The 72,089-nt window shown below is 35.9% G+C and overlaps 3 protein-coding genes and 1 long non-coding RNA gene across 6 annotated transcripts; all 4 read left to right on the top strand.

Annotated features, from left to right (window-relative positions):
* The first annotated feature begins 30,590 nt into the window (after positions 1 to 30,590).
* On the top strand, positions 30,591 to 37,147 carry LOC131602330 (protein TPX2-like). The gene is made up of 19 exons (XM_058874414.1): positions 30,591 to 30,937; positions 31,306 to 31,388; positions 31,472 to 31,591; positions 31,685 to 31,744; positions 31,819 to 32,115; positions 32,193 to 32,285; positions 32,369 to 32,485; positions 32,583 to 32,735; positions 32,825 to 32,887; positions 32,969 to 33,049; positions 33,132 to 33,287; positions 33,376 to 33,507; positions 33,676 to 33,756; positions 33,835 to 33,954; positions 34,037 to 34,203; positions 34,348 to 34,456; positions 36,471 to 36,530; positions 36,615 to 36,709; positions 36,797 to 37,147. The coding sequence occupies exons 1-19, from the start codon at positions 30,766 to 30,768 to the stop codon at positions 36,900 to 36,902; spliced, it is 2,265 nt and encodes a 754-aa protein (XP_058730397.1). The 5' UTR covers positions 30,591 to 30,765; the 3' UTR covers positions 36,903 to 37,147.
* Positions 37,148 to 47,270: 10,123 nt separating this feature from the next.
* LOC131607213 (mitotic checkpoint serine/threonine-protein kinase BUB1-like) lies at positions 47,271 to 52,388 on the top strand. Its single transcript, XM_058879234.1, has 14 exons — positions 47,271 to 47,391; positions 47,478 to 47,616; positions 47,834 to 47,991; positions 48,651 to 48,741; positions 48,906 to 49,016; positions 49,111 to 49,198; positions 50,065 to 50,168; positions 50,243 to 50,314; positions 50,400 to 50,489; positions 50,570 to 50,727; positions 51,401 to 51,455; positions 51,537 to 51,671; positions 51,755 to 51,876; positions 51,971 to 52,388. The coding sequence occupies exons 1-14, from the start codon at positions 47,324 to 47,326 to the stop codon at positions 52,158 to 52,160; spliced, it is 1,581 nt and encodes a 526-aa protein (XP_058735217.1). The 5' UTR covers positions 47,271 to 47,323; the 3' UTR covers positions 52,161 to 52,388.
* Positions 52,389 to 52,885: 497 nt separating this feature from the next.
* LOC131602328 (ADP,ATP carrier protein 1, mitochondrial-like) lies at positions 52,886 to 55,767 on the top strand. The gene is made up of 4 exons (XM_058874413.1): positions 52,886 to 53,038; positions 53,457 to 53,924; positions 54,615 to 54,986; positions 55,228 to 55,767. The coding sequence occupies exons 2-4, from the start codon at positions 53,478 to 53,480 to the stop codon at positions 55,522 to 55,524; spliced, it is 1,116 nt and encodes a 371-aa protein (XP_058730396.1). The 5' UTR covers positions 52,886 to 53,038; positions 53,457 to 53,477; the 3' UTR covers positions 55,525 to 55,767.
* A 12,303-nt stretch (positions 55,768 to 68,070) lies between these two features.
* LOC131602327 (uncharacterized) lies at positions 68,071 to 69,893 on the top strand. Of its 3 annotated transcripts, XR_009284034.1 has the most exons (4): positions 68,071 to 68,232; positions 68,782 to 68,937; positions 69,240 to 69,538; positions 69,737 to 69,893. It is a non-coding gene; the product is annotated as an uncharacterized LOC131602327 (long non-coding RNA). The 3 variants fall into 3 exon arrangements; XR_009284033.1 differs by lacking the exons at positions 68,071 to 68,232; positions 68,782 to 68,937 and adding an exon at positions 69,108 to 69,194; XR_009284035.1 differs by lacking the exons at positions 68,071 to 68,232; positions 68,782 to 68,937 and adding an exon at positions 69,139 to 69,176.
* Positions 69,894 to 72,089: the final 2,196 nt, after the last annotated feature.

The raw sequence follows: 72,089 nt of genomic DNA, 5'->3' as shown, positions 1-72,089 counted from the left end.
TCTGCTAATGTTAGATCGTTCTGGAACCGTCTGAGGTTTCGCCTTAGATCTGTAATGCTAGATCGTTCTGGAACCGTCTGAGGTTTCGCCTTAGACTAGCAATGTTAGATGATAAATGAGTTGAGAATGAGAGTTCTTCAGAGTGAATCTTTGGTTTGATTGTATCTGAAAGGACTGCTTGTCTGAATAAGATTCAGGATGAACACTGCATGTGAGTGAGAACATCTTTGCTGAAGACATCTGTCTACCTGAAAAATCAAGTTAATAATATGCGATGTCTATGATGCATGTATGATATGAGATCCTCGAGCTAGAGGAGAAATATGCAAGTTATGTTGTGTATGAATATGCGTATGATGCATGATTGTGAATGTGAATATGAGTGTGAATGTGATGCATGGTTTATGCAGCTTAGAGCGTGTCAAGCTCCTGATTGGGAAAATAAATCCCAGCTTAGTCGTCAAGAAATGAAGGCATTGTGATTGGGAAAATAAATCCCTGCTAGCCATTTGGAAGTGAAGGCATCGTGGGTTGTTGATGATCTTCTGTCTCGCTTGAGTACCCTGGGTTGGGGAAATTCTTTGAGAACCAGGATGTTCTATTGAAGGATCTTTGATTACTGCTCGGGGATGAACAGTAGTTTTGAGAGTTCGGACTGTGACGCCCTTTGGAGTGGGAATGAGGAAGATGCATAATCCTCCGATGCACTATCTGACCAAGTTTGGGTGCGGAGATCACACCTTCTGAAGACAGTAATCTGGAACAACCCTGCTGGGGAATAAGACTTCTTTCGAAAGAAAAATCTTTTTGAGGGATTTGTTGAGGAATGTGTCTCCATTGGGGAAACTTCCTTCTGATGCTGGTTTAGGATAATGTCCAAATAATTGGGACATGTCCGGAATGCTATTCCTGTTTTTCCTGGTAAACATCAATCATATTCAAATGCATATGTTCATTCAAAATATCATTGGGATGCTCGCGTATTCAAAACAGAAAAAATGAAAATGTTAGTTATAAGCTGCATTGATTTTTGAAAAGGTGCCGTGATAGGCGGATTAGTATAGGGAGACAACAATCCTAGAAGTAGGAAATTGTCAGAAAGTTTTGAAAAGTATTTATGAAAAGAAATAGCTATGTGAGAACGATCCAGTCAAGTTTCAATTCTGCTATTGCCAATCTGTCTTCGAGCATCTCATCCCTCACTTGTTGGAAGAAAGTGATTGGACTGATCGGTGTCTTTGAGGTGTTGAACCTTGTCGGTGAGTAGGCAGCTGAGCGGGACATAGTTGTATGCTTTATTCCCTAATTTTTGCCTAGGCTGCCCTTTCAGGTTTTCAGCCTACCGGGATTGTATTTGTTTTGTCTCTAATTTTTGCCTGGATCGCCCTTTCGGGTTTTCAATCCACCGAGACGCTCATTTTTGCCTAAGTTGCCCTTTCAGGTTTTCAACTTAGCGAGCTGTATTTTTTTTTTTTTAAGCAAAGTACTTTTTGACTATGTCCGCATTCACAGGGTGTGGGAAATCCTCGCCATCCATGGTGGTAAGCAACATGGCACCGCCGGAGAATATTTTCTTGATTATGAATGGTCCCTCGTAGGTGGGGGTCCATTTGCCTCTGGGATCACCTTGTGGTAAGATGATGCGTTTGATAACCAAGCCACCAGTTTGGTATGCTTGACTTTTGACTTTCTTGTTGAATGCTTTGATCATGCGCTTTTGGTATAGCTGGCCATGACAGATAGCTGCAAGTCTTTTCTCATCGATCAAGTGTATTTGGTCGAATCGAGTTTGAATCCAATCGTCTTCGTCTAGATCGGCTTCTTTCATGATCCTTAAGGAAGGAATCTGGATTTCGATTGGGAGAACTGCTTCCATACCGTAGACTAACAAGAATGGAGTTGCCCCTGTTGAAGTACGCGCAGATGTGCGATAACCATGAAGAGCAAAAGGTAACATCTCATGCCAGTCTTTGTAGGTTACTGTCATCTTTTGTATGATTTTCTTGATGTTTTTGTTGGCGGCTTCGACAGCGCCGTTCATCTTTGGTCGATATGGAGAAGAATTATGATGTTTGATCTGGAACTGCGTGCAGAGTTCAGTAATCATTTTGTTGTTTAGATTCGTGCCATTGTCAGTGATGATCCTTTCGGGGATGCCGTACCGACAAATGAGATTGTGCTTGATAAACCTGGCTACCACATTCTTGGTGACAGAAGGATATGAAGCTGCCTCTACCCACTTTGTGAAGTAGTCAATAGCGACCAGGATAAAGCGATGTCCGTTGGAAGCAGTAGGTTTGATTTCTCCAATCATATCAATACCCCACATTGCGAAAGGCCAAGGAGCCGTCAGAACGTTTAATGGAACTGGAGGTACATGCACTTTGTCGGCATATATCTGGCATTTGTCATTCCATCTTTCCACTTGATCTTTCTTCAGTAATTTGAAGATTGGCACACAAGTAGGAGTCATATGGGCAATGAATCTGGCTATGTAGTTTAGACGTCCCAAGAATCCTCTGACTTGTTTCTCGGTACGGGGTATAGGCATTTCTTGAATGGCTTTGACCTTGGCAGGATCAACCTCAATACCTTTACTGCTGACGATGAAACCTAAGAGTTTACCGGATCTTACTCCAAAGGTACACTTGTTCGGGTTCAGTCGCAATCTGTATTTCTTGAGTCTGTCAAACAGCTTGTGTAAATGACTCAAATGTTCTTCTTCGGTGTTGGATTTTGCGATCATGTCATCGACATACACCTCTATTTCCTGATGAATCATATCATGAAATAGTGTTACCATTGCTCGTTGGTAGGTAGCTCCAGCATTTTTTAGACCAAAGGGCATTACTTTGTAACAAAAGGTTCCCCAGGGAGTTGTGAAGGTTGTTTTTTCCATGTCTTCGGGTGCCATCTTGATTTGATTGTACCCTGAGAATCCGTCCATAAAGGAGAATACCTTGCATTGTGCGGTATTGTCAACTAGTACATCGATGTGCGGTAAAGGGAAATCATCTTTAGGGCTTGCCCGGTTCAGATCTCTGTAGTCTACACACATTCTGACTTTCCCGTCTTTTTTGGGTACAGGCACGATGTTAGCTATCCAAGGAGGATAACTTACAACTTTTAGGAATCCGGCATTGAATTGTTTTTCAACCTCGTCTTTGATCTTTTTTGACATATCAGGCTTACTCCTTCGCAGTCTCTGTTTGACCGGAGTGCTTCCTTCTTTGATTGGCAGGCGATGAACTACAATGTCCGTGTCAAGGCCAGGCATATCTTGATAAGACCAGGCGAATATCTCGGCGTAGTCTTGCAACAATTGAATCAGTCTTTGCTTGACACTGTTTTCTAAGTCAGCCCCAATTCTGACCTCTTTCTTTTCTTCGTCACTGCCCAAGTTGATGACCTCAATCGGCTCCTCATGAGGCTGTATGGCTTTTTCTTCTTGTTCTAGAAGTCTTGCAATTTCTCTTGGCACTTCACAATCTTCCTCACTTTCGTCCTCAGTTTGGTAGATCGGATTTTCAAAGTCATGACGGGCAATAGCAGAGTCGTTATTGACTGGATCCAGCGTGTATGTGAATCTGCATGGTAGATATGTGAGTGTGTATGAAGAGAAAAACATAGCTATTTGAAAGCGAATAAAGAAAGAAAAAGGATCACAAAATTTTGAACATGCAAGCATCCCATGATTTTATTGAATGCACATAATCATGATATGACAAACCCTTTTTATAGAAGGACCGTTGTGCTAAGGCACACGGCTTTCAAGCTCATGGTTCGATTGTTCAGGAACCACTTTTATCTTTGCACAATATACACAAAGAAAACAGGAAATGGCATTTACTCCTGATCAAAGGAGATCACATCCTCTGCTTTCCAGTTGTTCAATCCACCGTTGTTAGCAGGGAGCACCCAGCTGTTCCAGTTGCAGTTGTTCTTTTCGTCTTCCGTAGCATTGATTCCGCTAGTGGGAAAATGCGTAGGTAATTCCTCAGGATAAGTTGGATGATTTGTTGGATATGAGAATCCAGGTGGAGGTCCCTCTATTGGCTGAGCGAGATGCTCGATAAGGCCGTCCCATGCAGTAGGAATGATGTTTTGAATAGAGACTTGTGCATCCTGATAAGGAGTGTACTGTGACAGAAAATAACCTTCGTTGTTTGGCATCTTCCTGGCTTCTTCAAGAGCGAAGTTGTCGTCGTACTGTTCGTCCCATCCAGTCGGGACAATGTCTTTGATGGGAGTTGAAAAGCTCGGAGGAGCGGAATATTTCACCATATAGTCGTATTTGCCGCTGGGTTCTCCTAGCGTGTCCCATACTTCTTTGGGTGGATTTTGATATTGCTGAGTGACGGGACTTGTGATACTTCCGTCATTTTGATTACCCTCTTCTGTTGGAGTAAGATCTTCCAGAGCAATGTAAGAATTCTGAGGTGTGATATACTGGTAGTTGTAACCGTCATTTGGTCCTCCCACAGCATCCCACATTCCCATGGTAATGGGTGGAATTTCGTCTGGATATGGCTGAATGATGTGGTTCAAGTATGTCCCTTCATCATCAATGGCGTTTACTTCTTGGCTGGCGAAGTGTGATATTAACCCTTCAGAGCGAGGATTTTGATCATTCTTTTGATTTTCACCATTATAGCCCAGACCTAGCTTGTCGGACTTGTAGGGTATATCAGGGAGTTGTCCCCATACTGTGCGATCACCCTGTTCAATCATGGCTTTGGCATCTTTGAGAGAAGCCATAGTTGTAGCTGGAGTAGCAGGAATATGCTTGGTGGTAGAGATATCTGGAGATACAACCTCAAAAGCTTGATACGGAGTTTCGATGGATTCGCCCTCCATCTCAACATACTTGTCGTTGCTCAAGTGACTGACCATATATTCTTCTTCGCCATAGACTGTGACAACCTTTCCTTTTACTGGGTATTTTAACTTCTGATGCAGGGTAGAAGTTACAGCGTTTGCCCCATGTATCCAAGGGCGTCCTAGTAAACAGGAGTATGTTGGAAGAACGTCTATTACGGAAAAGATAACATCGAAAGTTTGAGAGCCCACTCTGATTGGGAGCTTAACTTCTCCGTACACCGTTCTTGTTGACCCATCGAAGGCTCTTACAACCACATCACTTGGTTGTAGCACAACTCCTTTGAAGTCAAGTTTTTCCAGTATTACCTTTGGTAACACGTTTAGAGAGGAACCATTGTCTATTAGCACATGAGACAGAGTGGTGCCGTTGCATTCGATAGAGATGTGCAGGGCCTTGTTGTGATTTCTTCCAGCAGGAGTTAGATCCACATCAGAGAAACCAAGACCATTGGGCACTGTAAGACTGGCGACACAATTCTCAAATTGGTCGATTGGGATTTCTTGAGGCACATGCGCAGCTTGAAGGAACTTCATTAGAGCTTTAGCATGAGCTTCTGAATATTTTAGCAGAGATAACATTGAGATTTTTGAAGCAGTATGCCCCAGTTGCTCGACAATATTGTAATCACTTTTGCAGATGATTTTCAATATTTCGTCCATCTCTTGCTTTGATGGATCCTCAGCAGTGATCTCTACCGGATTTTGAACTGGTTCGATCAGTGGCTCTTTGCCTCGAGTGTTGATATCTGGAATAGGAATTGGAACCTGGATTGGACTAGCAGCAATATTTGGAGAAATTTCTGGTGAAAAGATTCTTCCACTTCTCGTGATCTTGCTAGTGCCTGCAATGTTACTTACAGCTGAAGTAGTTAGTGTTGCGTCCTCTTTAGTCGAGGAATCCTGCTTAACTCCATGAATGTAAACATTAGTGTCATATCCCCATGGGACAGCTTTGTCTGAGGAGTATGGAAATGGAGTTGGTCTAGCAATGACTACTGATGCCACTTTGAGTGTAGCAGAAAGTTTGAATGGAGCCTTGGTAGAGATTTTGAATGGTAAGCTGGAGATCACTGAGACGTCTTCCATTCTTATCCCGTTGGCAAAGACTTTGCCCAACATGTCCATAGAAGGGAGCCTCTCAAACATAATGATACGGCGATCCATGTGTTTTTGAATTCCCATCTTTAGATTTTCACAACCATTGGGTTGGCGTGAGCAATAAAAGCAGTCGGGATCACAACCTGGAAAGTAACCAGCTTGGATGAACTTTCTTTTGACTTCGAGGAGTGGAATTGATACTTCGTTCACATCATAAATGTCAACTGTGTCTATGATAGCATTAACAGTTTTGTCATGCTTTGGCATAGGTGCTGTGATGACATTTGGAGTTTCTGGAGGATCGAACTCAATTTCTCCAGCATCTATCATGTCTTGGATTTTATTTTTCAGGGCCCAGCAGTGATCTGCGTCATGTCCTGGACAGTTTGAATGATAGGCACATGTTGCATCAGGGCGATAATTCAGAGAAGAAGTATTGACATTCTTCGGAGGACCCCTTAATGTGATCAGATCCGCTTTAAGCAAGTGCTGCAATGCCTGAGAGATTGGCATGTTGATTTTGGTGAAAGTTCTTCTTGGTGCATCTGGTCGATGCGTATATTTTGGCTGTTGATCTTTTTGAGGTGCAGATGCGGAGATCATAACTGCCCCTACAGATTGATGCTGATCACTTTTGTGACTTGTCTGAATTTGCGCTGTATTGACCTCATTTCTGATGGGCCTTTTTGTAGTACCAGAGGAGGATCCTACTTGAATTTTTCCATTTCGAATGCCACTTTCGACACGTTCTCCGGTCAGTATTAGGTCAGTGAAACCTGATGATGAACTTCCCAGCAAATGGCTATAGAATGGGCCAGTTAAAGTGCCCATGAACATGTCGACTAGTTCGCGATCAGATAAGGGTGGTTGAACCCTTCCAGCCATATCTCTCCACTTTTGTGCATACTCTTTGAAACTTTCTTTTGGTCCCATAGACATGCCTCGCAATTGAGTACGAGTGGGTGTAAGATCAGCATTGTATTGGTACTGTTTGTAAAAAGCAGCAGCTAATTCTTCCCAAGTATGAACCTTGGTATTTTCTAGCTGGTAGTACCATTCGAGTTGTGTACCTGACAGACTTTCTTGGAAAAAGTGAATCCACAATTTGTTATCTGTTGTATGAGGTTGTATCTTCCTCACATAAGATCTCAAATGTAGTTTTGGACAAGAAACTCCATCATACTTTGCAAAGGTTGGAACTTTGAATTTTGGAGGGATGACAACATCCGACACGAGTCCCAGATCATTGAAATCTAAGCCAGGTATTTTTTGTATTTCCATAGCTTTCATACGATCCTCCAACTGTTGGTATTTGTCATCATCCTGTTCGTCTCCAGAATGATCTTCTTCTTCATTTGAAGAGAGAGAGGGTTTAGCAGAACCCTGGTTGCTTTGATTATCTCCTTGTTCACCATCACCGACTATTTCAGGGATTGGTGGCTTTTTGATCTTTTTGACAGGGATCTTGATCTTCCTTCTCAGGTAACTCAAGCCTGCAGATTCTTTGGGCTTCTTCTTCTTCTTGAGTATCAGGGCTTTCAACTCTTGTTGTCCCTTTGCCAGTTCCAGAATTGCCACTTGAACTTGGGCATTCTGTACTTCAAGATTCTTGATGCTTGCCTCAGATTCCATCTCTTCTGACTGAAATAAACAGCGAAGAGATGAGAAACCCGTCATGAGAACCTGTTATGAAATGTGTATGACTGGATGCCATGTATGCAATGTGTATGCAATGTATATGAATGCAATGTATGAAATGCAATGTATGAAATGCAATGTGTATGCAATGCATGTGAATGCATGTGTGCAATGTTTTCAAGGATCATAGAGTCTAGATTTGTTAAAGAAGCAACAAACGTTAGTTAATCAATTTATTCTTTTTTCTTTGCCTCATTTGGGCTTACAAGACAGAAAATAAAATAAATGATCTTTCAGGTCTCCCGTGGGCGCTTTTTCTTTGTCCCCAGGAATGCGTTGATTCTTTGTTCTTCTTGAAGCTGTCTGGTGAGCTCGAATAGCCTTCTCTCATAGTCCTGACAGTGTTCTTTGAAGGTGTCTCTTTCCTCTTTGAGTTGAACCCAGGATTTTTGCAACTCTTCCAAGTCAGTTGGCATATCCGGGTGTAGAATAACTTGAGGTTCGTAACCTTCGACTTCTGATTCGATAGTCACAGGTAGAACAGCGGGATAGGGCATCATGAGTTTTTGAGCATGAGTACGCACCCATCTGAGGTAAAGTTCCATAGGAATAGAATTCCATTGCCCCAGAGTTTTGCTTTCTATTCTATAGACACTGTCCCAAGCCTGTATGAATCTTCGTCGGTGTCTGTGAGAATCATTCTCGTAATCAAACACAATGCCACGGATAATCATGTCATGAGGACCGTTGCTTCTTGCATATCCGAATTGGCGTAGAGCTAGAGAGGGATTGTAAGTGATACCTCCTTTAATGCCAAGGAGTGGCACATTAGGGTATTCTCCACAATGATCAATGATAGTAATGTCTCTTTGAAAGAAGTTGTTCCATCGGATATCTGAATGAGATAAAGACATGATTCTGTAAGACCATTGTGCTCTTTGTTCATTTCTCAGTACTGATCGGGGAAGATGACATGTAAACCACCTAGCCAGCAGTGGTATACAGCACATGAGAGTTCCTCGCTTCTTCGTGGTACGAGTGTGTAGAGAGTGTAGGATGTCTCCCAGCAATGTTGGTACCGGGTTGCGAATTAGGAAAAGGTTGATGATGTGTACACTTATGAACTGGTCGGAATTAGGGAACAAAACCAACCCATAGATCAAAAGAGCCATAACTTCTTCAAAAGCTGGATAACTTTTGTTTTCTAGCAGTAGTCGAGCCTTTTCCAGTAAGAATTTGGCAAGCAAACCCTCAACTCCACTCTTTGTTTCCCAATTGGATTTGATTTCTGACTTTTGCAGATGTAAAGCAGCAGCAATGACTTCAGGTTTTGGTTTTCTTTCTAAACCAGTGAAAGGTAATTGATCTCGGATTGGTAATCCAATTAATTCAGAGAATTCTTCCAAAGTGGGTACCAACTGGTAATCAGGAAATGTGAAGCAATGATGTTCAGGGTCGAAGAACTGGAACAGGACCCGTATCATGTCTTCTTCAAACTTTGAGGTAACCAAATGGAGTAGGTGACCATGCTTTTCAGTGAATTGAGCATTCCTGGGGAATTCTGCTACCAAGACTTTGAGTTCAGATGGCACCGTTGAGATATTGATTCGAATGTAATCTCTGGTGGCGGGAGCCATTACCTGCAAAAACAAAAGTAAACTCTTTGATCCTTGAAATGTGTAGTGAAAAATGATGTGTTTATGATGCAAACATGTGGCACACAAAAACAAATCAAACAATAGCCTTAGGTTTAAAGGCTTGCATGAGGTTGATAGGTGATACCCTCCCCTCTGAAGTTGAGTTGGTTGAAAACCTGTCCTAGAATAGTATTCGGGTTCTATGATCCTTGGAGACAACATCTCAATACGGCGCTCGGACGGCCGATCAAGAATATTCCTCGAGGATAACTAGCTTCGATCAATTTCAAAGCTAGCCACTTAATAGGCCACAAGTCAAGTTCAACTAAAAGGTTCTAAGACAAATTAGTGTTAATGACACTTCGGAAGCCTAATATACTCCTTGATCGCTTTCAAGGGACATCAGTATAAACCAAAGTATCACACTAACGATGACTACCAGATCAACCGTATCGGTACATGCCGTACAGTTTCCTTGGTCTATTGTCATATACTTAAGGTATCTCGAGATTCGGGTTAGAATCTTTCACACAAGCAAAGTACCCAAGCAAACCTGTGAAAAGTAAAGCAATCAGATCAAACAATTGAAAACATCGAAATGATCTATACTCTAAAGGTAACCCCTTTTGAAAACATTTTGAATTTGTATTCCCCAGCAGAGTCGCCAGTTCTGTGGACCGTCCTTTCGGGCCATACCCCTCCGTGGGTGGGATACGTGAACTGACTCTTTTTTGTCGATCGGACGCTTTCGCGTCACTTTTGAAAAAGTTTACAGAGTCGCCACCGACCTTTTATTTTATCCAATGAAGGAAAGGTTTATAAAAGAAACAGAAAAAAGACCTTTGAGAGATTCTGGGTAAGGGGGTAGGTTATACAAAGGGAAGGTGTTAGCACCCTTTGTATCCATGGTTATCCATGGGCTCTTTAGTTTGCTTAGCTCATTTGCTTTACTTTTCAATTGATTCGGAATGCTTTACCTGTGTTTTTGAAATACCTTTGCAAATAGAATTTGTAATGATCCTTGTGCGGATATATACAAATGCTTGTTTATCTTTCGAAAGATGTTTTGAAAAGATCGTTAATTTTGTAATGATCCGTGTTTGGATGTATACAAAATATTGTCTTTTGGAAAATTCGTTTTTAAAAAAAACAACAGTGTATGAGAATTTTGTTTGTTTTGATTTTGAGCGAGCAAACTAGGAGGTCTACCCTGAGTTAGGAGGTCTTTATCCTTGTTCCCTTTAAAAATCTATCCATTCGTCGGATATAAACAAAAGGTTCGATTTTGTACTCGAAACAGTAGAAATGTAACTTTGATTTTGAAAAGAGTGAAAAGGGGTTACCCTAGGAGGTGCAAATGTGATTGTGATTGAATTCAGATATTTATCTTTGAAGTTAGTGATCTGACGGTTCAGTTTTATCTTTGACATACACGCAGTTTATATGGGTGCTGGAAATTAAAATGCGGAAATGTAAAGTGCAGAAAGTAAATCTACGCTATTACATCGATTGTGCGGGAAATGTAAACTAGCCTATTTACATGAATTTGACATCCTATACATTTATCTAGGAATTTTAAATTGCAAGAAATAAAAGGCATATTTTTGTATTTTTGTGATTTATTTTAAACATAATTAATGCATTATTAATTAATTTAAAATAAAGAAAAGATGGAAATATGATTAAACCTAGCAAATAAGTTTAAAAATACGTACAAAATGTTTGTCAATTAATTTTAGAACAAAACTAATTTTTTTGGAATTTTTGAAATTGTTTTTGGATTTTTTTAAGTTAATTAAAACATAATTATGCAAATAATTACACAAATAATTAAAACTTGATGATAAAATTATCCTAAATATGTACAAAATTAGTTTATGATATATAAACAATATTTAACACAAAGAACAATTTTTTTTATGATTTTTTGATTGGTTAGAATAATTAAAAAGTAAATATATAAACATATACTAATTAATTATGTAAAATATTGAAATTATGAAGAAAAATAAAATATTTTTATTTCAGAAAATAATATATATTTTTAGAAGTCTAAAATATTTTTTTGTGGAATTTTTGGAATTTTTTAAGTATTTTTAATTATTTTTGCAATAAAAATAAAATAAAAATAGAAAATATAAAAAGGATATGATCTGGTGTGGCATGATTGAAAGTCCATGGTGTGGATTGCTGGATCAGGCGCGTTGGATGAAGAACTGATGGAGATCAAAGGCCCAGATGCGTGGATACATGATGCACATGGTTTGAGGTTCAACATGTGATCATGCTGAAGTCAAGGGTTCAACGTGGGGTCCACGTTTTTTGACCAGCGAATGGGATGATTAGAAATTGCCACGCAAGCGGTCAAAATTTCAGCGCCACTATTCATCATCTTCTTCCTTGGTACCTGCGAAATTAGCTGCGGATTTACTTATGGAATTTCCTGCGGATTTTCCTTCAGATTTCCATGCTTTTTGAAAACCTACAAAAACAGCCATGAACGAAAAAGAAAAGGACCCAGACTGACTTAAAATTGTCTTCTGAACACGATGGTGGTGTTAGTTTTTCAATTCAAGCCTTGTAACTATGGATTCGAAAGGATTCAAGTATGAACACTCATGTTCAATGGTTAATGGTATAGGCTAATTTTCACGTGGGAGTTGGCATGTTAAGACCCAGATCATCTACATGGGACCTTATGAGCATGATAGAATGGTTAGTTTACATTGATATTAATTGTATATATGAAAACGAAAATTAAAGGCATATGTACATGAAGAACTTTGAATGTCTTATACGACTCTCATGTGCTTGTATTAAGAGTTTAATCTTACTCTATGATGTTGGAGAAGATGATTAAAAAGCTTGATTTGTATTAATATTGATTGGAGAATGAAATTTGAATTTTACAAAGTTATGGAATTTTGAGAGAATTTTGATGAGTTTCTTGACTATGCCTTGATATATTTCGTGTGTCTCTTTGTTGTGGAGGTATGCTGCTCCTTTTATAGCCCATAGGCTGCTTGGAAGTGAAGCAAGAAACTTGGTTGCCTTTGTTGAAAGTTTTGGTTCTTTAATAATAAAAAACTTTGAATTGTTGACCAAGCTTGACTCCATTCAATGCTCTTGTCTTGGGCATCAATTTTCTGCAGAAAAATGAAGACTTTGGAGGTGTGTCATACTTGGAGATCAAGCCATCAATTATCCATGCAATTTCCTTTAATTTTAATCTTAAAATAAGATAAAATTATGTCAAAAATGGATAATATAGATGTGGGCTTTGTCTTGGTCGTGGGAGGCCCATAGTAACATGGCAAAGATGTTTGGACCACAAAAACTTGGCATCTTTTGGAAAAAAAACATTTTTGAGCAATGTTGATTTCATGCATTTTCCCAAAATTTAGCCAACTTCAACAAGGTGTAAATCCTTCAATTTTTGTCATATGAAGGAGATCTTGCACTTTTTGGAAACCTCAAAGAGTCCTCTAACCAATGTCTTTGGTCTCATGTCAAAATGATTTTTGGTTCTCCTTGTGTGTCCTTTTGAAAAAAGTGTCTTTTTGTTGACTTTGAAAATGACCTGTAATGTCTTTGGCCATATTTTTCAAATGGTGAATGCTATGACCATGGGATCAATTGCATTTGAAAGATAATTGAATTTCCTTCAAAATGAGCTTTGGTTGACATTTTTTGGATGAAGGATGAGAGAGTTATGATCAGTCAAAGTTGAGTTGACTTTTCAGGCAAAAACCCTAATTTTGAATCTTAGGGTTTTGTTGATTTTTGATCTTTCCTTGATGAATTGTGATCATCCAATGATCAAATGTTGAATCCTTTGACAAAATATGGACTTTGACAAAAAATTTCATTTTTGACTGTCAGTTGACTTTTTTGGTCAAACGGGTCGTCTGTTGACTGTTTGAGCTGCTGACGGTGCGTCTGAGTGAATTGAAGTTTGAAAATTTGTATGATGGTACTTTGAGATGTATGGATGTATATGAAATCCATTTGAGCTCTCAAAACTTGTTGCTCCTGTTAAAACAAGAAAAACCCTGATTAGGGACTGTCTGTATAGGAGGCAGTTAAGCGTACCTGATTTTTGTGCAGTGTTGAGTTTCTGCTAATCATGTGATATTCAGAAGACTTCTAACACAAAAATCTTGGAAATTTGAATTGTGAATGATTGATTTGATTGATTGTACAAATCACTGTGAATTGTACTGTCTGCAGTTTGTCTGTCAACCGACTGTTCGTGTACTGAAGCAGCAGTTAAAGTGAAAAATCAACCGTCAAAGTTAATTTTCTTTTTTTTTTTTTTGTTGTTATTTTTGTTTTTGTTTGGTGTGAAGCATGAAAATTTATTTACATGACTTGTTAGAAAACAGAAACATAATAAATAACTGATATTTACGGTATGCGGGCAAAATTACCGATAATAACCTGAAAATTGTTTAATGCACAGAAATAGAAATATTTGACTGGCAGAAAATACACAAAATATTATCTTAGTAATTAAGCAATATTATGACAACTAGTACAACATTTAATACTGACAGTATAAATATTACATACTATTGAACAGTACGACGAATAGACGGTACGTTTAAGAAAATAAGAAACACGGCAAACTTTAAAAATGACGGTTGATGAACCATGCTATGATCAATAACATGTAGAGGATTGGGAATGCAACCATTGCAGGTCCACACTTCTCAGGACTGTGTAGGCAGAAGAAAGTCATGATCACCGTAGCAATGGTGATGACTGTAAGAAACAGTGTTTCTATCCATTTTGCCATTTTTGCTAGGGAAGAAGAAATGATGGATTATGAGGTAGGAATTTGAAAGATGATTTAGAATTTGATGTGAGATTTGTGAAAAGAAGGAGAGGTATTTATAGAATGGAAAGATGATAGAGACGTTGGGGAATGATGTGATTCCGTACAAAAGGAAATTTGAGTGGAAGTGAGATTTGAAAGAAAGTGTAAGGTATTGTTGGGAAAAGAGAGATGGATAGAAGAAAGTTGAGATTTGAATTTGAAAGGATAGATTTGAAAAGATTTTGAAAATAATGGAATATAGCACAAAAGTTAGTGGGAAAACAAAAACAATTGTTACCAGTACAGTGTGAGTTTCCTGCTTTTGCGCCTGCAAAAAGATTTAACCCTGCATGAACTGTGTTAGTACTATTTATCTGTAAAATAAATAAATAGTATTTGTGAAGTAAGGAACAGTATTTGGCGTTTGCGTAAGAATAAATTCCACTGTAAGCCAAGTTACTGTGTAAGAAAAATTCTGAAAACCAAGTTCTTCATATGTCAGGATATTTTGAAAAAATCCATGTTTATATGAGACTCTTAATTTTCATATTGAAACTTTCCTGAAAAAAGAAGTGGGCAAATTTTGGGGTATAACACCGCTGCTGGAGGAACTTCAGAGATCTGGATTTTCTGGAGTTTCATCCTGAGGTCTTCAGTGGCCTCGCTGTTTTCTTCCTTCGAGGCTTCAGTTATTTCTGCCTTGGAAGATTCTTCAACATCAGTATTGAAGATTATGTCACTATTTAGGCTTTCAGTAGCCTGCTTTCCATTGAACATTGCTTTAGTCTCCACAACCTCGATTTCAGAAACCTCCACCATGTTGATATCTTCTACCTCGCAGAGGCTGGCGTCAGCAATGTTTAGAGGATTGGTATCGACCCTCATATGACTCTTGGTCTTGTCAGCAAACTTCAACCTTCCATCATTGAGAGCATTTTGAATTAGATCCCTGAAAAGAAAACATTGAGAAGTTTTATGGCCTAAAAACCCATGATATTTACAAAAACCTCTTTTCTTCCGCTGTTCCAACGGAGGAATTTTTGAATTTGGAGGTAGTATCATTTGGCCATCTTTTACCAATAAATCAAATATTTCATCACACTTGGTAATGTCGAATGTATACGTTTTCTTAGGGAACCTATCATTCTTATCGTTTTCTACTGGATTTTTTCCATTGGCAGGATTTAGCAGTTTGCAAGCATAAGGTGGCGCTTCTTTCAATTCAGCCAAGTCTATTTCGACTTCTTCAGGGCTATATGAGTCATCGAAAGACTCATTCTCAGCATCCTTGGCTTCGACGTATGCCACTCTTTCTTTCTTATAACTTTTATTTGCCCTAGCTTTTTCTGCCTTCAGGCGTTCGACTTGTCGAACCCTATCTGCTAATTGGGCCATGTCCCTAAGGTATTGGGTATCTAGTTTCTTTCTTATTGAATAATCTAGACCAACTGCAGCCATTTCAACAAGTTCATGCTCTGGGACTGTTGTAAAACACCTTGATTTCAACAGACGGAACCTATTTAAATAATCATCAATTGTTTCTGTGAATTTTCATTTAACACTGGCCAATTCTTTCAAACTTATCTTAGTTTGGCCCATGTAGAATTGCTCATGGAAAAGTCTTTCCAAGTATGCCCATGCATCTATCGAATTTGGTGGCAAAGTAGTAAACCAAATGAAGGCATTTTTTGTCAGTGAACTAGGGAAATATTTGATCCTTAAATCTTCGTTTCCCGCTAAGTCTCCCGCTTCCGTCAAATATCTAGCAATATGTTCCACCGTTGACTCGTTCGTTTCGCCTGAAAATTTTGTAAATTTGGGTACCTTAGTGCCCCTAGGCAATTCTGTTTGCATGATACAATCTGATATAGGGGATGTATAGTTTGGACGTCTAAGTCCAGTACTAAGGCCATTGTTGGCCATAACCCTTTCTATCATGGCAGTTAAGTTATTTTCTGTAGCCAGATTTTCTCTTCTGACTCTTTGAACAATCTCATCTGGGTGTTCGTTCCTACCCACAATCCTTAATCTGGGTTGCTCCTCCTCCGTTTCTTGTCGGACGGGGACAGTTCTTTGATTTGAAGCTTCTAAGTTAATTATTGGAGTTCCTTCGAACACCTCTGTTCTTCGTGAGGGGCCTACATCCCTAGTAGCCGTCCTAGATGGTGGAACTATGTCTTGTACACGTTCTAAAATGGGTCTCTCTTCTTGACTCGAAGGTTGTTTGTCTTTCCTTTTAGGTGGCGTTACTCCCATGAATTCTGCCATTCGATTCATCTGAGATGATATCTTTTGGAAAGTCTCCATGTTTTCTCTATTCGTAGTAGTAACATTTGCCATTAGTGGGCTTAAAACTGAAGTCAATTCTCTGGCCAAAACCCCTACCATATCATGGTTGCTTGCATCCATTTCTTGTCGAAATGCTGCTTGGTTATTTGTGGTAAAGTGAGGCATCTGGGGAGAGAAACCAGTGTTATGTGCACTTCGACCCACTGAACTAACATTTGGTGAAAATGTCGCATTGTTAGTTGGGGCATATATATGTCCTGCCCCTCGTACGCCTGTTCCATATGGGTATGGCATTCCGTATGGATTATTTGGTCTCCATTCGAAAGCGGAGTTCGTGCCTTGACCAAATAAATTGTTTGCAGCATTTGTCGAGGCAAACAATACGTCCTCTGCGCTTGTGGATGAGGGTGCGGTTGTCGACACTGAAACTGGAACAGTCCCTGAGGGTGCTGTATTATTTTCAGGCATAGTCTGGGAATTATCTGCAGGTCTCGATCCATTTGGACCCGTTGCATCTCGTGTTTCTTGAGTAGAAGTCGAATTTGTCGCTCCTGATCCTGAACCTTGTGGGGGATCTTGATTACCCCCTGCACTGGCCGTAACGACCATTTTCCTGTTGTACCTTCGTTTGGGAATCGGTTGTGCACTGTTCTTTAATTTACCGTTCCTAAGGTTCATACAAGATCTTGATATTGTCTAGACAAAAATAAAGCAATTGATTAAAACAATCCGCTTGACACTGTCCCACTGGGCGTGCCAATTTGTTTACGGTGATTTCCGGTAAACAACCGCTAGTCTTCCAAACTATAATAAATATGATTTGGTTACTTGCAGGATCGACTAGATTGATCCTAGGACACATAGTCAAGAAGATTGTTATCAATGTTTGTTCGAACCGTATTCATTATTTGTCTTCTTCAATAAGCGTTGTTCGATTAATAGGACAAATAGTCTTGACAATTACTTTGTTACATATAAATGTGACTTCATCGAAGTGACATGACATAAAAAATTAAAAGGACAATTGAAACGTAAAGAATCTTAAACTGCAGAAACATAAAAGACTTTGAAAGTAAATAGCATGAAAGTAATTCGAAAGTAAATGACGTTAAAGTAAAGATGCAGAAATGTAAATGGCAAGAAGTAAACGAAATGCAGTAATTCTGAAAGATAAAAACAAAAAGATAATACACATGTATTAAAATGGTGGTGTCATACGTACATTTTCTCAGCGAACTCTTTCTCTTAACGCTTGATACTTGAGTAAATATGTGAGTGATTTGTACAAAATGAACACACAGAATCCTAACACTAAGACTCCTATTTATACTAGTTTCGACCTTAACGGTCCTATACTAATCTGCTGCCACGTTTCTCATCAGAAACTCCAGCGAAGCCATCTGTTGTTGAACGGTTACGAAACCGTCTTCGAATTTCAAATCTTCCCGCCTGAGTCCATCTTCGACGCGTGGCAGTGTATTAAACAAACACTACTAAAAAACACGCTAAGTAGTAATACTTGAATACATATTCTATGAATTTTGTCTAAGTCCCGAAGACATATGCTTTCATTAATCTTTCAGCGTTCACTTATCTTCATCGAACTTAGAAGTCTTTATTTTTCGAAGCATGACCATCAGTAGCCATTCTTTTACTTTTTAAGGGATGACCATCAGTAACCATCTTTCCTTCGATTCTCAACTCCTTCGAAGGATAAACAACATAAAACGAAATCTTCAGCTAACAGGTCGTCGACTCAAACACAAGAGGAACCAAATAGAGGGGGCATCGCAGGAATAGGGGAGCACTACCAACTCGTGACCCTTCTACACGACTTATTAGACAACCTGATTGTGGATCGTACCATGGTCCACGTGGCGCTCAATAGGAATTTTATTATTATCGTTAATGTATTTTGTGTTGTTTTTAATTTTAATGTACTTTTTTAATTATGATTAATGGCTAATGTATTTGGTAATTTTTAATTTATTGATATTATTTTTCCAAACTAAAAAAATTAAATAAAAAAAAACAGCTAAAAAAATAATAGAAAAAAGTAGAAAAAAAATAACGGGGGGTGTTGTCGCCAGGGGGTGGCGACAACACCTGTTTTTTGAACGCATGCGTCAGGCCCATTGGCGACAACTGTATGGGCTTAGTGTTGTCGCCACCCCCCAGGCGACAACGTGTTATTTTTTTTTTTAAAAAAAGACATTTTGGTAATTTTTTTAAAAAACTTGTTATTTTTGATTTTTTTTTTAAAAATCTGGATATTCAAAAAAAAATTCCGGAAACTGTTCTTTAGCTTGACCAAAACTTAAAATTGTATTCCTTCATTTGATTTCTGCATCTTCCTTTTGACTCTTGAGATGTGTTTTTGAGAAAAATTGCAAAGGCATGGTTAAATTTTTTGACTAAGTTTTCTTAATTCTGAATTAAAATCTTTGATGGAAAAAATTACCTTTTACTTTTTATAATTATTAATATTCTGAATTAAAATCTTTGATGGAAAAAATTACCTTTTACTTTTTATAATTATTAATGATTAATAATATTATTATTCTATAAAGGTATGTAGTTATGAGTCTAAATAAAGTGAATACACATTTCAATCAACTAAAATTTGTAACTTTAATTTATTGTATTAATTGTTTAGAGTCTAATCTTATTAGTTAAATTTTATCTATAGTTGTAATTTCTGTAATGAAAAATATAACTAAAAGTTGGTCAAAAATAATATATTGATTTAAAAATTAAAACCTCTAACATGTTATTTTAGAAATAAAATATAGTAAGTCGATTGATTTAAAAATAAAATATAACTAAGTCATTTTAGAAAAAAAATTGTATTTAAATATAGTAAGTCGCTTTATAATTTCAATAAATAATTAATGTTATTTGTCTTATTACATCCTTAAATATTTATTATTTTCTCTCCTTCCAATTATGTAAATTTATCTTTTACATGTCATTAATTAATGATAATTTTATAAAAACCTTCGTAATTTCTCATTTTCATGTATTATTATTTTTTTTAATCTATGTGAAAAGTTAAAATGATTTATAATAAAAAACGGAGGGAGTATTTTTTATAAATTTTTATTTTTATTCAAGATTTGAAATAATATATTTTTGGCTGCAATAAATTTAGGTTTTTTCTTTACCCACCTCCCTATGGGGGTCACCCCAGCGAAAACCCCACTTACCTCGCTTCGGAAATGCATTTCCGAAATATTTTTTTTCTAAATTTTTCCAGACTTCGGAAGTGCATTTCCGAAAAAATCCCAAAAATTGAGATTTTGATTAATTCGGAGATACATCTCCGAAAAAACAAAAAAAAAATTAAAAATCCCAAAAATTAATTTTAGGATATTAATTAATTCACATATCATAAATTTGATATAATTTATGAGTAATGAATAATAATAATTATATATTTTGATATAATTTATGAGTTATGAATAATAATTATTATATATTTATATTCTGATTCATATTTTAAAATTTAAAATAATTTTAATTAAAAAAATTAAAATAATTTCACTTACAAAATGAGTTATAATTTTTTATTTATATATTTATAATAATTATTATATATTTACAAAAAAAATTAAAAAAATGAGTGTTTTAATTTATATATTTATATATTTATAAAAATTATTTTATATTTATATATTTATATATTTATATAATAATTATTATATATTAATTATAAATATATTTATATATTTATATAATAATTATAAAAATTAAAAAAATGAGTGTTTTAATTTATAATAATTATTATATATTTATATATTTCACTTACAAAATTAATAATTATTATTATATATTTATATATTTCTATTCTGATTCATAATTAAAAATGAGTTTTAATTTTTTATTTAGTTTAAAAAAATTAAAAAAAGATTTTGTCTTAATTTTATTTAATGAATAAATTTTATATATAACTCTATATAATTCAAAATGTACTTATGAAATTAAAATGTTTTTGATTTATATAAGTTAGTAAAATAATTTTTAACTTTAAAATTGTTTAGAAAATTTTGATTCACCTTGATTTTATTGATTCACCTTCATTTTATTGATTCACCTTGATTTTATACCTATTAATTGTATTGATTCACCTTGATTTTAATTTTTTAATAATTATTGAATTCTTTCGGAAGTGTATTTCCGAAACATTCCAAGACCAATTTGGTCTTTGAATACTTCGGATATGCATCTCCGAAGACACCCCTCTTCCAAAAAGGGGTGTTTTCGACCATGCATCTCCGAAAATTCAAAAAAGGGGTGTTTTCGGAAATGCATCTCCGAAAACACATTTTTTTTCGTGTTTTCCGAAATGCATTTTCGAAAACAACTTTTTTTTTTAATAAAAATATGTTTTCAGAAATGTATTTCCGAAACAAGGGGTATTTTGATAAATTCGTCAGAGGTAACTAAGAAGATTAGAAGGTGGATTAAGAAATTTCCTTAGTGGTTGGACACCAATAGATGTGATGTTATACAGACATACCCAAGCATTAGTCGATTAATTAAGCTCCTATGTAACGTAATTGCGGTAATAAATTGAAAATTAGGTCGAATTGCATTATTTTACCAAACTATAAGACAAATATTATTATCCTATGCATTCCAATTTGCAAGTAAGTCAAGAAAAGTCCCATCAACTTAATTGCATTATTTTCTTAATTTACGGCCAAAACTGACCAAGAACATTGAGTCTCGCACCCTTATCTCTAACTACTTTTTTTAATGGTAGAATAACAAAGTAAAATGTTTTAAAATAATTTTTTTAACATAGTATAAAAAGAATGAAGAACAAAATAACAAATTCAAATCACAGAAAAAAGACAAAAGTAAAATAAATAAATAAATAAATAAATAAAACAAACTCAAACAATTAAAGCTCCAACTCACCAAAGAACAATCTATATCTCACATCATTAAAATTATAAAATAAAAGACTTCAAGAAAATGACATATTCACTAACCAATTTTAAAACTAAGTCATAAACTCTCGATTCACTATTGATTAAGATACATGATAGTTGATTAGAGAAAGTACATGAATTCACCACAAATCTACAAAGAAATTATTTCAAAGTCAGAAAAATATGTTAGCCTCCACTTCTCTCAAATTTGATAAAAAAAAATAGTATCATTTCAAACAATTTGATTATACCAGACAACTACATGTTAAATCATAGCAAAATCACACCGGACAACAAACACCATCAATGTCAACAATCGTTCTCAACTTAAACAATTTTTCTCTTTAAGGGAACATATCTTACAAAATATTCCAAGAAAATACTACCACCTTAGAGGGGGTCCAACTAATCAAGATAAGAGATAAGGTCAAGATCGCAATTGGAAGAATTGGAGCAGAAAAAATCCTAAGGCTTACTTGAGCTTGATAAGCATATGATATAGAGAATATACCATCTCTAGCATAATTCCAATCCCATTTATCTCTCTCATGATTTAAAGTTACACCATGTAGAACAAAAAATAAACTCTAAATTCCAGGTTGCTCATGCTCAAAGAAAGCTCTCCTACACTTGAAATTCCAAATAATAAGCCCACCAACCTATTGACCAACTCCCCCCCCCCAGAAGATTAGAGATGGTAAAAAGCCTAGGGAACCAAACCTTAAGGGGGTATTTATACACCAAAGGCCCGTTCAAAAATAAGTATGAATACCAGACCACACTATCTTAAAAATACCATCCACAAACCATCCAGATGGATCAACCTCTAGACCCAAGGAGAGACACTCTTTTCCATCAAGAGGATAATGACCATAAACCTGAGTCTCTACATCCTCTTAAAGAATAAATAACTATAAATCCATATTTCGTTGTCAGGATATCAACTCAAAGACCACAAGAACCTATGATAAGCCTCCACCTCCATTAGGTTAATAGGGCTAGATTAACCAAACAAAGATCACTAACCCTAAGCCACCTTTGCTTTTTGACTTACAGACATCATACCAATTAAATCAAGATATCTTAAAATCTCCTTTCATACCTCACAAGAGAAACCTCCAATGAATCCTTACTATTTTCTTCTAAACTTTCACATGCATTTTCAAGAATGATAAGTAAAAGATAGGAATCGAATTCATCATAGAATTAAGGAGAACTACACGACCCCTCAAACTAACAAACATATGCTTTCAAGACTGGATCCTCTTAGAGAACAGGTTAACAAGAGGGTCTCATGTGACTCCAAGGAGAGGATTTCCCCATAGGAAACTCTTGATACTTAAAAGAAAGGGTCTCAAGATTTAAATGAAGAAACTCACCAACCTTAAGGCTTAATATTGCATTTCTCATGCTCCTACTCTTTATAGAGGCATGGAAAAATCCTGAATTAGTATAACTTTCCTTAAGCCACTTAAATTTGGATCTTTGGCCTTTATCTGCTCCTCAAATAAACTCATATGATCTACCAAAGAATCCAACTTACACACCTCTTCTCTAAAATACTCAATCTAAAAATCCATATTTCCAAACACCTGTTTATTCTAGTTTTTTTAAGCCAACTTAAGAGATTTAAGTTTCTCTAAAATAACAAAAGCTTTATGACCATGAACCAAATAACTAGATTGGGAAGAGAGAATCAACTCAGACAAATTATTATGAAATAATCAGTGGTTGTTGAATTTAAAAAACCTAGGGTCCCACATCTAATTAGAATACTTGAGGATAATAAGACAGTGGCTAAAGACATCCCTAGGAAGAGCCCACTGCGACATACCCCCTAATAATCCCATAACTTATTAGACACAAGAATCCAATCTAGCCTACTGGCCGCATCTCTATTTGTTTGGGACCAAGCGAAGTTCCTCCCTAATAGACGTAGATTAATCAAGTTAATCATGGTAATAAAATGGGTAAAAGCTACACATTGTGAAATGGAGGACCCACTCCCCCAACCTCTCACCAAGAGAGAAGACATAATTAAATAATTAAAATAATCCAAAACACATTAAATGCCACCTCCTCACGTGTCTTTCTAGAGACGAAATTTATCCTATATAACTCTTTTGTCTAGAAAGCCACACTTAGTAGAATACACATTAACCACAAATGAAACAAGCTTAAAGGCTCTCTGTTCTATAAAAACACCCAAATATCCTGAACCAGAGAGAAAACATAGATATGCATTTCAAACTACGCCAGGTCGACAACTGACCACCTTTATTGCCTACAAAAGGGCTAAAATTCCCATCACTAAAAGGATTACTGCACAAGGAATAAAAAAAAGGGTTAAATAACTTTTGCCCTCCTGCCATATAGGCGTGTTTTGGTTTACCCCCTTAAAAAAAAAAGATTCCATCATTAAAACCCCTTTTCCATTTTTTTGGCCAAGATTCTTAGAATCTTGCCTACGTGGCGTGCTGACTGTGTATTTGCTGCACACATGGCATTTTTTAAATTTTTTATTTTTTTAATTTCCACGTGGAATTTCGTTTTTTTGAAGAAAAAAATTTTAAAAAATGCTTTTATTCCACTTAGAATTGAAATCAAACATGCAGTAACTATTTCCTAACACAATCTTCTAGAATAACTAGAATAAAAAAAATTGTTTAAAATATAAATTTACAAGTTTATCTCCTAGTGAAATGATAATTTAATCTACTTATTTAACAATAGTTTTATACAAAATGATAAAGAAAAAACTCAAAAAATCCCTATATTTAAGAATATCATTTTTCAATAAAGTGAATATCAATGTGTACAGACGGATAAAAGTTAGTCATCGAAATTTTAATTATTTATATTATATCACACTATTTATTTTCAATAAAATTATAAAATTTTGCAAATAATGGGACTTGTACCCATGTCTTTAACATTAAAGATGAGAGGCGATACCACTAACACAAACAACTTTTGTTGTTTATTATTTGAACTGAAAGTATAAATTATATAATGCATTCTATATTTCATAAACTATCTTATAATATTTTATTTTTTTATTGCTATTTTCACATATACATTATTTCATAAATTATTTATTTTTTTACTGCTATTTTATAATATATTTATTTGTTTACTGCTATTTCATAAATTATTTATTTTACAAATTTATTTGAATATAAATAATACTTATAGTTAATAAATTCTTTTATTTAATATTAATTTTATATATTAATGATATTTTTTAATTATATAAAAATTCAATTAATATATCAACGTTATTTTTTTAATTATATATTAACGTTATTAAATTAATTTTTTTATTATAAACTTATTTAAATAATTATATTGTAACTAGTTATATGTAAATATGTATAGTATATACTGTAATCAATTATATTGTAACTATGTAACTAATTATTAATATAGTTTACTTGGTGGGAGTATCTCATTTTAACCTACAAGTACCAAGTTAAAAAAAATTAATCCAAAACATGTAGCTCACTTGGTGGGAGTATCCCATTTTAACTTACAAGTGCCAACTTAAAAAAAATTTTAAAAAAAAAGTTTTTAAAAAATAAAAATAAAAAAAACGAAATTCACGTGGAAATTAAAAAAAATAAAAAATACCACGTGTACAGCAAATATACAGTCAGCACGCCACATAGGCAAGATTCTAAGAATATTGGTAAAAAAAATAGAACAGGAGCTTTAATAATGAAAATTTTTTTTTTTAAGATTTGCACCAAAAATATTTTTTAGGGGTAAACCAAAACAGACCTATATGGTAGGAGACAAAAGTCATTTAACAAAAAAAAACTAAAACCTCCATAAATTTAGTATATTAAATTGTCAATCGGTTCGACCGGACGGTCCACTCCAATTCTAAAACAATACTAAAGAGTTCTCTAAAAAACAATTTTTCTCTAGTAACTTCGGATTGCTGATCAAATATGCTTACGCACCACTCTCTTCTACTTTAATCTTAAAATTGTTGTAAAAGAATTTGTTATTTGTTTCAAAAAATGAATCACTTCAGTTTATAAAAATTCTGGATCGGTAGTTGGTGACATGTTTAACAGCATTGATTCACCTATTAAAATCAAAGGTTCTGTCTTACATTGCATCACGGTAAGTTAGTTAATTAAAGCAAATAAGTCCTATTAATAGTGTTAAGCTAGTTGAAGCAAATTAGTCCTTGCCATCATCATGATGACAAACACATACCAAACATTTTAGGACCATCACTTCTTTAAAGACTTGTTACTGTTTCTTTCCCTAGAAAGAATATTTCAATCTAGTAACATAATTGATGGGGCAACCATGACACTTGTTCAATTTAACATAATGGATGAGGCAACCATGACACTTGTTCATTATCTGAAGGACTGCCTGCTGAGTTCCATGTCAAATAAGTGACAGGTTTGAGTTTTGGTTAGGTAATTGCATGCAAAGGGAACCAAGTTACTTTGTTATTTAGAATCCCAATGGCAAATAGAGGGGAAATAGCCAAATTGGTATGTCAACTTTTTTACACGTATTAAGAATGTAAATATTCTTTCTATCTATGAATCGTTGCTTTTTTAGGTGAGATGTTGGATCTTTTGATTTGGCATGATATGGTTTAATTGCACTTTGTGTATATGACCCCATATTATTAATCGTTTTGCAATTGTTAATGGAGTATTGTCTTTGAATAGTTTTTATTCCATTTTACTCCCTGTTTATTTGCACTACTTAGTTTGAACTTTCAAGTCTTTCTCTCATTTGTATATCTTGGCGTTTCATTTATTTGCACTACTTGTTTTTAAATTTTAGAAATGGTCAATCCACCTATAGTTGATTTTTTTATTGGAGTATGTTTTCTGAGGATTGGAAAAAGGTGGTCTCATATATACCCAAGTAACTTCAAAAATAGGATGGGGTGCTAGTGTGTTTTAAATTGTGATATAAAAAGTTTTTAAAAACTTGAACAATCAAATTAATTTTTAAATTAGTTTTAAGAAGAGATGTGACAGAAGATGAGAATAACAAGTACTCCCTCCGTTTTTTATTATAAGTCGTTTTGGAAAAAAAATTGTATTTAAATATAAGTCGCTTTATAATTTCAATGAATAATTAATGTTATTTTTCCTATTATATCCTTAAATATTTATTATTCTCTCTCCTTTCAATTATATAAATTTATCTTCCACATGTCATTAATGAAGGATAATTTTGTAAAAACCTTCATAATTTCTTATTTTCATACAACAATTATTATTTTTCTTAAACTGTGTGAAAAGTCTAAAACGACTTATAATAAAAAACGGAGGGAGTAAATAACAACATAAAGATAAAGAGTTGAAAGATCAAAAAAGACTACTGTGACTTTTATTTTGGTACAGCCCGAAACCATAAGGCTGACATCCAGTCCGCAAGGATATGCTCTTGAGATTTTCATTATCACAAAATTTTTACTACAAGATCAACTCATAATCTTCTTAGACCAAACTTTTATTTCACATTCAACTTGCAACCTTCGTAATATATCAAAGTTCAACTTGCAACTTTACTTATGTGTTTGCTCTTTCAACACTAAAATAGTATTTTAAGTTTATATGAAAAATCTAAGAAGTGGTGCCTAATCTCAGTCCGTTTTGTCTGAGAATGAAGTATTAAATTCATAGTGAAATTTATTTTACTAGTGTTCAATGAAATGGTTAAACTAAATGTGATCAATACAATGAAACACAAAGAAGATAAAGAGGTATATTACCGTGTTAACACATCGAACCATATCTTTAGGGAAATTAAAAAAAAATCAAGTACCCAAATTGCCTTTAGAAAAAGTGTTGAGTTTGCCATGCGAAATTGTAGACAAAAGAGTGGACCAAAGAAAAAGTGAAACTTTAGCAATGATGGAAGTCATAACATCACAAACGCGCTACACTCATGCACGATGGAAAGGTTTGAGCCTAAAACAGGTAAATAAAAAGGTGAAGGAGTCAACCAAAACGAAATGGTTGAAGCTTAAACAATTGACATCCATCTTAAGTATGTGTTTTTAGAGAGGGATAATGAAAGCCTCGCAATAATTAGTGCAAGCCTGAAAAACACATGAAGAAGAAAAGCTATTGAATATTCTCTAGCAATATTGTGGTGCTATGAAGTTGTCCATTGAAGATTAAAAAGGTATTAATCCAACATTATGTATGCCCAAGATTCTTATTGAAGGTTATAACACCCCAATATCCGCTGCACGCATCAACCGTGTCGGCCAACCGAGCATGTTACCCGGCTTAATCAATAATCCCCCTAGGTCCGCTTACCGGCTGTCCAAGAAATATTGTTTTTTCCTCCCGCAGGAATCGAACCATGTACCTAGGGGATAAGTACAATTCCTGCTACCACTTGACCATATCTTATCCCCTAGGTACATGGTTCGATTCCTGCGGGAGGAAAAAACAATATTTCCTGGGCAGCCGGTAAGCGGACCTAGGGGGATTATTGATTAAGCCGGGGTAACATGCTCGGTTGGCCGACACGGTTGATGCGTGCAGCGGATATCGGGGTGTTGCATTAAAAAGGCTAGTCGCGCATGCTTACTATTGTTTCTTTTATGGAAATTTAGGTACAATCAAATATCGGTAGCACTAGAAGATCAAGAGAATATCACATTCACATTCCCTTACTGGATATTTGGCTACAGAAGGATGTAATTTGAACTAAGTAATGCTTCTGCAACATTTCAAAGGAGCATGACGTTCATATTCTCCGACATGCTTATGTAGTACCCTAATTTTGTCCGGGTAACTTAAATTGTTTTCTCAAAAAATTTATCATTTATTAATATCTTTAATTAACCTCTAAATATAATAAAATATAGTCTTTTGTCTTTGTAGTGTTATATTTGATAAAAAAACCCAAACAACGGCGCCCTCACCCAATAGTTGGGCGCTTGAGAGAAGATCCAAAAGATTCGCCCAAAGAGCTTCATTTAACGAGGGAGTCAAACTGGAAAGGGTCTTCGATGACCCCGTGAAGAAAGGTAGTTAATAAAATCCCCTAATAAGAAGGAGCAGTTAAGACCATATCTAAGGAGAAATAAATCTTAGATCTCGGAGAGCACTTCTCTCCTAGTAGTCCTAACACCGTCAAACTAACTGCCTGCCTACAACCTAGCATTATCGGCTGCCAACAGGGCTTCTCACCTCACATGAGTGGGTTCCTTAAACAACCTCAAAAACCACCGGGCGGGGCTACTCACTATCGTTAGCTAGCCCTCAACCCCCAAACGTGTAATATAACTACTAGGGCCTATAAGTCTCTCAACCATTGCAGGGGGAACGCACACACACTTGTAATTTTGGACCATACAGTGGCGTCCACTGTGGGGCCCGGTAAAACTAACATGGACCACGTTTCTCTCTAACAATCATCACATTTCATGTTGTACCCTTAATTATAACACCTAACTAGGGGCGGCAAACGGGCATGCCCGCCCCGTTTAGGCTCGCCCCACAAAAGTCCGCAAGAAAACGGGGCGGGGCGGTCATAGTTGAGGGTGTGGGCCTAAAATATTGGTCCGCCCCGCAAAAAAGTGAAGGTGGGGCGGTCATAGTTGAGGGTGTGGGCGGGGCGGTCATAGTTGAGGGTGTGAGCCTAAAATCTTGGCCGCCCCGTAAAAAAGTGAGGGCGGGGCGGGTTAAGACCGCATACACTACACTTTTTAAGCCTAAAAATACAAAATTTATGTTCATGCACGTGTCCGCATAAAAAACGGGGCGGGGCGGGGCGGTCACACTAGAGGGTGAGGGCCTAAAACCTTAGCCCACCCCGCACAAAAGTGAAGGCAAAACGGGCTCGGCGGGCCGGGCCCATTTTGCCACCCCTACACCTAACCATTATCAGACATGGTAAACAGAAGAGCTCCATCCCTTACTCCTGACGGTATCAGCGATACAGGTGATACTGAAGCCACGGATTACGATGTCACAATCAGACGTTGGAAGACGACATCTAAAATATCAGACAATGCAAACATGATGTCAATCCCCCAGAAGAGGTGGAACTGCTTGCTCCTCAACCAATATTGACGAAATATGGGGGCCCCTTATTCCTGAAGGTTTCAAAGCTCCATTCTTTGCCAAGTTCGATGGACGCATCGATCCCTACGAATACGTCACCTCCATCAACCGCAGGTGTCCATCATAGGAGCACCAAACTATCTAAAGTGTAAGTTATTATCGGACACCCTCAGATGGTGCATGGGTCTTCCTCGTGCCTTTATCAACATCTATCAAGACTTGGTAAGGAAGCTGATACACAAATTCACTTCCAGTCGTCATAGAAAGATGTTCACCGCCAACTTATTTAATATCCATCAAGGTCTGTCAGAATCACACGAGCATTCATCTTATTGTGTTTATCACAAGAACACTAAATAGTAGAATGTTTTTGTTGAGAAAGCTTACGTCAAGTCACTCATTAATGGAGATCTCCATGAAAAGTGAAAATTAAAACTAATATCTTTTTGAAAAATTTGCCAACTAAACCAATTTTCATTGGCCGGGGCTTGCTACGAAGTATCGTCGTGACATAATCTTATTTAAAGAAGAAAAAAAACAATTTGAGAGACAATAGAATTTAAACTCAAGCCTATACGTCATGAAATTAATTTTTATCAATGTATTATTTTACAGTTGACATTAATAACAATAACAATGTCAATCATATACAAGAAATATCACATGTCAAGATTTGATCTTAATTCTTTTTTAAACAGATGTGATTGTCTCATTAAAGAAAATAGAAAATTCAAGTTTGAAAAAAACACATTTTGATAAATACAAAAAATATAAAAGAATTTTTTTACATAAGTAATTTATAAACTATAACTAACTGGTGAGCGTAAAAATTACAAATATAAATTTTCGATGGATAGAGTTAAATAACATTGAAGAATTTTTAACAAGCAACTTTTCGATTCAATTACAAGAATAATATATAACCATCAATATACTAGTATTCTCCAGCAAAAATTAAAAAATATTAATTAGCTTCTTTTTTTTTTTCCAACAAAAATTAAAAAAAAAAATTAGCTTTTAGAAAAACTGAACATTATACCAAAATCAGTGAGAAATAAACAATTTTTAGTAAATAGTAAAATAATAAATACGTTTCAATAAATAAAAAAGTCTAATTATTAATTAAGACTAGAAAAATAGCCGTTACAAAACCAAGCGTATTCGTTTCATTTTATATATCACTGTTCAAAAAGTTTTTCGACCGTTAGAGAACTAACCGTTACACTTATCAACATTACAGAGCGACACTGCCTCTCAATCTCATCATCTTCGCAGAGTTTCTCTCACAATTTCCTTCCAATCATTTTTACTCCCAATTTCCTTCCAACCAAACACGCTCTCTCTCTCCATCTCTTTCTTCTATTCTTCTGAAACGCAAACCCTAATTGGAACTGAAAATGGCGGTGGCGGAGGGAATTGGCGGTAGCGGTGGCACTGGCACCACTATCATTGACGAAACGTACGAGTTCTCTGCACCGCGTTTCTTCGATTTCACGAAAGAGGAATCGGAAGATGAAATCCGTAGGGCTGAGCTTTGGTTTCACACTGCTCTCTCATACGCTCCTTCTCGTAAGTAATCAATCTCTTCTCGTCTTTCTTGAGTAATGCATCAAACGAATACTTGAGAAAACAATCTCAGATCTGTTTTGTCCTTAGAAATGAAGAATTGAAGAAAAGATAGGGTTTACTTCTTTGAACCACTGATTTGCATGTGAAGATTATTAGAATCTTAGAATTCTCGTGAGTTTAGGGTTTAGAATGAAATCGGGAAATAAACAGAGTGAAGGATTGGAAACTTAGAATTCTCGTGAGTTTAGGGTTTTATGATTTGGCTAGAGAACTTTGTGTGTCAAAGTTATACTTAAGCTTGAGAACCTGATTTTGATTGTTTTTGATGCACAAAAGGTTTACTTGGTATTGTTTTCAATTTGTTGCAGCATTCATGCCTAAAATCAAGGCTGGTAGATCCATTACTGTAGGTTCCTTATGTGATTTTAGTGAAGCTGACAATATGCCAAAGGTACTGACTGGTACTTTAGTTTTTTTATATGTATTTAAAATTCGGTTTTATTATTTAATTGATTATCTTTGTTTGTTTTATAGATGTCGGCAAATGTTGAAGATGGGGCTCTCAAATCAAATACACAACAAGTAAGCATTACTAGCAACATAAAGATAGATGATAGAGCCAAGGAGGAAAAGCTTACAGCAGTTGCTCGTGCGGTAATCAGTCGTGTTATTTTTATTTATACCAAACACAATTTGGTTCTTGGTTATTATTATCTTTTTCTCATAAATCTATTCTGTATCTTTCAGAAAGATGATGCACCATGCTGCGATGCGAAAGAAGAGAGTAATTCAACTGCTTCTGATAAGGTAATTTTAGCATCCCAGTAACAGACTTGTTTCCTCGTTGTTATTGCAATCTTCTCATAATATTTATCTACCAGGTTTCTGTTGGTAAGCCAACAAGTGATCGTAAAGGGGAGAGCTCAAAAGTAGCAACATCCATAGGACCATCATTTGAAGTAGGAAAAGATGCTTGCACACCAAAACCAGCATTGCGAAAAAATGTCAATACTGCTTCCACTAATTCCAAGAAGCAACAGAACTCTAAGAAGGTATCTACGAATACCAAAACCAGGTTACAGTCAACAGCCACAAATAGCACTGCAGTGACTCCCCACTTCACCCAAGAGAATCAAGCTATTAAGAGGCAAAAATTGGAAGAAGGAAAAACTAGACAGGTGATTGTTAAAGATCTTTTTTGTTTTCTGGTGTTAGTTCAAATAGATTCTTATACATTTTTTTAATTACCATCCAGATTTTGAATCTCAAACCTCGAATTCTGTCGCATGATAAATCAAAATTGGGTTACTCTTCAAGTACTGCCAAAACTCACGAAAAGGACAGAAAGGTTTGTTTTGTTTTGTCTGGTTGATTAATATTTCATATTAGCTTTCTGGTAAACATTAATTTAATTGAACTTTTTATGTAAAGGTTTATGTTCGTGAACCAAAAACAGCCCCACCTGCGCCATTTGTATCAATGGCAGAAATGATGAAGAGATTCGAGTCTAGCACTAAAGACTTACCACCGCACAACAATCTTTCTCATGTAATGATTAATCGCATTCAATTTTTTGATATACTCCGTTTTCTTTTCAATGCTTTGAATACTTTTTGACTAATTAATTGTAACCACCTTCATCTAGTCAAAACCAAAACTCGCATTGACCAGACCCAAAGAACCCGAACTTGAGACAAATCAGCGGGCTCGCCCAGCTAGAGTGAAGAGTGCTGCTGAGCTTGAGGAAGAAATGATAGCTAAAATTCCCAAATTCAAGGCTCGGCCTGTGAATAAGAAGGTACTATTAATTTTTATTTTTGGAGGTTTAATCATTACTTATTTTAATCATATACAACTAAAATTTCTGTTTCTCTTTTTTCATTATAGATTCTGCAAACTCCAACTTTGCCTCCCATGCCAAGAAGTGAACCGCAGCTGCCAGAGTTTAAGGTAAACCCAGACCAAAGAATAAAGAAAATTGTTGGTGTTAACAAATTTGTGTGTGTATAATAACATTTCCATTTTCTTCAGGAATTTCATCTAGAAACATTGGCTAGAGCTCATCAAAATATAGATTCGGCTTCAAAAGCCTCATCAGAGGTTTCACATAAGGTACTTTTTAGCAACGGGATAATCCATAGCTTTTCATTCGATTTCAATCAATTAATTAGTCACCTTTTTTTTATTGTAACAGGAAAAATCACTGAAAACTCACCTTAATGAACCTAAGCCTCCACTGCTCCAAACAACACTTAGGGCTCGCCCACCAACCGTGAAAAGCTCATTAGAGATAGAGCAAGAGGAACTTGAAAAGATTCCTAAATTCAAGGCTAGACCTCTAAATAAGAAGGTAATAGTGTCAAGCTAACTACGATGTTAACCAATCCTAAGAATTTTCATTCTATTTTTAAGCGCTAACCCAACGTTATACCTTACAGATCTTTGAGAGTAAAGGAGATATTGGAATATCCTGCCATATGAAGAAACATGTCACCGAACCGCAAGAATTTCACTTTGCCACAAATGAGAGGTTTCCACCATCTGGCTCCGTGGCTGATTTATTTGACAAGGTGGGTAGTTTAGAGTAAAATGTTAGAACCAGCTCTCAATTTGTATTTTTTAGAATATAAAAGATAATATGCAAAATATAATGTAATAATAATCAGTCTTTTTCCCGCAGTCTATGATTACTCTCTCTATTTCAAAATTATTTACTATTTCTTCTGTTCATTTTGCAGCTTTCTTTGAAGTCTGAACCTGCGCGTCACAAGACAGTTCCAAGAATCACTACTCCGAATCCGTTCCATCTTCACACTGAGGTTCATTTCTCTCCATATGTTGAAACTTGACAAATGTATGATTCAGTCCGCTAATACCATTATTGATTCATGTGGCAGGAAAGAGGAGCTGAGAAAGAGAAGAAACTATTCCTAGAACTCTTGGAGAAACAGTTAGAAGAGGAAGCAACAAGGGTTCCAAAGGCTAACCCATATCCGTATACCACTGATTATCCCGTGGTACAAAAGCGTCATTTTGATGATTCATAACCTTTGATCAAAATTTACAATATTATTATTAAAAGCTACTGATTAATTACAGATCCCACCAAAGCCAGAACCCAAGCAATGCACAAAACCAGAGCCATTTCAATTGGAGAGCCTAGTGAGACATGAGGAAGAAATGCAAAGGGAACAAGAAGAAAAACTTAGAATGGAAAGAGAGGAAGCACAGAGGAGAAAATTTAAGGCACAGCCAGTATTAAAAGAGTGAGCAACAAGACTTTTTTTTTAAGCGTCTTATTTACTTAAGAATTATTTATACAATCAAGACAACATGCATAATTTTTTAAGCATGCATAATTTCAATCAAGAAAAAAAGTAGTGAACCGTATTTTTGTTTTCATATTGCAGGGATCCAATCCCAGTTCCGGAGAAGGTACGCAAACCCCTTACACAAGTTCAAGAGTTTGATCTACATTTGAATCATCGAGCCGTGGATAGAGCGCAATTTGATGGGAAGGTAATGAAATCAGTCCTTGTCTTTAATTTTTACAAATTAAGTATCTATTGTTTGCATTAGCTTGCTATAGAGAAGCGCCTGGCTATTCCAACTGTGACATGTTCATCATCTTGCATCAAATAGCAAATGCTTAAATCTTTCATTTTTTTTTTTATAATCACTTGGCGCAGCAAATAAGGATTTGAAAACTTTTCAAAACCTACTTTGGAAGCTTGAAACCAAACTTCTATATATCAACTGTGTCAAGTCATGTGCTCTTTACAGATTAAGTATCTATTATTTGCATTAGCTATAGAGAAGCGCCTGGTTATTCCAACTGTGACATGTTCATCATCTTGCATCAAATAGCAAATGCTTAAATCTTTCATTTTTTTTATAATCACTTGGCGCAACAAATAAGGATTTGAAAACTTTTCAAAACCTACTTTGGAAGCTTGAAACCAAACTTCTATATATCAACTGTGTCAAGTCATGTGCTCTTTACAGATTAAGTATCTATTGTTTGCATTAGCTATAGAAAAGCGCCTGGTTATTCCAACTGTGGCATGTACATCATCTTGCATCAATTGTTTTTTTTTTTTAATCACTTAGCGCAACAAATCATGGACTTGAAAAACTTTTCAAAACCTACTTTGAAAGCTTGAACCTAACTTATCAACTGTGTCATGTGCTCATCAGCAACTTCCTCCGATGATTTTTATCCACATCCTTTACCCCCCCCCCCTTCAGCCATCCATTTTCGAGTTTGCGATTGATGGTGCAGTCCTCAGGATATGTACCAACTGTGGCATGTTCATCATCTTGCATCAAATGTTTTTTTTTTTTTGATAATCACTTAGCGCAACAAATCATGGACTTGACAAACTTTTCAAAACCTACTTTGGAAGCTTGAACCAAACTTCTATATATCAACTGTGTCATGTGCTCATCAGCAACTTCCTCCAATGATTTTTATCCACATCCTTTACCCCCTTCAGCCATCCATTTTCGAGTTTGCAATTGATGATGCAGTCCTCAGGATATGTACCAAAGTACAACATGCAACATTTTAAATGGTAAGGCAAATCATCATAACTAAGATAAAGTCGATTTTAAACGAGTTAAATGCGCATTGCACTCTAGCTCCACAATTGCCCTCCACATTTTTAACAATTTCACCTGATACCCTCAAGTTCTGTTGGACACTGTTTTTCAGGCTCAGATATATGCCTTGTTGCAAAAAAGTTCCCATGCTTTCTTAGGAGACAAAGGTTGTACATTATGAATATGAACAGGAAAATACTTTTTGAAATATTCAATTACATGCATCATTCTAGTGGTCACAATGATTCTACTTCCTTTGGTATTATTACAAACTAAGGCATTTTGAATTTCTTCAAAAAAAAATTCTTTCCAAACACCATCAAAAAACACCAAGTATCTCTTTGATTCAAGGTATTGTCTCACTTGATCAATCAATGTATCATCCATCTTTAGCAGAGCCTTTGGGATAGGCTCATTGCTGTCCTTGCAAAACTTCTTTACCATATCAATCAACAACTTCACAGTATAAGATTGAGAAACTGTGAAGATCTACAATCAAAGTGTTTTTCTACGTTCTGGTTATTAAAAACATAGTTAGGAAGAGTTGTTTTTTCGAGCTCTCCCATGCCAACCCCGAAACCAACAGGAGTTCATTGGTTCCCTCTACCAAACTTTCATCAAAACAAATGACACTATAGTTTCTGCCATTTTCAATTTGTGTTACTTTTCGACAAATTAGCTCTTGCAACTTGCAAGCAAATTTAACTGTTTTGTTTTTGTTATTTAGATTTTTTTTCTATACGCCAGATTTTATTCTTGGATAATTTGACAACTGTTTTAGAAAGAAACTGTTTTTTTATTGTTCTATGGGGGGACATGTACAGTTATTTTAAATTTGCTTTTATCAATTTATATTGTGTGTTTCCTTTAATTTTCCACTGTTCTAGTAGGTCTCTGGATTGTTTTACCAAGTGTCTAATAATTTTTACAGATTAAGGAGAAAGAAGCGTTGTATAAACGCCATCGAGAAGAGAGTGAAGCAGCAAGTAAGGTATGGAATACCTTCATTACTATTGATAGAACATAAATTTAGTTGCATGATTGATTGACTGTTATTGCAAAAATAAACATGCAGATTGAGGAAGAGAAGGCACTGAAACATATGAGAAGAACGATGGTTCCTCATGCTAGGCCGGTTCCAAATTTTGACAAGCCGTTTGTTCCCCAAAGGTAAGTTAAATGCATCTGCAACTCCCTTAATTTTCTCCCTAAAGATATTTACATTTGAACACTTATAAAGCTAAATTGTTGTATCAGGACTTCTAAAACAACAAAACCCAAGTCACCAAATTTGCGTGTACTCCATAGAAGACGGAAGGTCCACGGTTCTGCAGTCTCTAGTCCTGCAACTAACATGCGGTGATGACTTGTAACCAACTTGTATTCTTGAATTCTTGACACATTCCTAGTGTCTATGTCTGTAACAGTGTAATAGTTGAGTTTGTATTATTTGATGTATATTTTTTAAGGCTGCAGCTAATAATGCATCTGTATAAAGAATGTGATAACACCAAATCAACATTTCAACATTATTAGCGTTGCTTAATTAAGATAGTAATAACTTCTACCAAAAAAAAGTTATTGTATCTGAGGAATATCCATATTGTATTGTTGATACTAAAATATATTTTTGCTCTCTTGCATCGTGCTTTTACAATTTTATCATTAAGGCTGTCGTTGAAGCAAGGATCCAAATTTGTCATGATTAATTTTGAGCTAAATAAAGTATTATAAATTGTTTGTAGTCATGATTAAATAGAGTGTATGGATCCGGTCTGGTGAAGTTTATTGATACAAAAAATATTTTTGCTCTCATTCTGATTACTTCTTGAATATAAGTTAAATCATTGATAACCCTTAAAGAAAGATCGTCATTCTCCAAAATCATTGATAACCACCCTTTAAGAAAGATCGTCATTCTCCAAGTGATAACCCTTTAAGAAAGATCGTCATTCTCCAAGTGATAACCCTTAAAGAAAGATCGTCATTCTCCAAAGTATACGTGAAATTAAAAATTGAATAATTTTTTTCAAACACTACCTATAAAAATTAGAAAAATAATGTTATCAGTGGCAGCAATTGAACAACACAATAAACTCATGTTCATACTCAGTTTACGAATTTATCTTTAGGGCCATCATTGAAAGCTTACGCAGAGGATCCAAAATTTGTCATAATTAAATTCGAGCTAAATAAAATCTTATAAATTGTTTGTCAAAAAAGAGTTTATTGATATTCGGTGTAGAATTTAGAATTATTTTGGCTACCAAATGAAAAGAAGTTTATTGATAAAAAAAATATTTTTACTCTCATTCATCTTACTTACTTTCATCTTCAATAAAATTAATTTAATTGAAAGACTAACAAAAGTTAATACAAAATCAATCTGGTTCCATCTACACAAAGAACGCCAAAAACATCAAAAACGCAACAAGCTAATTAAAACTAGACAAAATACAATGTATAGGATTACTTGTCTAGCTATGGTAATACCCTATAACTCACATAAAAAGCTTTCAACCACCAATATGATTATAGCTCCACCTTTTCACAAATTGACAACACCGTTAAAGTTTTATTCTGAAAAATAGTCTGGTATCGCGCTTTCCAAATAATCCACACCACTACACACCAAATGACACGCAAAACAAGACTACACTTTTTACTTGTTCCTCCCAAAGCAACAAATTGATCATGATGATCTAAGCAGTGACCCTAAAAAAATCGAGGAAAATCCCAACCAACCAGATATAACCTACCAAACATTACCATAATGCTTGCATCAAACAAAAATGTGATCTCTATTCTTGATATGGAGACAAGCATTACTACATGTCTGATTGTCAACTGATAATATATTACGCCTTACCATATTATCCTTCGTCGATAATTTATTACGATACAACCACCACATAAAAAGATTTACCCTAAGAGGCACCATTCATTTGAGTATTCGCCGAGTTTATGAACAAGTAATAAATATTGGTAACATTATAACAACTTGAAGAATGAAGACGTCAACCCCAAGAGTCATCCACTGCCTCTCGCAACACTACAGACTCCAACAGATGAATACATTCCCCCGCTAACTCTTCCTCCCACGCAAACAACCTCCTCCGCCAACTCCAAACATCACCTCCCACTCCCCACCCTAATTCACACATATCCGCTATCGACGCTTCCTTATACTTTGACAAATCATAAAGCCTCTGAAATCTATCCATCAAAAGCCCTCCTTCCAGCCACGGATCCCTCCAAAACAAGGAGTTTTCCCCATTACCAATAACTCGCTCAACATTATTAAGCCACCACCCTGTATCACCCAATCCCACTCCTTAACGGATTCTATTCGCACTCTGCCACCACGCAGACCCCCTTGTTGCCCCTGTAATAAACCGACCCCGCCTCTCCCCATACCGGAATGCTAACACCCTATACCACAAACTTCCCCTCTCCACCAACATCCGCCAACACCATTTCCCCAAAAGAGCTTCATTAAACTCCCTTAATTTTCTCACTCCCAACCCACCATTTTCCTTACTCAAACAAACAATATTCCAATCTATCCACACTATCTTCTTTTTCTCCTCCGCACCTACCCACAAGAACGCACTAAATAAAGATTCAAGAGAATAAATAATTCCATCAGGAGCTTTGAAGAAGGATAGAAAATATATTGGAATAGCAGCTAGAACAGACTTCAACAAAATCAAACGCCCACCCAATGACAAATTTTGACATTTCCATCCAGATAACCTTTTTTAAATGATATCCAACACCGGTTGGCAAAAACATTATTTTCTAGGATTACCACCAATGGGCAGCCCCAAGTACTCAAAAGGAATAACACCAATTTTACCATTCAACACCACAAACACCTCTTTCAACCACGAGCTAGGTATGTTAACTCCCACCAACATACTCTTATGAAAATTGACCTTTAAGGGCCCTCACATTAGCCCAACTCTTCACCCCCATCAATAAAGTATCATCAGCGAACTGAAGATGGGACATTAAGCCGCCATCCGCATTTCCCACCTTATACCCTGTATACAAACGTTCACGCGCCATGGAATTAATCAAAACACTAAAACCTTCACCTGCAATTAAAAATAGAAAAGGTGATAACGGATCACCCTGTCGTAGCCCTCTTTCTAACTTAAATTCATCAGTTGGGCTATCATTCACTAGCACCGAAGCTGAAGCAGTAGTAACACATTCAATGATCCAGTTCACTCAAACCATAGGAAATTGCATTCTAACCATTACTCTCTTCAAATAACACCAGTCCACTGAATCATATGTTTTTTCAAAATCCATTTTAAACAAAAGTAACTCTTTCTTCTTCTTTGTAGCTTCATGTACCAATTAATTTGCTATAAGGATGCCATCAAGAATTTGTCTACCTGAAATGAACATTGATTGAGTATCCAAAATTAGCCCCCTGATCACATTTTTCAGTCTATTTGCCAACACTTTTGCCAAAACTTTATACAAACACCCTACTAGCAAAATAGGCCTAAACTCCGCCACCCGCTACAGATTAGCAACTTTAGGAAACTCTTGGGCATATGTCAACAGAAACTCTTTTTATCCATGACAGAGGGAGTGAAATACTTGTCAATGTGTTGTTAGTACAATGGTGCAGATTTTTGAAGGGCATGGTTGGTTCAGGTCTGTGGAGTTTTGTGTATACCCCTTGAAGATGTAATGTTAGAAAACATGTTATAACACTAAGCTACTGGATGTAGATATTAATGCTCTCTGAATCCTGGTGACTTAGTATTTCTGAAGAACTGTGTTTGTGTCACACGTGTGAAGGTCTTATGTCCTGATGAGAGACTAGGTGATAAATTTGTAGTGAAGAAGGCAAACAATGTCTGATCGAATGTTAGGACATCATATATGACATGTTTCCATTGTGAACAAAAAGAGAATATTGTGGACGGAGTATACAAGAACACGTTGGAAGGAAGCATATAGCATGTTTTGCATACGCATTCGTTGGAACTTGCATTCAGGGGATTGAGTCAAATATCATTTAAGATGTTGAAAACCAGACTTGGACGGTACTTCTTGATTTATGTGGTTGTCTTCCTCAAAGAATGGTCTCGTTGGCCAAGACCGTAATTCCCCAAGAGAACTACTGGGCTATTTAAAGAAGTCGTTACCTTCATTCTCTCATCTCGCTTTGAGAAACATATGTATGGCATTTGTTCGGGCATGGGTGAGTATAGTCTGGGTTTGATGAGTACCTTTGTCAATTTTGGCTTCAAAGGGGGGGAATGGATTGATAAAGTTGATCCTGTTTAGATTTGTTTGGGAGGGGGGTTATTCCTTATTCTCTCTTTTTCTAGGTTCATAAATATGTCGGATCGAATGTTTGATCCTCTTTCTTTTTGTGTCTTGTGATCTGAGTTATGAACATAATTGTGTCTTGTGTTCTGAGTTACCCGAAATTGGGGTTTGTTTCCTGCGAGGAAGGTTTCTAAATTAAGGGGGAGCTACTTCAGCCAGTGAGGTATGTTTCTGGGATTGAGAACCAACAATCATCCTAAAGTAAAAAGGATGCTTCATCGTGACAGATTGGTTTGGCTGAAGATAAAAGAGGAGTTGTTGTATAAAGATGAAGAGTTTGGATCTCTGGGTATTCTCCTCACATGAACCAAATGCTTTTCGTTGGTGGTGTGTATTTCTATGCTGCAATGAAGCTAATTCAGAATGCGATAAAGAAGAAGTCAAACAAGATGTTTTATTGATGTTTGTAGTTTTTGTTTGCTTTGTAATTCTGAGTTGTATCATTGTGTTTATTTGCTTTAGTAAAATTTGCCAAAGGGGAAGATTGATAGTTCTCAAGTTTTAGGATTGACATTAATTTTAGTAAAACAAATATGACAACAATGTGTTAAATAGGATGCAATTACTTGCTAAGAAGAACAGGTTGAGCAAGAAGTCCTATTTTATGAAGTAAACATGTTGAGATAAATGTTTTATTATCTTGAGCAACGTGTCGGACAAGATACCCTATGCAGGGTGATACAACATCGTGGCTTCTATGGACTAGGCTTTTGGATCAGTTCATAAGTCAACACATGCAAAATATTTTAGGAGTATTATGCAGTCCTATGTGGCGCTGATTTTTAGGTTTGGAATATTCAAGTAAGAATCAAGAAGAATATTCACCTTCTAATTATGGAGATAATTTAGGAAGATTTGATTGAAGAGCTATTTTTTTGCAGAATCTTCTGCCGATTTGTAGCAGCTGAAATATGATTTTGAAGCCCAAATCTAGTTGGAAAAAGGTTATAAATAGAAGCATTGTAACCTAGAAAAGGCGCGGGTTCAAGATGTAGAAATACTAGGGCTTTGTCATTGTACCACTCTCTATAAGGGGTGGTTGTTTGTGATCCACTTGACTTGTGAGTTGAACTATTTGTTCCTTGAGTTGTAAGGTTTTGTTATATCTCTTAAGCTATGAAGCATATAGTTAATTATTGTTCATTCTAAAAAAGCTTTTAAGCATTGAATGCTTATTGTTCTTAGAGGAAGCTTTTAAGCAACTCTAAGTATTGTTCTTAGTATAGAGTCTTGGCTAGGTATTATGTTGGAAGTGTGTCTTCCTGTTTATTCTATTTAGAAGTATTCAATCACTGACTATGATTGAAGGGGGAGTTGAGGAGGGTCTCATACCTAGGTGAGTCTTAGGTAGAAAGTTAACTGGGTAGGGATTAAGTGAGAAGTCAGTAAAGCAAAGGTTGTTTACGTGTGAACTAGAGGTTGTTTGCATAGTGCTTTGAATTGATACTATCATAGTAAACTTTAACCCTGGATTGGTAGCCCCAGAGTAGATGTTGTTGTACATAAAATTGGGTAAACAATTTTGTGTGTTGCTTACTTTTTAGTATTGTTGATTATGTTTATACCTTGCCATTATTGTGTGTTCGGATTCAGATGTCTTGACATCTCATAGGACATCTGAAGTCTGATATACCAGAATTTCATGAATGAAGGGAATCATCAAAGCAAAATCAACAACTCCAACAAGAGTGATTTGATGATAGTTGATAGTAGCTCCAAAGCTCAAGGTCAACACATGCACACGACTCTTATCAGCAACAACCCCGATGATCATAATGAGAACAACAATAACATATTTGACTAGCATCATAACAAAAAACGTAAATCATAACATCAATAAGCAGAATGAGGACAAGGGTAAATGTGATATGAGTGTGAACAATCAGATCATAATATGAAAGGAATCAAAGGAGAGAGAGAGAGAGAGAGAGAGAAAGAGAGAGAGAGAGAGAGAGAGAGAGAGAGAGAGAGAGAGAATGATGCATTACCTCAAAAGCAGAGCAAAAAATGATTGGATTCCACCAAAAGCAGGTTGGATCAAATGTAACATGGATGCTAGTCTTGCCAAAAAATATGAATGGGTTTTTGGGATTATCTTTTGAAACAGGAAGGAGAAACGTTAATGTCTACCAATGAACTAATTTCTGATGACGAAGACCCAGGCTTGCAGAAGCAATGGTAACAAGGAAGACCATGAACTTGGTCATTGAGTGTAGCTTCAAAGATGTAGTATTTGAGACTGATTGTCAAACTCTTACTGACTATCTGAACAACTGTGAAGAGGAAGATAGAAACATGTGTACTAAGGTTTGCAAATACATCATTAATAGATTAAATAGATTCAGAAGAATATGATTTTGTTATACGAATAGGGCCAATAACTTAGCTAAGAATGCCAATAAGGGAGGAATTAAGTTGTCACCCCCATTTTTATACCTGCCACCCCCCTAAGGGTGGTGTTTTGACCACTTTACCCATGCAAAATACCGGATATTTTTGAAATTTTCGGTTTGTACCGGAAATTTCGCAAATGTACCGGAAATTTGATATGATTTACTAATCTACTGCGCATGATGAGCTATACCAAAAATATAAAATTTCCTGTATGAATCACTAGTTAATATTGATACCGGAAATTTAAAACATCCGGTACCGGATATTTTAAATTTCCGGTATGATTTCCTTTATAAAATAACCGGAAATTTTAAATTTTTGGTAAAAGAAAAATACCGGAAATTTCAAATTCCCGGTAGTGGGAGTAAAATTTAATTTTTTTCAGAATTGAACAACTCCTTGAGCCTCTCTAGTTCCCATGTGAAGTTCTCCTCCCTTTCGTGTTCCAAATATGCAAAAGCAACTGAAAACGTCAATTTTGTTGATGTAACACCAACAACTCAAGCAGTGGTAGTCGGTACCTGCACGATTAAAAAACATTCATAAACTAGATCATTCTACATGTTTTTAAGATGGGAGAAATTAATATTCTGACCTGTTTGTCTTGTACGTGCAATCAAAAATCAACACCAAAGGAAACATATTCAACAACTTGACCGAGTCAGGGTGTGTCCAGAAGATATCAGCCACAATATCTGAACCCTCCTTATTTCTAGACCAACACATATATTTCTCTTGGTGAATAAGGCTCGGTAACATTTGTATTTCAATTTAAACAAAATTTCAGTTTAAACAATACCGCAAATTTCAGTTTTAACAAAATTTTCGGTACACACCGGAAATTTAAAATTTCCGGTAACAGGTTATATACCGGAAATTTGGGAAATTCTCGGTAGGAGTTATTGAGTTTGCAAAAGTACCATAATTTTAAAATATCCGGTAAATTGCATCGGAAATTTAGAGATTTCCGGTAAACAGATACCAAAAATTTGTGAAATTCAAATAATTTCCGGTATCACACAAAAAAGGTACCGGAAATTTGCTAAAGGGTACCGAAAATTTATTTTTTGACTAATTTTTTCCTAAAAATTGTATAAATTTTGAATTAATAGTATCAGAGATATTTTGGAAGAGGAGGGTTATATTTACTCCAAGAGTAAGTGTTCAACACTTACTTCAAATCATAACCATTGATTATCATTAATCCAACGGTTTTAATTAAAATTTTATATAGAAAAATATTTCCAAAAATAATTAGATTAAATGATCAATTAAAACCGTTAAATTAATGAAAATCAATGGTTATGATTTGGAGTAGATGTTGAACACTTACTCTTTGAGTAAATATAATCCTCCTCATTTTGGAAATATCGTAAATTTGTAGGGTGCCAGGGATAATTTGGGAGGTGGCAAGACAAATTCTCCCAATAAGGACATGGTCCATAATTAATTAAATTTATTTATTTAAAAAAAAAACTCTTTAATAGTGTACTTTAAAATTAATTATATAAAGTAACAAAAGTAGGGAATTTTTTATAAATGTTAGAGTAAAAATTAATTTCCATCCACAATACCTTTTTTTACGTCAATTAAATTTATATATTACTCCCTCATTTTAAAATAATTGTCACATTTACTAAAAATATTTGTTCGAAAATACTTGTCACTTTAAATTACTAAAGCAATTTTATATTTAATTTTTCAATTGTACTCTCTAATAAATACTCTTAATTATTTGTTTTTTCACTTAACATTAATGCTAATTTGAATAAATCAATAGTTAATCAGGATAATTTAGTAAAGTCCCTATTTTCCCTCTTTCATTTATTACTGTTTCTTAATCTGTATGAAATGATCAAATGTGACAAATAATATAAGATCGAGAGAAGAAGTACTTGTTATGATTTTATTTTACAATAATTATCATCTTCATCAAAATTATAATAATTATTTATTTATAATTTCAACCACATCCAAAAATAACTAAACATCTATACAACAAAAATAAAGTTAAACTAACACACAGGAATAAAATAAAGAGAATTTCTCAACCAATCTCATACCCTTCTTATGCACTATCGAATTGGCCATTTTGCCCTCGTACTTCCTCCGTATATGCATATCTGGAAACACCATTTTTTTGTTTAACGTTGTTCTATTCCGTAGATGCACCAACGGAAGTCTTCCGTATGTGCATCTACGGAGGAATCAACCCACACACACAAAACCAGAGCAGAAGCATTTTTAACCATAAAAGACACTGCATTGATTCATTGATTAATCAGCATTATAGAGAAAATTAAGAAAACTAAGAGATCTAAGAAATTACAACGGTTAAGACAATGTCATCTGTTCCACGCATCATTTGAATGAAATCAATGTCGTATTTCAATTCATCCCATCAACGTTCCGTTTTTTTTGGTTTCAAGCGAGGTCCTTGTTCTAAGCCTCTCGATCCTTTTGATTTCTTCTCCGGGTTTGTACTCCCCCTCTAAAATAGACATGATAGTCCTCTTGAGTTGGTCGAAGGAATGGATATTCCAAAACTTCACCGGCACGAGGGGTTTGACGGGAGAGAAAATGACATGCCCTTCCCTTATGCGGTATTCCGGTTCAGGATCGGGACACTTCATTGATGTTCGGTGACATCCATCTGGCCAATGCGAGACATTTTTGTGTTTGTGTTTAGGGTTTATGCTTGTGTGTAATGCAAACCTAGAAACCCCAAATTTATAGAAGCTTTTGGAGACTATGGACCACACAATGTCTGTCACAGAATGTTCCGTAGATATATCCACGAAAGGGGCATAGATTTCTCCTTTCCGTAGATGCATCTACGGTAAAGACCCTTAATTTTCAATATAACGCCCTTCCGTAGATGCATCTACGGTTAACACCTATAATTTTCAATGTAACAACCTTCTGTAGATGTATCTACGGAAGTTTCTCTGCTATTTTTTTAGCATAACAGAAAATAGTAAGCAGCAGTTTTTGTAAGAAATTTAGGAAACACAAAACATAAACAATTTGAAACACATAGACACAAACACACAAACACAAAAAAGGTTTATATTGCAATGTTATAGAATTCATATATTACACTTTGAAACTAGATAAATACATGAAAAGAACTGTCGCCGACTACCACATTTGCGACTACCCCATCGATACTCGTACAAACATCGACTAAATTAGCTAATTCTCTTGAAATATTATCGGGATGCACCATAACTATTTTGTCAAAATCACACAGAATTACAAAATGCTGGAAAAAAACTGCAGAGACTATTTGGTAGATGCATCTACGGAAGTGTTCATCTTCAACACCTTCCGTAGATGGATCTACGGAAGCTACGTAACTTTTGCAGAAAAAATCATTGACAATGTGAACAATGTAGCGGTTGAAAGTGATTTTTTACTTGAAATTCAGACTCTTCTTGCACCCTTTGATTTGTTGCTCCAAAAAGTTTGAGTGTTGGAGTGAAATAGGGTATTGATAATGTATGGTTTTTAGGGTGTGGAGTATGAAAAGTTTGAAGAAATGAAACAATGAGGGGAGTAATCATTCTGGTTCAAACTATATTTGACACTTCCGTAGATGCATCTACGGAGGCTTCCCTTAACTGATTTTTATGTGTATTTTTTTCCCATATACACTAATTTATTATGCTTCCATACATGCATCTACGAAAGGAATCAAATTTTTTTTAAAATATGGGGTACTTCCGGATGTGCATCTACGAAAACTGAGGACAAAATTAGAATTTTGCGCGGTGTGTAAGATAACCACGAGGTGGGTTGAGAAATAGTCAAAATAAAAATAATTAAATACAATTACAAACTCTTATTTTAGTTGATTAATAATTTTAGTACCTCAATTTTTTATAATTCCAAATTGTTATACCTATTTTTACCTATTTAATATAATATTTATTTAACAATTAAGTGAAGCCGATAGATTCAAAATCGTGTACCGCGTGTTTGCTTCATCACTCACTCACACATACAATACTCATTTTCCAACTCAACTCCATGGCCACTCTCTGGAACTCCACCGCCTTCAGAACCGCCGTCGACGACCCCATCCTGCCCTTTCTCTGGTTACACTCTTCTCTATCTCTATTTCACTTACACGCAGGCACAAACTTTCACTGTCTTACGATTTTTCTGCATTTTTTGAATTCAGGTCAATCAAAATAGCCCTAGAAGATTCCAAATGTTCCACTCAGAATCTCTGCAAGTTACTCAAAGATTGCATTGATAAATTCAAGGACAATCACCGCTACCAAAACGATTCCAGATTTCTCAAAATCTGGTTTCTATATGTAACTACCTCAACCCTAACTCTTTTAATTTATGTTCCATTGACACATATATAGATGAGTAACAACGAACTAGCTATGCATTTAAACAACAAATTGATTATACTGTTTGTTCGGTTAGCCACCTTGGATGTGATGATGATTGATGAGGACATGATGCTTTGAGGCACCTTGATATTGAAAGGCTCTCAATTTGGGTTTATTGGTTTCTTTTATGCAGATGGATGCTAGTGTTGATTTTGATAGTGTTTTCAAAGGAATGCTCGACAGTAATATATGTGCCAATGATGCTTCACTTTATGTGTATTCTGCATGTTTTTTTGAAGCAAAGGGTAGATTGTGTGATGCCGAAACAATCTATAAGCTCGGGATTTCCAAGTTAGTGTTTTGCATTGGATTTTATAACTTGCTTCTTTTGATGTTTTGAAAATTGTAGCATAAAGATTTGTTGGGAAAAGGACTTTTAAGTTTCTGAAAGTAGTGGTTTTAGTTTTAGAATTCATTCTTGACTCTTGGTACATCTGATTGAGGGTTTGGTATAATATCTGCAACTTGCACACTTATTTTGAACCAATGTACAGTCGGTTAATCAAATTTAAATTGGCCAAGATTAAAAATTTCCCAAATACATCTACATCATTACAACCTCTATGATACAAAAGGCTCAATATCCTTAAGCAATTTATGAAGCTAGATGAACTGATCATCCGCCAATCTTAATTCTTTGAAAATAAAAACAGTCCCCCACTTCTAGAAACAAAGCTTCATGTCAAGATAGAGCGAACTTGATAAATTACAGGATTGGAGAGCAATAAACTTATATTACAAATATACTTCATTTAGGCACCAATTTAAAAATTACAAATACACTTATATTGAGATGGTAAATATATTTGACAGAGGGTTTATGTAGACGTGGCCTGAAGATGTCAAAATATATTTTATGTTCCATTTTTGGATGTTGTGTTTCATGTATGTTTTATTCTGGTTTGTTGGTGTGAGATTTTTCTGAGTAGGATTGTAATTATGTTTGACAGAAATGCAGAGCCAATTAAGTGGTTGGAGAAGGCACATACCTTATTTCTCAGTAGAATTTCTGAAATATGTAATGCTGCTTCAAGCCAGAAGGTACGAAATCATCTTGGAAAAGTGAACAATCTCATACAGTTGAAAATTGAGCCAAATTTTATACTCAGCTATTTTCCCCGATCTCTGCCACTTGTTTCCTCAACATTATCTTGGTTCATTTTTAAATATCAATATAAGAATTCTTATGTAACTTCTAATTTCAGGTTGATTATATAGAATCTGCTACGTTGGAAAACAATGGTATTAATCCATGGGAAACCTCTACTATGAATGACCTTTTGAAGAAGATAAATCCTTTAATGAAGAAATTTGATGTAAGACATTTTGATCCTCTGTTATCTACATGCTTAATTTTAATACATTTGACAAAAAATTATGTTCCCTTACACGTCTTTAAATACAATTCAGGGGTACCGATCGAGCACTAAATCTTATACAGGAAAAGTGATCTTATCCACTTTGAAGAATGCATCGAGGAATAAAGTTATAGAGCTAGGTAGTTGTCCGAACATAATCTCAAGTATTGATCATATTTCTCTTTTAAGTGTAATACTGTATACATATGTTCAACTCTCCAAGAGTTAATTTTATATGAATTTGCTTGTTTATATTTTTTGCATTATAGCATTTTGATATAAGATCGGGTGCTTCTTCCTAACAAAAAGAAAAAAAATTTATGAAGTGGAACGGTTGTCCATAGTCATTTGTTTTGCATGTCTAGTTCATATTTAGATGCCAAAATGTACTAGTATGTATTAACTCTTCTCACAGCACTCAAAAAACTTTTAACTTGTAATGGTGTGAATTTAGATCATCAATTTTGAGTACTACTTCGTGAGTATGTAGCTTTATTGATTGCAAATGGCAGAAGGCAAAAAGTCTTCCATTTTAAGCCACCATTTCGGCCATGGGGTCGCCATTCTTTACAAATATGCCAAAGCGGTTGGCGAAAAATCCGTGAATGCATTCTACCATGGCTTCTATTTGACAACACAGTGGGTTTAATTGAGTTTGTACTTTGCAAAATTTTATGGGTAGAAGAATAACTTGTTTCTTAATGTCTCATAATCCAAGTTACAATTCTATAGTTGTCTTATCAGCCCATGTAACTGTAAGCTCTTGTTATCTTGATTGTGAAATGCTAAAAAAATTATCCTACTATGAAATGGGCAATCCTTGTTGAATTTGAATTAATTACACCCAAGGGTATTTTAGTCCGTCTTCTAATGTTAATCATGTTTCAGAACAGTTTCTAGAAGAGTAAGGTTTATTGTTTATTTCCTTTAGCTGTTTCGTTGAATGAAACTTTCAGTTTATTTTACCAACAACTGTTCATGTTTGTCCTTGTCATGATATCCAAAGGTGGAATGAAGTACCACATCAAGGGCTGTGCCGGACAGGGTGGTTTTGCTCAAGTATACAAGGCAAATGTCAACAACGATTCTGATGATGTGGTGGCACTAAAGGTGATGATGGTCTTGCAAATCATTTCCCCCCTATAACATATTCTCTCATCAGATTGTATTTTTAAACTTGACAGGTACAAAAGCCAGCTTTTGCTTGGGAATTTTACATGTACCGTCAGCTAGATCAGCGTATCTCTGGCAGAGAAGTATGCCAATATCGATTTTACCATCAACCTGCTTTTTCTATGAACATCTACTTATTCTGAGTTCTCTGACATCTTACTATATCAGAGGTCAAGCTATGGTTTTGCTCATAGAGTTCATCTTTTCTCTGACTATAGCATACTCGTCTGTAATTATTTAGCTCACGGGACCCTACAGGTCAGTAATTTCCTTTGATTTCCCCCATTATCTTATTCAACATCCCGTGTTGCTGAAATTCAACTGAAAATTCTGTGCAGGACGTGATCAACTCATATGTGGTAGTAGGAAAATCCATGGAAGAAGTATTGTGCATTTATTACACAACAGAAATGTTGCACATGATTGAAAATTTACATGATGTTGGCTTGATTCATGGTGATTTCAAGCCTGATAATCTGCTCGTTCGCTATGCTAGGTAAATTTCAGCTTCTGTTATAGTTCATGCTTGTGTCTCTTACTTTTACAAAACTCATTTTTGTACAATTACAATTCTACTAACACTTAACTTTCCCCTATATTTTACATCAATAATCTGTATTTCACATTGTTTGTATCTTTGTAAAACTGCAATTATTGAAATATTTCCCATCTTAATTTATGAGGTATGACTTCTATATTAAGAAGTAATAATGTTTTCAACCCATTATTTTGTTGTTATTATTACTTTCTTTTGTTTTTGTTTAAGGATGTGGGGTTTATAAACATCCTCTATATCTTATAAAGTTATTGGAAACAATAGCTGGTATAAATAGGGAGATTACAACATAATATAGAAAAGGAGTTTTCTAGGAGAATGTTCTAGGAAAATATTAGTATAATAAAAATAGACTAAATGTAGTTTATCATTTTGAATAAAGACTATTTTAAATAAAATAAACTTTGGTGAAAGTTTGTCAATAGTTACTTTTAAATCAAAACTGTTGATCTTTTACTCTAATGAAATTTAAAGTATAGTAGATATAGGCAGACAGGCATTTGAATGATATAATTGATATCCAATGCAAGTTCTAATAAAGAAGCACTGCGTCAAGAAGCTTAGATGATTGTCGTCTGTGGATGATACTCATTTTTTTCATATTCTTTTGCAGTGGTAACCTCACAGAAGATGGGTTCTTAGACCGAACCGGTTCTTGGCAAGACCAGGTCAGTTTTTCTCCTGAAGATACAATCAAATATTTATGTTTTTTTATTACTATGATGTATACTCTGTTTCTTATCTTGCAGGGTCTTTGCCTTGTTGACTGGGGAAGAGGGATTGATCTTCGTCTCTTTCCAGATCACACAATATTTAAGGCAGATTGTAGAACTTCTGGTTTTCGATGCATTGAGATGCAGGAGAATAAGCCATGGAAATTTCAGGTGAGTCTACTTAAATTACACTACGAATGCAATGCCGTGATCGACTGTTTTTAAATTTGCTCTTCTGTATCACTTGCCAACAGGTAGATGCCTATGGCCTTTGTGGTGTTGTCCATGTGATGCTGCATAATTCCTATATGCAAATTGTTAAAAAAGAATCACCTGATGGGGGCTCTGCGTATCATCCCAGACTACCCTTTAAACGGTATATTTCTCATTTTATAGTTACATGTACCATACCCTTCTTTTTGTATCAACTTCAATTTTTATTCTGATATTTCGGCCGTTGAATCAAACAGTTACTGGAACATCGAGCTCTGGAAGAATTTCTTCTCGAAGATGCTAAATAACTACCCCTGCCATGATGATAAGAGGTTGCTGCAGGAACTGAAGAAGTCCTTCGAGGACTATATGAAGTCGGATCCTCAACGTATAAGAAAACTCAAGGAGTTACTAGCGAAGCAAAGGGTTTCTCTATGTTCTGCTTAGTGTTTTAAGATCATTATTCATCCACTTCTGCTTTAACCGTCTTTGCGGCTGCTGAGTGCATAACATAATTTTTTTACATTCAATTGCCCTGCATTAGCCTCTATAGGTGCTGATTTTGAGTCTCTTGTATTCTGTAGTTTGTGTAACGAAACTTTTTCTGTGATGTAAATTTGTAAATGCAATGAGTTATAATTTGTAAGCATAGTATGACTCTGTAAATGTCATTATTTATGTAGTGAAAATTATCTTTAGTTCTGAATTCTTCTATGTTGTGTAAATAATCTATATATAGTTCTGAATTTTTATATGTTTAAATATTTTAATAAGTTAATCAATAACTACTTATTCTGTGTTTTTTTATTATTTAATTGAGTAAAAAAATGTTTACACTACATATATTATCGCAGAACACTAGGAATTTTTGTATAAGTTTGGTGATATGCCTACCAATTCCTATGATGCCAATTAAAATCGTCACATTATTAAAATTGGAAGAAAAAAAACGGTGTTCAAATTTCAAAATTGGAAAGAAAAGATAGTATCCAAAGGGTTAAAATTGCTTTAAAAAATAGAAGGACAAAAAATGTTCAATTGTGAAATTAAGGGAGTTAAAAAATACAATTATGTCTGCTTTACTTATTAAAAAAAAATTGAAAATCTTCTACTCCTATCTTTCTTTTTGTCCTGCGCAGACACCCCTCACTCACTTATTCAACTGAAAAAAATGAAAAATTTAGTAAAAGACAAGAATAACAAGAGGGCAAATACGTCATTAGAATAAAACCCTAGTCTCTTCATTTCGGTGCTCTCATTTATATTCAATTTCAGTCTCCTTCTTTTCTCCATAGCTCGCGATCTGAACGAAGCTCTCTCTTTTGGTATCACCATTCTCCACTCATCACTCTTCTCTTTCTTTTCTTATTCATGCTCATTCTTTATGGGTGTTTAGTTTCAATTTTTTAGTTGTATATGATTTTTCTCCATGATCATGTTATTTGTGTGCTATTTACTTGATTTTGTAGCAGTGGTTAAACTTAGTATTAAGTGCTAAATTAGAAACTATTCTGGATTATACTGTATTGAACTAGTAGTAGTTGATTCATGCTTAGTTAGATACTTGAATTTTGCTATGATTGAACTTAGGGTTTTTGTTAACTACCTTTGTTAAGCAGTGATGTGTGATTTATGCATGTTTTGATCATGTTTTGTTCATGTTTATTTCAAATTGGTACAAATTGCAAGGATTTTATTAATGCATTTTGCAAGGATGTTATGGTTTGATTTTGATTTTTGAAGGTCATCTTCAAGGCTGCAATCATGGCTGATGGACCGCAATATCCATCAGTTGCTCAGAAGTTAGGTGGGCATTCTTATTTGGTGTCCAGGCTAAGCTCCAACTCTGGTTACAGGAATTACTCTACATCTGGTGCTTTTACTGATGGAGGAGTGCATGCTTCTGGTTTGGCGATTGCGTCACCTCTATCTTCGTTTACTGTGCCTTCTCCAGCGGAGAAAGGGCCGTCTGCGTTTTTGGTTGATTTTCTGATGGGAGGAGTGTCTGCTGCTGTGTCAAAGACAGCTGCTGCTCCTATTGAACGTGTTAAATTGCTCATCCAAAATCAGGATGAAATGCTCAAGAGTGGCAGGTTGTCTGAGCCATATAAGGGAATTGGTGATTGTTTTGCTCGAACCATGAAGGATGAGGGTGTGATTGCTCTGTGGAGAGGAAATACTGCTAATGTCATCAGATACTTCCCTACTCAGGTGACATATGACTGCCTTCATTATCTTTTGCCTCTATTATAATAAATTTCTTATATTGTAACACATTCTAACAACCTGTATAAGTTATGAGGGTTGCTACAATGACACTCAAATTGACACCCTAATCTTACACCGTATTCTATTTTGTGAGTGTGATTTTCAAATCTTGTATAAGCACATATTTCAACATGAAATAAAATATTAAAAAATTGTGAAACAAGGCACTTTATACGGTGTAGTGTAAAATTTTGTGTAAGCTTAGCATTTCACATAAGTTATATATGTATGGTATGGTTGTTCCTCTAGGTGTAGACATTGTTAAAACCTAACAAATATGTGGTCATGTAACAGCTGATTTTATTGTTTAACCGTCAGTTTTTTTTACCATGGTTGAGTATTCCTTTGATTTCCATTATTTCTATGAACACTAAACGTAAACTCAGTATAACTTCTATTCCAGTGTCATGAGATTTTCGTCTTGATCTTCAGAAAGTGTCCAAACTTTCTTACAGCAATGTACATGAATTATAATGCCTCTTTCCATTTGATGTCTTATTCTATTTTCAGATTAGCTTCTATTTTAGAGGGCTAAAAGATTTTATTTCATAGCTTTCTTGCTTTTTAGATGTACATCCCCATAGTTTCTATTTGCTGTTTCTTTCATTTTTAATTTCCTCCTTTTCCTTTTAGGCTCTGAACTTTGCTTTTAAGGATTACTTCAAGAGGCTTTTCAATTTTAAAAAAGACAGAGATGGCTACTGGAAGTGGTTTGCTGGGAATTTAGCATCTGGTGGGGCTGCTGGGGCTTCCTCACTCTTATTTGTGTATTCTTTGGATTATGCCCGTACTCGTTTGGCAAATGACGCTAAGGCTGCTAAGAAGGGTGGTGAGAGGCAATTCAATGGAATGGTTGATGTTTACAGGAAAACTCTAAAGTCTGATGGCATTGCCGGCCTTTATCGTGGATTCAACATCTCGTGTGTTGGAATTATTGTGTATCGTGGTCTTTACTTTGGAATGTACGATTCTCTGAAACCAGTTGTTTTGGTTGGTGATATGCAGGTATGCAGAAAATCTGAATGTGAAATTTGTTCTTAATTTGTGTTGTGTTAAAGTAACACTACTCCTCTCAGCAGGTTTTACTTTGAATTTATGGTTACAGCCATTATTTTTTTGAATCTAAATAATTTGTTATGTGATTTTGTATGACAATAATATAGTTTGAAAAAGATGCTCTTAGAATGCATGTTTATTGTGATTCATGTTTATAATTTCTTACCCATGGTACTCATCTTGTTAACAGGATAGTTTCTTTGCTAGTTTCCTTTTGGGATGGGCCATCACAATTGGTGCTGGTCTGGCTTCGTATCCCATTGACACCGTGCGTAGAAGGATGATGATGACCTCTGGAGAAGCTGTGAAGTATAGGAGCTCTTTGCATGCATTCCAAACCATTGTTGCAAAAGAGGGTACTAAATCTCTTTTCAAAGGTGCTGGTGCAAACATATTACGTGCTGTTGCAGGTGCTGGTGTGCTTGCTGGTTATGACAAGCTGCAGCTGGTTTTGTTTGGAAAGAAATATGGTTCTGGCGGCGGCTAAGCGATGACGATAACAACTATCCGGAGTATATGGTTCTGTTGGTGGGTAAATGATGACGATAACTTTCTGGAGTCCTTTGTTTGTTTTCTTGTGATTTGGATAATTTTTAATCAAAAGTGACAATTATGTTTTCAGAATTTAGAGCTTGTCTATTTTGTGATTATAGTTATCCGAACTTTAATTTCCTTTGGTTGTTACACATCATGAGTTTATTATTATAGTGCAAGTTGCAGTTTGAGACCACCTTTTGGTTCAATACACTTAATATTCGATTTTATTGCTAATATTTTTTGGAAATGCCTTCTCGTTCAAAAGTTTCATTAAAATTTTGATTATATGTCGGGCGGTTTACATTTAAATATTGTTTAACTTCCTAGAATTCTTCGTTAAAATTCAATGTATTTATTGTAACAGAATTATAATTCAATGTTAAAATGTGATTTGAGTATGGGCACATATAATTTATAGAATTTCCATATGGTGTTAGTAATGGTTCACTTATCCTAGGGCTGCAATGCATTTTTTTTTTTCTTGAATGTATAATTTGTCTATCCATTACTTTATACACTTTTTAGTTAGGGAATATTTCAATGCATCCATATTGATGAGTAAGGATTCACTCCATTTCTTTTTTATTATTATAATTTTTTTATATATTACACGTATTTCTAAGACATGTGACATATATTTATTATTTATTTAACTTTATGCACAAAAAACTATAGTAATGGAAAAGAAATGGAGTGTAAGAAATGGAGTGAACCCTTACTTATTGATACAAGTGAAAAACATTCCTAAGAACTTCAAAATGTCATATTCAAATGTAATTTTTCACATTTTTAAGATGTTTCGGATATGCATATTCAAATTTTTTTTTTTAAGTTTTATAATTTAAACGTTAGAATGGAAATCTCAGAGGTTTTTTCGCATATGTATATTCGAAAATTTCTTAAACCAGTTTTGGATATGTACATTTGAAATGTGCTATGAGTCTGAAAAAAATACATATATAGATTGTTAAAATCGGATCAACGTCCTAATAAAATTTAATTAATTTTTTTCAATAAAATGATTAGTAAATAAAAAATACGTAAACTAAAATAAAATATTAAAATATATTAATCAAAAGTTGTTTTGAAAGTGAAAAATATACGGTTATTACAACACTAACAAAAAGTCATAAAACATAGGCTATTGCTATTAGTGAGTATGTCTAATCCTAACCCTTTGCGACCTCCTCTGTCTCCTATAGCCTACTGCACTAGACGCCTCACTAACAGTCCTCTTCATGATGACAACCGCTTCTGCACCGCCCTCCTGAATGATCCCCCTGTCCAACGACTCCTGCCCAATCAACTGTATCCGCTAACATATCGGCAGGAGATCAATGGCATGGTCATCTGCGGTCTGTTGATTCTCCAACAGCTCCTCATGCGCTGGCCTAGGTGGACGCCCAGGAGCATCGAGTGTCATGATCGGATGTGACACTTGAAAAAACCATGTTATTACAACACTAACAAAAAGTCATAAAACATAGGCTATTGCTATTAGTGAGTATGTCTAATCCTAACCCTTTGCGACCTCCTCTGTCTCCTATAGCCTACTGCACTAGACGCCTCACTAACAGTCCTCTTCATGATGACAACCGCTTCTGCACCGCCCTCCTGAATGATCCCCCTGTCCAACGACTCCTGCCCAATCAACTGTATCCGCTAACATATCGGCAGGAGATCAATGGCATGGTCATCTGCGGTCTGTTGATTCTCCAACAGCTCCTCATGCGCTGGCCTAGGTGGACGCCCAGGAGCATCGAGTGTCATGATCGGATGTGACACTTGAAAAAACCATGTCACGTATCCGTCTACACAGTGCCAGCTTTGGGTGGACCGCATACTTCGATACTCCCCTGGTACCAAATGATGCTCCCAATCCTGAAAGATAGCAGTGAGATCTCGGCGGATAATGGTGTCGAGAGCAGCCGTAAAAGGAAACCTATGTATCATCCGGAAGATATCTGACCATGGTATTGGTTCCATATGCCAACCATCCAGAATATAATGAGATGCGGTCGAAGGGGACAACATCATGGTAATCACGGAAGGGCGTTCAGTTGATGTCATCATGAGCAGTACGATCGAGGTATATTCGATATGCCACCACTTTATGATTCCTCCTATAGAGGATGTATCGTGCAACCCTAGGCATGGCGTCAGTGTACAACAGATCAGGATCATAGCCATGAATGCGGTTGAAGTAAGAGATGATCCAGATTTGAAACACAGATATGAAAATATTTTAGTACAACTTAACAAATAACATATTAAATGTGATATAATTAAAAAGAAATGTACAGTGAGGAGTGTGCAAGAGTCAGTCAACTTTCTGGTCCTCTAGTTGCATGCTTCATTCAGCTTCTAGTATAGGTACACCAGAATGGCGGTCCCCCAGTTTCACTTATGAACTGTAGTCAAATCTATAAAGTACCGGAGGTATGTCACGTCCATGTAGGTTGCACTTTTGTCCACAAAGAGGGACGTGCGCAAAGCACAACCGCGGTGGTACTCAACAAAAACTGCACCCCCTCATCCTCGGCAGCAGTTGTCGTCACCAAGTGGTGCTCATAAATCTCTTTCATGGTGAAGAACCTGACATGCGCCCTATTCGTTGTCCTACACTCAAAATTAGCCATAAATGGGTCCATACCTAGATAATCCACCATCCACTCTATGGCCTTAACCCTCTGTATCCGGGAATGGTCCAATAACCCTCTTCTGATAGGCGGGTAGAGCAGACAAGCCACATCATGGAGTGTGATCGTCAACTCCCCAACAGGAAAGTGGAAAGAAGACGTCTCATTGTGCCACCTTTTGGCAAATGCCCCATGCATGTCATGGCTAATGGTAACATATCTGGTACAACATAATCCGCCAAGTCTAGATCCAGCAACAACATCATTAAACCACTAAGCCCGTGGTTTAAAAAGATCAAATATTTTCCGCGAATGGTTCACAAATTTTATGGGCATCTGTTTCTGTCAGGTATAAAAAATAACAATATTAGTTGTTGTTGGATCATGAATCAACCGTTTAAATTAAAAAGTTTAGTTAGAAAAAAACCTCGCCATCCCAAATATATCGAGCGGCATGGTCATGATAGTATATCAAGACAGGCGTGTCAGAAAGCCCTCTTGGGTAGCCGATGGCACCGCCTTCATGTGCATCATTTAAACCGTCTTGAGCATCCTCGTCGTGCTCAGTGTGAACCTCCTACCCAGGTACCTCAACGTGCTCAGGTACCTCATCCTCCCGAGTAACCTCATAAGAGGAAGACGCCCGAGAAGGCGACTCCTCGATGCAAATGAAGATCCTATAGGTACCTCCTCCATGCGAACTCGGCTCCATCCCCGAGTTACTTCTTGTTGTGCGGCTCTCTCGCGTCGAGCTAAGGATGTCTGGGTTGGCCTCCCCTATCTCAGTTGATCAGTCGGTGCCTGGTTGTCATCCATTTTCTTGAAAAAATGGCACTAGTTAATAACATTTATGAAACAAATTTGAAAATTAAAAAAAAAAACAACTCAGGGAACATTTCACAAGTGCATATCTGAAACTTGTCAAAGAGGATTTCAGATATGTACTTGCGAAATAACCTGCGAACAATCCACTTCTTGCCCTAACTCGTCAAAAATCAAATTTTTAACATCTAAACACTAACATTGAACAACAATAAATTCATCCTACACATTGTAATAAATTATAACAACCCTAAATTCTAACTCTGAGCTTGGCAAGGAGTATTGAAAACTTACAAATTTGTTGAGCTTTTTATTGAAGTTGGAATGAGTTTTGAGCTTTTATAAATGTTTGAATGAAACTTGTTGAGTGTGAATGTTCAATACAATTTTTGATAAAAATGGGCTTTTATTGTAGGGGGTATTTGATGTTTGAAGTGAATGGAAAGAGTGGGGGTTGGCTGTTGCATTTTCTGAAATAACTCAATATATTTCGGATAAGCGAAGGCGCCTTTTTTCTTTTAAAAATGGTGATTTCGAATATGCATATGTGAAGTCACCTTTTTTTTTTTTTGAAAAAATGTGCCTTCGCATATGCATATCCGAAATATAGGGGTATTTTGGGGTTTTCACCAGGGATCCATGAGAAGCCATATGGGTGCATAGAGAATTTCTCTTTCAGTTATGTTATAACTAGTAGGCCCCTTATCTATTGCGATCCACTGTCGTGAAATCTTTGGGCGATCATCCCAATCGTTTTTTTACATATTTCTCGCTTGTCATAACCATCGGCTTCCAGTACCGACCACCTTCGTTGTAATTAGGGATAGCAAAACAAACCATATATGTGAGTATCTGCGGATAAAGTATGTCACAAATCTATTACGATTACGGGTTGAATAATTTAATAAGTATCTGTGAGTATCCGTGGGTAAAATCTCTCACAGGCACGAGTTGGATAACTTAATAGGCATCCAAATAAATTGATATTTAATTATTCGTTTCTTTACGGACACGAATACGAATTTGATGGTACATGTACCTGCAAATATGTGTATTCATTAATAATTAACAAAATTATTTAAATACTAATTTATTTAAGAGAAAAAGGGGTCATGCATTGACAGTGTAAAATATTTTTACACTGTCAACCAATCACCACCTTGTATCCAATTAAAGCATTCTTTTATTTAAAAAAAACTTTACTGACATGGCATTTTAATGATTCTCTATTGGATGACAGTGTAAAACTATTTTATATTGGCAGTGCACTACCATTTAACTATTTATTTAATTAAAATTATTATTGCTATTTTATTAAATATGAAATTATTATTATTATTATTATTATTATTATTATTATTATTATTATTATTATTATTATTATTATTATTATTATGTTGAATTTTGTATAATTATTTGATAAAGAAGAAATAAAATGAATGTGATTTATTTTTGTTATTATTATTATCTATTAAATTTGAAAAGAGATAAGAGAAATTAATTATATTATTTTTTAAAAAATAATTAAATAATATTTATGGATATCTGTAAACATACGTGGGTATTTAAAAATTAATGGATATCCGCCTGGAGGATACCCGCACAGATATAAGACGAATATGTATATCATATTTATTAAACGGAGCGAATGACGGGAATTAGTATCCCGTGTCATCCCTAGATTGCTATGCAAGTCGGGCTATCGCGATTAAAACTAAAAGATTAGTGCCACAAATGCAAACTATGTCACCTATTGCATTTGTTGTTCAAAATAGTAATTATATTGTCTTTGTTACAAAGCCTTCTTCACTCAGACCTTGGATCCATACCCGCCTTTGATCATGTTTGGCAAAAAAATTACTTTTCTTGTATTTGACTTATATGGATACACTTTCAAATATTACCTTGGCTAATGGATCATAAATCAAATGTCAAGGCATTGAACAAATTAATCTCATAACCACAGTTCCTTTCTACTGTGCGCTTTATCAATATTTTGTATGACTTTTTTAGATGCATTTGGATATTTTTGATGAAAAAGGGCTCAGATGTTTTCTCAACTTTTCAAATTTTTTGCTCAAAAACACACTCACAATTTGGTCCTCCGTTAAAATATTGCAAAGTGATAATATTCATGAATACTTTTCTACGTATTTTCAATCTTTTTTTACTTCACAATGTGTCCTTCATCAGACCTTATGTGTCCCATACCCCTCAACAAAATGACGTTGCTGAGAGAAAGAATTAACACTTAGTTGAAATGGCTTGTATCATACTCCTCCACAATAATGCAGCTCCTTGTTTTAGGGAAGATGTGATCCTTACAAATTGATACTTAAGCAATCACATGCCCTAATATGTACTTAACAACTAGGTACCACATTCCATCTTGCTCCCTACGATAACATATTTATTATTCTCTACTATTATGTGTCTTCATGTGCATATTTTTTGTGCCCGATCTTATTCTAAGTAAAAAGAAACTTGCAGCAAAGTCTCTCAATTGTCTTTCTCTTGACTACTCTCGCATGTAGAAATATTATTGATGTTATTTTCCAGATCTTTGTTGATACATTGTCTCTACTGATGTTAGCCTTTTCACAACTCATTGCTTATTTCCTTCTACTCCCGAAAAATCCAATAATTATGGTCAGTTACAATCTTTATCTCCATAAGTCATAATTATTTCAATTTCACTCGCACTAGTCTTTATCCCTACACCCGCTCTTCACACCAATCAACATAGGCCATGTCCTCCACTCGTTCCTCAAAATTCATTAATTTCTTTGTTGAACTATCAACCTTTGCATATCATCTCGTAATCATAATAATATTTATGTTTATCATTTGGGTTATCATCGATTATCAACATCCTATATAGTTTAATGATTTCCTCAAATTTTGTGTTTATTCCCAAAATACAGGTGAAGCTATCTGAGACCTTAGATGATGATAAGCTATGATAAATGAAATGGTAGCTTTACACTCCAATGATACTTGAGATTTTATTCCTTAACATGATAGAAAAATTACAGTGGGTTATCAATGAGTTTATGTAATAAAATTGGGCTTGATGAAAAGATTGACCACATAAAAGCTCGCCTCATAAAAAAATTATACATATGTATTTGGCCTTGATTATGGAGACACCTTATCTCCAATTTCCAAGATTGCATCTGCCCACCTTTTTATTTACTTAGTTGTTAATGGTTGCTCTATCAATTAGATATCAAAAATGGCTTTTACATGATGAATTACGAGAAGCGGTGCACATAGCAGCACAACCACCCAAATTCACCGTTAATGGTGATGCTTTTCACCTCATCTTCCGGCTGCATCGATCACTTTATGGTTAAAACAATCTCCTCGTAGTTAGTTTGGTAGTTTTAGAATTGTGATCCATGAGTATGACATGACTAGATGTGAAGTTGATTACTCTATCTTCTTTTTGCATTTTTCCCCAATCACTTGCCTCTACCTGCAAGGCTATGTGAATAACTCAAGGTAACAGATCAAACTACTCTCTCTTTATATATATTGACTTGCAAAGGTTTTTGTTGCAAAGTGTGTAGTAGTTGCAGTTACAAAGTGTGTCTTTATATAGAGACCAGAAAAACATAAAATAGACAAAGACACGTAGCACTTAATAATTAACTATTTCCTATGAGAATAAACCCTTTTGGCTGCCCTAGGAGAATATGTCTTTTTGGCTTTCCAAGACCGCATTTAATTTATCCAACAAAACTCCCCCATAAATTAAATGCTCCTTCGATCCACTAATCCCAGCATCATCTTGCCTCTGTCGAATAGCTCCTTCGACAATGGTTTTGTAAAAATATCCGCAGCATGATCCTTGCTTGACACATGCTTCAGTTCGACGCTTCCATTTTTCACACGTTCTCGAATGAAATGGAAACGTACGTCGATGTGTTTACTTCTTTCATGATTCAGTGGATTCTTCGCCAGTTCGATTGCAGATTTGTTGTCGACTTGCACTATCATTGCATTTTCCTGCTTCTGCTCTAATTCGCACAACAGTCTTCTAAGCCATATAGCATGGCATACACACCAGAATGCAGCCACGTATTCTGCTTCACATGTCGACAGTGTCACAATTGGTTGCTTCCTTGAGAGCCAGGTGAAGGCAGTATTTCCCATAAAAAATACATATCCTGATGTACTCTTTCGATCATATATATCTCCACACCAATCGCTGTCGGAGTAACCTGTTAGCTTGTAATCTTCTGTTTTTGAGTAAAACATTCCAAGTGACACAGTTTCTTGGATGTAACGAAGAATTCTCTTCAAAGCTTTCCAGTGTGTGTGAACTGGTTCTTCCATAAATCGACTCAAGATTCTGACACTTAGGGAAAGATCTGGTCTAGTGCATGTGAGATATCGAAGACTTCCGACCAAGCTTCGAAATTTGTTTGCTTCGACACGTCCCCCCCCATCAAATTTTGAAAGCTTGACTCCTGGCTCCATTGGTGTCGAGATTGGATTGCAACCTTCCATTTTGAACCTCTTCAGAATGTCTTTTGCATATTTTTCTTGTGATACAAAAATTCCAGTTTCTTCTTGTCGAACTTCCAGACCAAGAAAGAAACTCATCCGACCTAAGTTCGTCATCTCAAATTCTCGTGTCATTCGACCTTTGAATTCTTCGATCATTTGATCACTGTTGCCCAGGAAAATCAAGTCGTCGACATAGAGAGCAACGAGCAGTATATCTCCTTTATTCTTCTTCACATATAGGGCATGTTCATAGGGACATTGTTGGAAACCATTTTCCTTGAAGTAAGTATGAATGCGTGTATTCCATGCCCGAGGTGTCTGCTTTAATCTATAAAGTGCTTTCTTGAGTCTTAGCACTTTTCCTTTGCTTTCGTCTTTCATGTATCCCGGTGGTTGTTGGACATAGACTTCTTCTTTGAGCACACTATTCAAAAATGTTGACTTGACATCCATTTGAAATATTGGCCATTTGAACTGAGCAGCTTGAGAAATCAGCAGTCGAATTGTCTCCATTCTTGCAACTGGTGCATATACTTCGTCATAATCAATTCCTTCCTTCTGCTTGTATCCTTTTTCCACAAGTCGCGCCTTGTATCTTTCAACTTTACCTTGTGCATTCATCTTTTTCTTGAACACCCACTTCACACTAATGGTTCGACTTCCTTTTGGTAACTCTGCTAGTTCCCAAGTTTTGTTATGTTCGATAGCTTTAATCTCTTCGTTCATGGCATTCTTCCATTTCTCATCTCTCCATGCTTCTTCAAAACTAATGTTTTCAGAATCTGCTAGCAGACACACAAGATGTACTTCTTTTGTATTATCATACAACTCTTGCAAACTTCTCATTTTGGGTTGTGAGGATTCATCTTCATTGTTAGAGTCTTCAAACCTTGGCGACTGATTCTGGGTTGTTGGTATACCGACTAAGGGTTCTTCAGTTTCGACTATATCTTCTGTCGAATTGTTCCAGTCCCACCTACTTGCTTCATTCACTCGAACATCTCTACTCACTATCACCTTTTTGTTTATGGGGTCGAATAACCTGTATCCTTTTGTTTTCTCATCATACCCAATTAGTATATACTTCTGAATCTTGTCTTCAAACTTCGTTCTTCTTTGATCTGGCACATGTGCATAAGCAACACCACCAAATACCTTAAAATGAGATACAGTTGGCTTCTGTCCACTCCACGCTTCTTGCGGTGTTCGATCTCCCAATTTCGAATGTGGACATCTATTTTGAACATAGACTGAACATTACACGGGTTCTGCCCAAAATTCCTTCGACATGTTCTTACTTTTGAGCATTGATCGTACCATGTCAAGGACTGTTCGATTTTTCCTTTCAGCAACCCCATTTTGTTGAGGTGAGTATGCTGCAGTTAGAAATCTCCTTATACCCTGCTCCTCGCAATACTTCATGAAAGTTGTCGAAGTATATTCTCCTCCTCTGTCAGAACGAAGGGCTTTGATGTGTCGATCTGTTGACTTTTCAACCATTACCTTAAACTTTTTGAATGCTTCGAATGCTTCAGACTTTTCTTTCAGGAAGTAGACCCAAGTCTTTCTTGAAAAATCATCGATGAAGGAAATGAAATACTTCTTACCACTGAAAGATTCTGGAGTGATTGGTCCACAGATGTCGGTGTGAATTAATTCAAGGATGTGCTTAGAATGATATTCTGCCTTCTTTTGAAAGGAAGTTCTCGTCTGCTTGCCAAGAACACAATCTTCACAAAATTTGTCTTCAAACTCCATGTTAGGCAATCCATGTACCATGTTTCTTCCCACTAATCTTTTTAACCCAGCATGATGTAAGTGACCAAAACGTAGATGCCATAGAGTTACTTGGTCTTCAGTATCAACTTTCAAACATTTTTCTCGAACGCTTCTCAGATTCAACTTGTACATTCGATTTCTTCCCATTTCGACTTGAGCAATTTGGTGCCCTGATTTATCTTTCAAATGCAGTATTCGATCCTTCATAAATATCGAATATCCCTTCTCCGTGAGTTGCCCCAGACTTAAAATATTTGCCTTTAGGTCTGGTACATAATAAACATCTTGTATTTTCCCAAGTACGTTGTCTTTCTGCAAATAACAAATTGTTCCCTTGCCTTCGACCTTTACTTTCGACGCATCTCCAAAAGATACATGACCATCTTCAATTTTCCTTATTTCTTTAAATAGATGTTTGTGACCACACATATGATTACTCGCTCCTGAGTCAAGATACCATATAGTGTCATTTTCTGTGTTTGTCTCCTTTTGGGTCATTAACAGGAATCCTTCGTTTGATTCTGTTTCTAGAGCGAAGTTTGTTGTCTCTTCGACTTTCCTTCTGAATCGATAGTCTTTTGCAAGGTGTCCCCCTTTTCCACAATTGTAGCAACTGTATGAGTTGCAATCCTTTGCAAAGTGTCCATGTTTATTGCATTTGTAGCATTCGATGTTGGAGTAGTTCGTCCTGCCACCTCTTTGACCACGTCCTCGACCACGCCAATTTTGTTGACTTGCCTGTCCTCTTTCGAAATTGTTGTTCTGATAGCTTCGACCACCATCTCGACCTCCACGGCCACGTCCTCGACCACGCTAGTTTTGAGATAAGAGTTCCCTTTCATCTCTAGTGGATTCCTTTGTTTGTTCTGCATTATCATGTGTCTCCTCCTTCTGTATTTTGCGCTGTTCATGTGCTTCAAGTGAACCAGTGACTTCTTCGACAGTGACTGCCGCAAGATCCTTCGACTCCTCTATTGCGCATACTATATTTTCGAATTTATCAGTCAAAGATCTTAAAATCTTTTCGACAACTCGAGCATCGGTCATTGCTTCTCCATTTCGTTTCAGTTGATTTACAACTGTTTGCACATGCGTGATGTAGTCTGAAACGGACTCTGTCTCCTTCATCTTCATCCTTTCTAATTCTCCTCGAAGAGTTTGCAAACGAACTTGCTTGACTCTATTTGCTCCTCTGAACGCCGTTTCTAGTATATCCCACGCTTGCTTCGAAGTAGTTGAACCAGCAATCTTCTCAAAACCAGATTCGTCTACTGCTCTAAACAACATGTATAATGTCGTTTTGTCTTTCGACCGCGTCTCTTTCAACGCTTTGTTCTGGGCTGCTGTGTTTCCCGTCGTGGTTTTTCTGGTTCTTCAAACCCTTCTTCTACAACCTCCCACACATCTAATGATCCAAGCAGAGCTTTCATCTGGATGCTCCAGTTCTCATAGTTTGACTTCGACAGTTGCGGCAATGGCATCTGGTTCATCATGTTTTCCATGTGATCTAATACCAATTTGAAGGTAACAGATCAAACTACTCTCTCTTTATATATATTGACTTGCAAAGGTTTTTGTTGCAAAGTGTGTAGTAGTTGCAGTTACAAAGAGGGTCTTTATATAGAGACCAGAAAAACATAAATAGACAAAGACACATAGCATTTAATAGTTAACTATTTCCTATGAGAATAAACCTTTTTGGCTGCCCTAGGAGAATATGTCTTTTTGGCTTTCCAAGACCGCATTTAATTTATCCAACAATAACATCATCATCACTGATAATGGTAAGGTTGACATTCAATAGTTGAAACAATATTTGTCTCTACACTTCCAAGTTAAAGATTTGGGGCCGCTAAAATATTTTTCTGAGAAATGAAGTTACTCAATCCAAGGCTGGTGTGGCTATTCCTCATAAAAAAATGCTCTTTATATACTCGGAGAACCTGACTTGCTTGATTTCCAACCTAGTGACACTCTTATGGATTCTAATGTCAAACTACTTTCAGATCAGAGAGAGGTACTGGAGGACCCTTGGTAGATATCGACACCTAATTGATAAACTTAATGACCTTGTTAGTGACTAAACCAGACATTACTTTGATGTCAATGTTGTTAGCTAATTTCTAAAGTATATAAAAAGTGTGTTTAGTAGACGATAACTGTATGAAAATAAGATAATACCCTAATCATAAACTGGTTTGATACTGATTGGACACTTGACTAGTAGATAAAAGGTCAACTTCCGAGAAAAATTGATTTCATGACGGAGCAAGAAACAAATGACAGTTGCAAGGTTTAGCGCATAAGCGAAACATCGTGTTATGGTAGCAACAACTTATGAATTCACATGGCTAAAGCAATTATTCCAACAATTCAAATTAGGAGACGTCAAGACAATAAAACTAAGTTGTGACAACCAAGTTGTACTACGTCTCGTCTCCAACTCCACTTTTCATAAAAGAATAAGCACATATAGATCAATCAACTATCTACCCATTACTAGGAAATTGCCCAAACTTACTATTGTGCCCTTTCACTTTTTTTCCCCTCCCTTACAAAAGGTTAATCATGTAATTAACAAATTCAATATTCACCTATGCCAATTGTATCTTTCTTATTGGTCCATTCCAACAACTTGTCCCAAACACCATTTTCATTTGTTTCTCTTTCTCCTTTTCTGATTTCTCCTTTTCTGATATAAACTTTTTCCTTCTCTCTCTATTCTCTCTCTCTCTCTCTCTCTCTCTCTCTCTCTCTCTCTCTCTCTCTCTCATTTCTTCTTCTCTCTTCTCTCTCATCAAACCCTAAAAATGTATGGAAAAAAGCCACAGACCCCGCCACACTTAAACCCTTGGCTGACGACTAGAAGTGCCAGCCCTTCAACCACCGTCTCCGTAACTGTGGTCGGTATTCTCCTCCTTTCTTTCACAATTTTCTCTTTTCTCTTTTTAATTCGTTGGATTTGTTCAGTTTATGGATCTGATCATGTGTTGTTCTTGTGATTGATTTATTGTTTTTGGTTTGGGGATTTTTTTACTGCAAATTTGTTTGTTACGATCACTGAAAAAAATGGGTTTGTTAGTTGAAGTAAATTTTTGATGTTATTCTCAAATCTGTTAATTGTTCAATGGTCTGGATATGTTTATTGTTTGTTCAATAGTCTGGAGGCCATGTTTGAGTTTACATCATGACTTTAGGTGTTTTAGCGCCTTATTATGGCATTGGTATTGGTAAGAAACAAATTTAATATATTTCCCTTCCTGTTAACCGATAATTGAATTTGAAAGTTTAATTGATCATACATATGGTTAGACTCATTTTAGTGTGCAATTATGCCATAGTACCTTAAACACTTTTAATTCCACATTCAGTGTTTCAAAATGTGTCATTTCTTCTAATATCTTTATCTAAGTATTGTTAAAAACATGACTTTAATTGTTTGGTTTATGCAGGAACAAAATTGTTGAATCATGGGACTGTTTTGATTCTATGGTCTTTGTGTTAGCATTTGATTTCGAATCAGAGACTGTTTTGTTTCGATAGTTCATTGCAACATTTTAAATTGGTTCAGAATAAAGTTACAACATTAGTTTTACTGTTTAAACACGGTAAGCTTTGTTTTTGCAGTTTCGACATAATCACGGTTTCGCTATAGATTCTAATTCTAAGCTGGTTTTGGTTTGACATAATTACCGTTTTGACATATTTACGGTTTCGACATAATTACGGCTTCACTATAGCTTATGATTCTCATGAAAATAATGTGTTTTCAAGGAAAGTTTATTACGTTACAGGTTGCAGTTGTCGTCGTGATCAAGGAAAGTTTATAATGTGTATTCGGGATCAAGTAGCCTCCAATCACCAAGTAATCATTTTTATACTGATCACCTATCCATTCATTTTATATTAGGTATAAAATAGAGATTGAGGTTGTCATCTAATCACCTCCAAGGTGCTGTGTTTGAAAAACACCTAAATTATGGTGGTAACTGGCAGTTGTCCACCTCTCAACCAAACCCATGCTTGTAGCAATTATATCAAAGGATTTTAATTACGACTGCGAATAAGCCGGTTAGAGTGCACGACTTAAAGTATGCTGGTTTAGATGTTGCGTCGAAGTTGTCAACTCTGAGGTCCGAACTTGCTAAGGCTGGTTCATCTGCAATTATCGTCTCTGCGCTTGATGAAATTGCGTGGCTGTTGAACTTGGTAATGCATCTTAACATCACCTACTAAGTACTGCTGATTGTTATTTGTATGCAATCACAGATCATTGTAAAGCTTCATTTCGGGCATTTTCAAGCTGTTTAGGTCTAATATAAGTTGCTCATTGATTTCCTTGCTTCCTCTGCTTTTCTCTGTTGATGGTTTAATCAGTGAGAGTAACTTTTGACTTTTTCTTTGAAGAGAGGCAGCGATATCCCACATTCACCTGTCGTGTATGCATATTTGATTGTGGAGATTGATGGAGCTAAATTATTTATCGACAATTCAAAAGTTACTGAAGAGGTGGATGACCACTTGAAGAAAGCAAACATAGAGATCAGGCCATACAATTCAATTATATCAGTATTAGAAACTTAGGCTTATTGGACTTTTTTCCTTTCTAATTGGGCTTCCATTCAATTTATTCACAGCCCAACTTTTGTATTATATAATGTACTATGCTAGTTGCTTTGAGGTTAATGAGAAACGAGGGAAAATTCCTCATTTGAATTTCCCCTTCCTGTTCACAACATTCACCTTCTTCATAATGCATTCTCATATTGTAATATGGTATCAGTAGAAAAACCAACTTTCTTGAATCCCTTTCTGATTCATCTTCCGCACCCCATTCTGATTCATCTTCTTCCTTGCATCCCTTTCCTCTTTCTTTCTTATGGCATCTGATTCTGAATCTGAACAATCAGAAGTTCATAAATCACCCAAAACCAAAAATGTCGATCCTACCACCAATCCACGCGATCCCTACTACCTCCATCCTGGCGAAAATCCGGGCGCAACCATTGTCTCTCCTCCCCTTGATGATAACAATTACCATAACTGGAGCAAGTCTATGCGGCGTGCCCTAACCTCCAAGAACAAACTTTCTTTCATCAATGGCAGAATCAAGAAACCTGCCCTAACAGATGACAATTACGAACTCTGGGAACGAGCCAACAGTATGGTACTCTCTTGGATCAACCGCACTCTATCTCCTCACATCGCTCAAAGTACAATCTGTTTCGATTCCGCTTTCGACCTATGGGAGGATCTTCGTGAACGTTTCACACGAGGTAACCATTTTCGGTTTTCCGATCTCCTTCGTGAAATACATTCTGTACAACAAGGAGATCGCACCTTATCTGCATATTTCACTGCATTGAAAATCCTATGGGATGAATTAGAGGATCTTAGACCTACACCTTCTTGTACATGTCTTACTCCCTGCACTTGCGATCTTGCTAAAGCTGTTCGTCAATACAAACACATAGAGTACATCACCTGTTTCTTGAAAGGTCTCAATGACAGTTACCATAACATACGCACCCAAATCCTTCTTCTTGATCCTCTCCCCAGCATTAGCAGAGTTTATTCACTTATAGCCCAACAACAAATCACTCCCTCACCATTACCGCCTGCCACCGTTCTTGCCACCACTGGCCCTAATACCAAACCTAAATCCAAAGGCAATTTCAAACCGGCTATGGTATGCACAAATTGCCAGAAAACAAATCATACCGTTGACAATTGTTACTTCAAACACGGTTTTCCACCAGGCTATCGAAACAACAACCCCAAGAGCAACACTTCAGATTCCAAGACTGCTCCTACCAACAACAAAGACATGGGCATCTCCAGAGAAGACTACAAACATCTAGTGCAGCTTCTTCAACAATCTCGCAAGGACTCCACACAATCTGCACCAGACAAAACCGCCCCTGCTACAGCCCTCATCTCAGGTATTGTACAAAAAGGGAGTATTCTTAATAAACCATCTATGTGGATTTTAGATTCTGGTGCTTCACACCATGTATGCCCGTTTATTCATTGTTTTTCCAACATTATTGCTATAGAACCTATTTCTATACATTTGCCCAATGGCTCTACCTTATATGCTAAATTCTGTGGCACTGTTATATTTGATAATTCTTTCCAATTGCATCATGTTTTCTTCATTCCTGTTTTCAAATTCAGTCTTATATCAATATCTAAACTCTGTAGTTCTTCCAGATACAACATCTCCTTCTTACACAACTCTTGTCAAATCCAGGATGTGTGTACCAAGAAGATGATTGGCCCTGTGACTCAAATGCTTAATCTCTACATTTTGCACAAGACACCTATTGCACATACACATATCAATGCTGCTCCTATACATCACTCTTTTCCTTCTGTTAACAATAGCCATGCCACTCCCAATGATGACTTATGGCACTTTAGATTAGGACATCCCTCTCCTGAGGTCCTTCATCATATGTCTCAACACTTTTCTGCTATTACTTTTCATAAGAATTCTGTTTGTAATGCTTGCCACTTGGCTAAACAATGCAAGTTATCTTTCCCTTTAAGCAATTCTGTTTCAGCCCATTGCTTTGATTTAATACATATGGACATATGGGGTCCTATATCCATACCATCCCTGGATGGTTTTCAATATTTTCTTACTATTGTTGATGACCATTCTAGATATACATGGACTATTCTCATGCATTCCAAATCTGAAGCTCGTACTCACATTAAAAATTTCATAGCATACTGCCATACTCAATTTAAATGT

The sequence above is a fragment of the Vicia villosa genome, linkage group LG5, assembly GCF_029867415.1.
Source record: "Vicia villosa cultivar HV-30 ecotype Madison, WI linkage group LG5, Vvil1.0, whole genome shotgun sequence".
NCBI lineage: Eukaryota > Viridiplantae > Streptophyta > Magnoliopsida > Fabales > Fabaceae > Vicia > Vicia villosa.
The sequence above is the reverse complement of the archived record's forward strand: the minus strand, read 5'-3'. Positions and strand labels throughout refer to the sequence as shown.

What these genes read in the sequence shown, in the direction of transcription:
- LOC131602330 (XM_058874414.1), top strand. Translation starts at nt 30,766, where the DNA reads ATGGCGGTGGCGGAGGGAATTGGCGGTAGCGGTGGCACTGGCACCACT. An exon ending in CATCAGAGGTTTCACATAAG is followed by an intron (nt 33,050 to 33,131) that starts GTACTTTTTAGC and finishes TTATTGTAACAG; the next exon opens with GAAAAATCACTGAAAACTCA. An exon ending in AAGCCGTTTGTTCCCCAAAG is followed by an intron (nt 36,710 to 36,796) that starts GTAAGTTAAATG and finishes TTGTTGTATCAG; the next exon opens with GACTTCTAAAACAACAAAAC.
- LOC131607213 (XM_058879234.1), top strand. Translation starts at nt 47,324, where the DNA reads ATGGCCACTCTCTGGAACTCCACCGCCTTCAGAACCGCCGTCGACGAC. An exon ending in CCCATCCTGCCCTTTCTCTG is followed by an intron (nt 47,392 to 47,477) that starts GTTACACTCTTC and finishes TTTTGAATTCAG; the next exon opens with GTCAATCAAAATAGCCCTAG. An exon ending in TCAAAATCTGGTTTCTATAT is followed by an intron (nt 47,617 to 47,833) that starts GTAACTACCTCA and finishes TCTTTTATGCAG; the next exon opens with ATGGATGCTAGTGTTGATTT.
- LOC131602328 (XM_058874413.1), top strand. Translation starts at nt 53,478, where the DNA reads ATGGCTGATGGACCGCAATATCCATCAGTTGCTCAGAAGTTAGGTGGG. An exon ending in TCAGATACTTCCCTACTCAG is followed by an intron (nt 53,925 to 54,614) that starts GTGACATATGAC and finishes TTTTCCTTTTAG; the next exon opens with GCTCTGAACTTTGCTTTTAA. An exon ending in TTTTGGTTGGTGATATGCAG is followed by an intron (nt 54,987 to 55,227) that starts GTATGCAGAAAA and finishes TCTTGTTAACAG; the next exon opens with GATAGTTTCTTTGCTAGTTT.